This window comes from Nicotiana tabacum, chromosome 3 (assembly GCF_000715075.1).
Source record: "Nicotiana tabacum cultivar K326 chromosome 3, ASM71507v2, whole genome shotgun sequence".
Lineage (NCBI taxonomy): Eukaryota > Viridiplantae > Streptophyta > Magnoliopsida > Solanales > Solanaceae > Nicotiana > Nicotiana tabacum.
The window spans coordinates 213,201,843-213,273,931 of NC_134082.1; the positions used below are offsets into that span (position 1 = coordinate 213,201,843).

Genomic DNA, 72,089 nt, shown 5'->3' on the forward strand with positions numbered 1-72,089 from the left:
GCTTGTTTTGGCCTCAAGCTGCTCGACGGAAGCAGCTGGTCGACGCTCATCCATGGCGGAATGGGTTGGACGACGAGGGCAGTGACGGGGGGTCCGGCGGTTCAGGCGTCCATGGTCGTTGTTTAGGGTGGTGTTGACGATGGACAACGACGACGAGGGAGGGGACTGTTTGGTCGAAGGACTGGACGACGCCATGGGAGGCAGCCATGGTTATCTTGGGTTGAAGGTTTTGGAGAAGAAGGAGATGGAGGGGGGAGGCGGATGTTAGTGTTAGGGTTTTTTGTTTTGTTATTCTTTGTTTTGTTTTTGTGTTTAGACCAAAAAATGAAGAAAGGGGTTGGGTATTGGGTTAATGGGGCGGACCGGGTCGACCCGGTCTGAAGTGGACTGGGTCATGGAGAAGATTGGGCAATTTTTTGGGCCTTTGGCTTACAATTGAAGAAGTGGCCCAATCCGATTTTCTTTTGTATTTTTGTTCTCTTTTCTTCTCTTATTTTCTAAAACTAAATTATAAAAATACTTAAATTATTATTAAAAACTAAATTAAGTTATAAAAGCGCAAATTAACTCCCAATAACAATTAACGCACAATTAAGTAATAATTAAGCATAAAATTGTTCATTTGGACATTAAATGCTAAAAATGCAAAAGATGCCTATTTTTGTAATTTTTAATTTTTTGTAAAACTAATTTAATTACTAACAATTGTAGAATTAAATCCTACATGCGAAATGCGACATATTTTTTGTATTTTTTATTAATTTAACAAGTAAGCAAACACAGACAAATACAAATAATAATCCAAAATATCACAAAAATACTCAAAATTGCACACCAAGAAAAATCATTTTATTTTGAATTTTCTGGGAGTAATTCTCATGTAGGGCAAAAATCACGTGCTTACAGACATAAGTGTGAAGATCAAAGAAGAGATCACCAAGCAGTTTGAGGCAAGGGTCATTCAGGTTACACGGTACCCCACTTGGTTAGCCAATATCGTGCCTGTGCCAAAGAAAGATGGCAAGACCAGGGTGTGCGTCGATTATCGAGACCTTAACAGGGCAAGCCCAAAAGATAATTTCCCACTGCCCAACATCCATATACTGATCGACAATTGTGCCAAACATGATATTGGCTCTTTTGTGGATTGTTATGCGGGTTATCATCAGATTCTAATGGATAAGGAAGATGCAGATAAGACGACATTCATCATGCCGTGGGGAACGTATTATTATCGGGTCATGCCGTTTGGTTTGAAAAATGTTGGGGCAACTTATATGAGGGCCATGACAACTATCTTCCATGATATGATACATAAAGAAATCGAGGCATACATTTCAGTCTTTACATTTCAAGCGTTGAATTTGGGAGCCTGCCCAGATAACAGAGGCATACATTTCAGTCTTTATATTTCAAGCATTGAAGTTGGGAGCCCGCCCAGATAACAGAGGCATACATTTTAGTCTTTATATTTCAAGCGTTGAAGTTGGGAGCCCGCCCAGATAACAGAGGCATACATTTTAGTCTTTACATTTCAAACGTTGAAGTTGGGAGCCCGCCCAGATAACAGAGGCATACATTTCAGTCTTTACATTTCAAGCGTTGAATTTGGGAGCCCGCCCAGATAACAGAGGCATACATTTCAGTCTTTATATTTCAAGCATTGAAGTTGGGAGCCCGCCCAGATAACAGAGGCATACATTTCAGTCTTTTCATTTCAAGCGTTGAAGTTGGGAGCCCGCCCATAGAACAGAGGCATACATTCAGTCTTTTCATTTCAAGTGTTGAAGTTGGGAGCCCGCCCAGATAACAGAGGCATACATTCAGTCTTTTCATTTCAAGTGTTGAAGTTGGGAGCCCGCCCAGATAACAGAGGCATACATTTCAGTCTTTACATTCCAAGCGTTGAAGTTGGGAGCCCGCCCAGATAACAGAGACATACATTCAGTCTTTTCATTTCAAGTGTTGAAGTTGGGAGCCGCCCATAGAACAGAGGAATACATTTCAGTCTTTATATTTCAAGCATTGAAGTTGGGAGCCCGCCCAGATAACAGAGGCATACATTCAGTTTTTTCATTTCAAGTGTTGAAGTTGGGAGCCCGCCCATAGAACAGAGGAATACATTTCAGTCTTTATATTTCAAGCATTGAAGTTGGGAGCCCGCCCAGATAACAGAGGCATACATTTCAGTCTTTTCATTTCAAGTGTTGAAGTTGGGAGCCCGCCCATAGAACAGAGGAACACATTCAGCATTAATTTTCAATTATTAAAGTTGGGAGCCCGCCCATAGAACAGAGGCATACATTTCAAGATCAAGTCAGAGGACAATAAAACAGAGGGTTACAATATGAATCCCCAGCAGGAAACAATAAAAATCCCCAGCACTGGAAAGCAGAAGGTTGCAATAAGAGGTCCCAACAAAAACTCAAGTGCATGTATCGATCGGAAGAAAAGCACCGTAAAAAATGCAAGCAGACAAGAAAGCAAGGCAACAAAAACAAATTGCAGTCTAGCGTAGCTTCTTGTTTTCTTTTAAGCACGGTGTAACAAGGAGATCGGTAAGCAGTGGTAATAGCATGCAATAACAGTAACATTACAGTCCAACGGTAGTCCCAGCTACCAAAGCTTCCCGAACTACATTGACCTGATTCATGTTTAGCCCAGGATATGTAGTAAACCTTTGAAGCAAAGGTTCGGTTAAATCTTTTTCAAAAAATGCTTCACACGGAGTACTCGGATGAGCAAAAATCGCTCGCTTTATCTTTGCGCGAAAACCCTTCGTGTCTTCGGGCAAAGAGGGGCAGCTGTAAGCACGTGATTTTTACCCTACATGAGAATTACTCCCAGAAAATTCAAAATAAAATGATTTTTCTTGGTGTGCAATTTTGAGTATTTTTGTGATATTTTTGGATTATTATTTGTATTTGTCTGTGTTTGCTTACTTGTTAAATTAATAAAAAATACAAAAAATATGTCGCATTTCGCATGTAGGATTTAATTCTACAATTGTTAGTAATTAAATTAGTTTTACAAAAAATTAAAAATTACAAAAATAGGCATCTTTTGCATTTTTAGCATTTAATGTCCAAATGAACAATTTTATGCTTAATTATTACTTAATTGTGCGTTAATTGTTATTGGGAGTTAATTTGCGCTTTTATAACTTAATTTAGTTTTTAATAATAATTTAAGTATTTTTATAATTTAGTTTTAGAAAATAAAAGAAGAAAAGAGAACAAAAATACAAAAGAAAATCGGATTGGGCCACTTCTTCAATTGTAAGCCAAAGGCCCAAAAAATTGCCCAATCTTCTCCATGACCCAGTCCACTTCAGACCGGGTCGACCCGGTCCGCCCCATTAACCCAATACCCAACCCCTTTCTTCATTTTTTGGTCTAAACACAAAAACAAAACAAAGAATAACAAAACAAAAAACCCTAACACTAACATCCGCCTCCCCCCTCCATCTCCTTCTTCTCCAAAACCTTCAACCCAAGATAACCATGGCTGCCTCCCATGGCGTCGTCCAGTCCTTCGACCAAACAGTCCCCTCCCTCGTCGTCGTTGTCCGTCGTCAACACCACCCTAAACAACGACCATGGACGCCTGAACCGCCGGACCCCCGTCACTGCCCTCGTCGTCCAGCCCATTCCGCCATGGATGAGCGTCGACCAGCTGCTTCCGTCGAGCAACTTGAGGCCAAAACAAGCCTCAGCTGCTGCTGTTCTTCTTCGTCTTCTTCAGCTTGAGCGTCGCCATGGAAGCTGTCTCCGAGCTGCTGCTTCTGCTTCACGTCCATGGCGTCCAAACGTGCTGCTGCTGCTTCCCGTTCCACCTTCTTCTTCACTTCCGGCTGCTGCTACTTCTGTTTCAACCTCGCCGTCCAGCTGCTGCCTCATCGAACAACCATGGCCAGTCTCCATCGTTGCTTCTTCTGCCTTCATTTTCTTCGCAAACGAACCAGCTGCTTCCGTTCATCACTTCTCTTTCATTCCAGCTGCTTCCGTTCATCACTTCTCCTTTGTTCCAGCTGTTGTATTTTCAGACGAGCTGCTCGGTTGAGTTTTAGTCGAGGTCGTCGAGCGTCGTTTTGAGTTCATCAAAGTTTACAAGGAAGGTGAGTTCGTCGTTGAGTTCGTCGTCGAATCCGGACAGATTCATTCCCATTCGAGGTTCGTCAAAACAGTCCGTACATATTTCATTTCGATCCGGTTAGTAGTTTTTGAGTTTTATTTTGTCCGTATTTTGCTTTAATATTTTCGAATCTAAAATCGGAAAATGTTTGTTTTGTTTATCGTTTGAATTAATTTTTAGTTCATGTTCATGTGTTGTTTGTTAAATTAATTTTTCAGATTTCAAATGAAAGATTAATTAGTTATTTTTCATGTTTATTTCATGTTTGTATTGTTGTTTAAGCGAATATTTGTTAGTGTAATGTTTGTTAGATTCAAATTGAAATTTAATTGGTTAGTTCTTCAATTTGTTTCATGTTGTTATGTATTTTCCAGAAATTATTAATGTTATTTGAGTCATGTGAATCCGTCATGTTTGTTGTTAAAAATAGATTTAGTTCATGTTCATCTTTGTTTGAAGTTCATGTTTAAATCCAGTGATTTAATGTGAGTTTATGTTTGTCTTTGATTTGTTAATTTAGTTTGAATCATGTGTTTTGTTGTTCGTATTGTTGTGTTCTTGCTCATACATTCATGGTCTAAATTAACCAGGATTGGTTCCCGATATGGTTAATTCATTCCATTAATTTTGAGTTGTGTTGTTCATCGCGTTCATATAATTGTTGTTGAAGATTGTTGAGAAGTTGGTCATCTTGATCATATTTTGGTCAAGTTATGATTAATTGAGTGTTTAGAGCTGATGGGGGTAATTTGGTAAATGACATTGCATTCAGGGGTAGATTTGTAATTGCAATAAGGTCGGAGGGGTAGTTTAGGAATTGTATATTTTGTAATTGTTTATATGAAGCATGGGGGACAAAATGAAATGGGGTGGGTTGTGATATGGTTATTTAATATAAAGGGGGGACAAGACAAAATTTAGTGGGGGAATCTTGTATTATTTTATGTTAGGCATGGGGGACAAAATATAATGGGGTGGTGTGATATGTTTATTTAATGTAATGGGGATGAGTGGGAAGATAATGGGTTGGGTAGAGAAAAAGTATTGATTTTAATTAATTGAAAGATTTATGGGATGGGTTATATATAAGAAGTCTTGAAATCAGATTTTGGAGAAGGACACAGATAAAAAATACAGAGATAGAGAAAAAAAAGAGAAAAAAAAACGGACAGAGAATAAGAGGAAAAAAAAAGAGCTGAATATTTAAGAGAGAAAAATTCCGAAAAATATTCAAACTTTCAAATAAAAAAAAAACTAAAAAATCTTCTGCTTTCTTTCATTGTTTGAAATTAGCATTAATTGTTGTTGTGTCATCAAAGCTTGAAGCTTTGTTTTGGGATTAATACTCCACCGGTTTGCAAACTCTGTTCCTGGGTTGTTACTGTTGCTGGATTGTTGCTGCTGTGTTGTACTGTTATTACTGCTGCTGATTCTCATCTTCATTTTCTTTTGCTTCCAATATCAGGTACACAACTGACACGCTGGTTATTGTAATCCGAAATATGAAGCATGAATACGAAAAAATGAAGAGTTGAAATTCTGAATTATATTTAATTATATTCTGAATTTTATTTGTATGTATAAATTATGTAGCTTGCAAAAAATCAGAATCATGTAGATATTTAATACATATAGTGGAACATTCGACGATAGCTTAACAAATGAACTATCTACATCTATTGCCTAAAAATAAATAAATGGTGTAGTAATTCCGTCGAATCAAAAATCAAACGAATAGGCCATCTAGTAGGAAGTTGGTAGAAATTTTTTTAGTTAAATAATATTGGTTAATTTCAGCATCTAAATGGTCTAGGATTAAAATTAGAATTGCTATGTTTTTTTTAATTTGACAAACTGAGAACATGCCTAGTATAATGTAACTAGGTAATAACATGTAAATAAATTAAGATATTTCTCCTTTATTTTGTAGAGACAAATTTCAATAAAAAATGTAGGCATTTTAGGACTGTCCTTTTAAAAATAAAATGAGATGAGCCTCGCCCAATAAAATGCACTAATTGCGGGGCCCTCAATAAATATTTAATTGAGTATTTAGAATTCGGGATGGACTGTTTAGTGAATTCCACAGTCTTACCCATAAATAATAATACGCTAATCGCTTTAGGCACGATTTAATAATAATACATTCTTAAACATGGGTGCGCATTTATGCGACCCAAATCCAAATCCTAAAACATTGAATAAAAATACGTTCCGGATCACGGGTGCATTTTATGTGACGCAATCCAAAGACATGTTTTTAAACGATGTTCACATTCTTGTAAAAATAATAATAACAATTATGAAAGCGGTAAAAAGATAAAATTTGCACATAAGTTCATATTTGTATAAAATCAGATAATCAATCCAAATATAACAGTTGAGCGACCGTGCTAGAACCATGGAACTCGGGAATGCCTAACACCTTCTCCCGGGTTAACAGAATTCCTTATCCGGATTTCTGGTGCGCAGACTGTTAAACAGAGTCATTCTTTTCCTCGATTCGGGATTAAAATTGGTGACTTGGGACACCCTAAATCTCCCAAGTGGCGACTCTAAAATAAATAAATAAATCCCGTTTCGATTGTCCTTTAATTGGAAAAAACTCCCTTGTATCCTAGCGGGGGCGTAAAAAGGAGGTGTGACAGCTCTGGCGACTCTGCTGGGGAACGAACCCAGAATCTCTGGTTTAGGGTTAGAATTCGAGCTTAGATAAATTGTTATATTTGGTTTTATCTGATTTTTACATATTTGAGCCTAATGTGCTAAATGCTGCTTTTACCGCTTTGATATTATCTGAACTGTATATAAACTGTGCCGAAACCTTTCTCTTCTTACCTCCGGGGAGAAGCTCGCTGGTCGAGGCTCCCTATTCTGTTAGTGTCAATACCTGAAATAAGAAAGAGGACGGATAAGTTACGAAGTCGGATGGCCTTTTGGTTCCCGGTAAGTTGCCCCCTCCTCGACTCGAGTTGTCCGCTCGGGTACACAGTCTAGAACATATACCCAGGTTATAAACCTAGTATAACTAAACCTCATGCCGGATCCCTAGTAGGAACGCTTATTTGCATCACGTTGCATTTGACTTAGGGGACTCAACACAGGGGTTGAGTCCATCTAGGACTAGCAACCTGAAATGAAAAGACCATTCTGATGCATCCTACTTGCTCTGTACATATATTTGTTTCGAACTTGCATGTCGACCCGGTCCGCCCCATTAACCCAAATACCCAACACCCTTCTTCATTTTTCAAAACACAACACAAAACAAAAACCCTAAAAACACAAAAAAAACCATCCGCCCCCTCTCTTACTCTCTTCTTCTCCATCTCCAAACACATTTTCTTCTTCAAACCAAATTTTACCCAAATCAAATTGTTCAAAATAAATTTGAGAATCTATGGCCAAACGTTATCTAATTAACTTTTGAACACTATTTGAGGCAACATTACTTGACTGGATCTTTTTTCCTTAATTAGAGGTCTAGGGGGTAGAGTTCTAAAAATAGAAAAGTTAATATCGTGAAAATTGAAGGAAACTTTTTTAGCAATTAGGACTTTCTTTTGGATAGAAGCTCGTAATCATGCTTTTTTATTTTGGCCCTTTTTCTGATTTAATAAAATCAAATAATTTTTTTTAGCAATTAGGACTTTCATTTTGGATGGAAGCAGAGTAATGTTTGTTTTTCTTCTTTCTTTTTCACTGATTTAATCATTTGATATTCGATATCCATCAGTGGTGGACCCAGGATTTTTATGAAGCGGGTTCAAAAAACAAAAATAGAGATCATATGTGACTAGCCGGTTTCAAACTCAGGACCATATGGAAAATTTGAACCCTCTTTACCAACAGGCTAAGCGATTTACTTGTTTGAAGTGGGTTCAAAATTATATTTATACATTTACTTGTTTGAAGACAGAAAAAATATACCTATATATACAATGTTATTTTTCGATGAAGCGGGTTCATATGAACCCTCTTGACTCCATGTGGGTCCGCCCCTGATATCCACTAGTATCCGTACCTGGGCGTTGCGCAAAAAAATATTAAATATAATTTTTATAAGAAAATATTATTTGTAAAATACGGTAGACACAAAGGAACAAAATAAGGTGTGAGAAATTCCGAAGCTTCTTAAAGAACAAAATAACTTTGGTTGAAAAATAGAATTATCTTCATTGCATTCTTACTTTGGTTCATCATAAAGGTAAAAGGCTCTGATAAGAAAAACAAAAAGCTATAACTTTACGCTAGTCATGAATGTTAGCAGAATTATCTTTATTACATTTCCTCTGTTTCCTTCCAACTTTGGTTACTCCCTTTCTAACTTTAGTTGAAAAATAGAATTATTTTTTGGTTTACAATTTACTCAATACATAAGCTAACTCATGCTTTTATATATCACTCTTTCAACCTAAATATTCAATAATTATAGAAATAGTTTGCTCTCCTCCATTGTTCTGTAATCCAAAAAGATAAGCATAGCGTTCATGCAAAGATATGTAGGCTTCGAACCTATTTTAAAAATCAGAAACATACTAATAATACTGAGATCCGCACCGCTATGATTGTACACAACTCATTTGAATAGTGACGTTGTTCCTGAAGTATAATAGATACTAATCGGATCAAATTCAGCTTTTTGTCCACTTTATTGTAAAATTGAAATAGAGTACTGCCAAGAGAATTTTGTATTCGTGAATGTCATTAGGCGACAATGTCAAGAGTATAGGAGGAGAGGGATTCTCAGATTGAGAGATTACCACAAGAATTGGTAGTTTAATTATTTTGTCTTTTGATAGAAGATTGATTGCTCGTTCAGTAATTTGGAGCAAATGCTTATCATCAAATATGATTTTTGCTTCTTATTTTCTTAGTAAGCCAGCTATCGCCGACGAATAAAGACCTTTTCTTTAATGTACATAAAACTAATGAATGAATGTGTAGCGCCAAAGATAGGATTTATTGATATTACCACTTCCAAGGACTTCTACCGAATTTTCAGCGGACTCCAAATTGTAAGATACAAAATGTCATTCGCTTCATTTGTTTTAGTTTTAACAACATATTTCAATGATTTGAATATCAATGATGTCTTCAATGTTGCAAATTTATTGTGCGAAAATTGTGTTTGTCTCTGGATACAAATTAACCTGATTAATACATCAAAAACTATCAGTTGGACTGTCATAATTTATGCAGAATACCTGTAGTTTACTATCTCTGTACTATTTTCTGATTAAAAGAGACTTAATGAGGTAATCTCTTCACATAAAGTTTATAGTTCTCCAACATATTATATATAGGAAACAAAAAAGAAAATATCAGTTTTGAGTTCAGAATTCACACTTTTTGGGCCCTGAGCCTCATGAATATGAAAGGAAGAGTTGATTAAAATCTTATAATCTTGTACAGGTTCTGTACTGCAGTTGGAATGCTTGGCCAGCTACATAGCAGAATTCTCTCTTTTAGGGTACAACATGCTTTGTTATGCTCCATCAATCATTGCTGCTTATGCAATTTTCTTAGCCAAATATATTCTTCTCCCCTCATAGAAACTTTGGGTATGTATGAATTAGCATTGACAATCATGTAAATGGTTATAATTTTCTTGTGTACACATTATGTTTGTCTCTGGCTACAAATTCCACAATACATTGCCACTCTAGTGAAAACAATTATGTCAATGTACAAATAACTGCTCAAGCATTTGGTTAAACTATACTACTAACCATTAAATACATAGAGTTCCAATTACCATAGTTGTTGTCAAATCAACCATGAAAATCAAAAGAAAAATGCAGCAAAAATCTGCAAAAAAAAAAGGGTCCAAAAGGTCACCTAAACTCTTTAAAAATGCAGCTCTAAAGCCACCATAGTTGCTGCAAACCAACCATGAATCACCTATAAACCTCCATTAAAATCACACTTAAGCTCCATTGACCTACCACGACAACCTATAAATTTGCTTCTTAGCAAGTGCAACACTTAGTTGTTTAACATAATATGCAGCAACTTTTTAAAGATTTTGTCAAATCAACCATGAAAACAAAAAGAAAAACACAATGAAAATCTCCACACACACAAAAAAAACAGTCCGAAAGGTCACTTGAATCCCTTGAAAATGCAGCTCTAAAGCCGCCATAATTGCTGCAGACCAGCCATGAATTACCTCTAAACCTACATTAAAACCACCCTTAAACTCCATCGACCCACCATGATAATAAATAAAGAATAGCCGTGTAAATAATCACTTAAAACCGCATAAAAGCAGTTCACAAGGCACCAAAAACTCATATGTTGAATCCAAAAAAAACAACCTATAAATTTGCTTCTTAGCAACTGCAACACTTAGCTACGTAATAGAATATGCAACAAATTTCTAAAGTTTCACGGACAGTCCCAAGTATGAGCTAACGACTATCGAATGTGTATCGTACAAATATTGAAAGGCTCAATTTAAATCTTGACTTCACCAACAAATATATTCAGCATTCGATTAGTTCAAATAACTAACATGTTCAGGAAAAAAAATAGCTGACAGAGAAAACTAAGAAATGATTGCCGACTGCCAGTATTTCCTTTCAAAACCTACTTAGAGAAGGAAAAATAAAATTTTATAGATAATGTCGTTCCAGTACAGCCAATTATGGATTCTTTTCTTTTTTTATCACTTTTCGAACTTTGTTGCTAGAAAGTTGACAATTAAGGTCGTCATCTACTACTACTCCTGATGCCTTATTGGAGGATCTAGTTCTCTTGTCATACGTCTTCAAAGGAGATACTTTTGCTTTCCAATCATCACCATCTTCTACCACAGATGATCCACTTTCTGATATGCTTTTTAATAGGAGTTTGTGAAATAGACATAATTTGACTTTCGGCCATAAAATCCTACAAAAATAGAAAAAGTGCAGAAGCAGTTGGAGAGCGGTAAAGGTCTTGATTGTATAATTTTTACTATTGCTTAAGAACTAAATAACTAATAAACTTTATTAATTTTTGGATGATTACCCCAAATAGCTTCTCTCCACCCGAACTTTGTCCCTCAGGAATCTCTGAATCCTATTACAATGAAAAATATCATAAAATAAACATTAATTTTTGAAGGTAACATACTTATAGACAACTTAATTTAGTTTTCATTAATGTATTTGGAATTTTCTAAGAAGATATTTTACACTGAATGTGTCATGGAGTGAAGAGTGGCAGTAATCCTTTAGGAGATCGCAATCATCAATTATCTTCATAACAGTATAGACTTGTGTCACGCCCCGAGCATGGGGGCGAGACCGGCACCTAGTGTCTCATCTATCCTTGTGTACCACTTGCGACTAAGAGACTCTGAACATGTAATGTCATGCTTTGGCTATGGGCCATATTACAAGATAATATGCGATATAAAATATAAAACTAAATGGAGACTAATGCTGACTAATGTCAACATAAAGTTGGGCCGGCAAGGCCGTTATAATTACTACAACTGACAAGCCAACAAAATATATGTACAGGGCCTACAAGCCCAACATACTACACTAACCGACATGATATGTCTAAGAGCCTCTACTGATAGATGTACTGTGATTGAAACAGGACCCCGACTTACCCATAACCTATCTACATATATACACTAGATATACACCACACTACTAGACCCGGCAACTCCGAAAGAAGGGGAGCTTATCGATAAAGCTGAACTCGGACAACACCTACTGAGGAGGTCTACCCGTCTGTCTGTCTGAACCTGCACGCATGAAATGCAGCACCCCCAGAAAGGGAAGTCAGTACAAAATAATGTATCGAGTATGTAAGGCAATATACTGAAGCTGAAACTGAACTGATAATACAATAACTGAAAACAACTGGGAGTCAAAGAAAATCTGAAGATATGCTTATCTGCTGATACTGACCTAACTCTCTCAATATAGTGAGTAAAATAGTTGTCCGGCCCTATAAGGCTCGGTATATATATATATATATATATATATATATATATATATATATATATATATATAACTGCTCTGCCGTAGTAGGCTCGCTCATAGGCGCTCGACCATACTACGCTCTGTATCTCGACCAACTGGGCTCGCTCATAGGCGTTCGACCACAGCAGGCTCGGTATATAACTTACCATCTGATCAGAGGTTGCCCAATAGAGGCCTGCCTATCGATTATAGCTTGATGGTAATGAAAATACTTTTAATACCGTATATATGTAAACTCTCTGCTCTTTTGACCGGAAAAAGGAAATACTCAACTGAATATGCAGTCCCAATAAGAAGAATATGGTAACTTACAAAACTAGGAAAATATATGTAATTTGTGAGACTAGCAAAATATACGTAAATTACGGGATACGAATTTGTCTTTATGCCTCGTTATCCAACTTGTGTAATTACGATATCATGCTAGAATGAAGGAAAAACTTAGCCTTAACATACCTGTTTCTGCGAAATATGAATGAAATTACACTTGAATGAACTTGTTCTGCTTTGCTTCTAATGTTTTTGAACAAAGACAGAGATGGACTTAACTAAAACTTGTTCCAACATTTTTTTGGTTCTTGACTAAAACTTGTTCCAACTAAAACTTGGTTCTTGAACAAATACACAAACGTTTTTGAGGAAAATGTTTCTGATTCTTCATAAGTTTTGAAAGAATAATATTAAATTCATTTGGTTTTGGTGGAAAACATGTCTGGTTCTAGCCTTTGAATGGCTTTGGTACTAAATTGTGATAATATCACTTTTTTTTAGCTTATCAGATTCCTACAATGTGATAGGATTTAGACACCTCTCTACAATTGTTTATGAGTCATATCTTTAAATTGGTGTCCTTGTGCCACGTGAAGAGTGGTGTATTTTAGTTAATTTTTATCCACTTATTAGTTAACTGGATAATGTCCCGTTACCCGATAATTAATCAATTACGCACATAATTTAAAAATTACCACAAATTACTTAAAATTTTATTTATTTTTAAAATACAGTTCATATATACTTTATATATTATACTACCGTGGTCATATGATACCTTGCACGGTACTAGTTCATAATTATCGGGTATTATCGCTCGACCCGTATTTTATTTCAAATTGGTCACTTTCAACGAAACTCGTTTTCTCTAATTCATGCATCATTTATCCTTCATGATACTTATTTATCGCTTGTTACAAATAGCATAAATATGCTAACCTCCAGATAATATCATCCTCGAGTTTACGTCAATTTACTGAATACGAAACTTTAACGTACGAAAAAAAAATGCGAGATGTAACATCCTTCCCCTCTTAGAAACATTCATCCTCGAATGTCTATTCTTAGATACTTTGGGAACATTTTTGCCGGAGTCTCTTCCGTACATCTGACTGAAACCAACCTGTACGCAGCCATAAAACTTAATATACGTGCGACACATGGCCACTGTCTATAAATAGCAACACTTGGCTCCACGCAACTGTCCATTATAAATTTTGAGAGTTAAAAATGAGAGTTTACCTGATGACCTACTAGCTTGAGAGTTTATACCCTAGATTCATATCTTCAATTTGAAATAGGTCAGGGTATTTAGACTTTATTTCTTCCTCTACTTCCCACGTCATCTCTTCCACCTTCTTACTTCTCCATAAAACCTTCACGGATGCTATATGTACATCAGAGCAGTTCTGTCCTAGGGTTATCTAAAGACCATATCTAGTAGAGTCTTGTTTATGGGTGTGTCGTGCACCATACTTATAGACAAGAAGTTACAGGACATATAGGATGTTATCCTCTCTTCTTATCTTAGATCGTGCAATATAAGCATTCGCGTTCCTAATGATGTGTTACGTACCACTTTGTCACGCCCCGAGCCCGGGGGCGAGACCGGCACCTAGTGCCTCATCTATCCTTGGAAGAGGATACTTATTCTTAATAGTTACCTTGTTCAGTTGCCTATAATCGATACACATCCTTAGCGAGTCATCTTTCTTTCGTACAAACAGTACCGGTGCACCCCAAGGTGAAGTACTGGGTCTGATGAAACCTTTCTCCAACAAATCTTTTACATGCTCCTTCAACTCCTTCAATTCGGCAGGTGCCATTCTATACGGAGGGAGGGATATTGGTTGCATTCGTGGAAGCAAATCAATGCCAAAATCAATCTCTCGCTCTAGAGGAATACCTGGAAGTTCATCTGGAAATACATCTGTGTACTCCTTTACTACTGGAATAGACTGAAGTGTAGGTATCTCATCATCTGCATCTTTAACTTGCACAATATGATAAATGCACCCTTTTGCGATCATTTTCCTCGCCTTCAAATAGGGAATAAACCTGCCTCTGGGTGTCGCTGTATTACCTACCCATTCAAGGACTGGCTCACCCAAAAAATAAAATCTGGCTGTCTTTGCTCGACAATCAACTGTGGAATAACAAGTTGCCAACCAGTCCATGCCCATGATAGCGCTGAGGTCCGACGACCACAAACTGATATTGTACAACCTTGGTAAATGCATCTAGCGATAATAGATTCTTCAACCAGTGTAGATACCGCAAAAGGATCACTTAGTATTTCAGGCACTATACCAAATTTCTGCGCGACAAATGGGGTAATACATGATAAAGTAGATCCTGGGTCTATCAAGGCATAAACATCGTGAGAACAAATGGTCAACATACCTGTCACAACGTCTGGTAAAGACTCTTGGTTATGTCGACCTGCTAGCGCATAGATACGATTCTGGCTACCACCTGAACTGGACCCTCTACCTCAGCCTCGACCTTTACCAACCGAAGACTGAGACTCGCGCCCTGAAGGATGCACGGACATAGCCAATCCTGTTGCTGAATTTGTTGGTTGCGCCATTCCCCCAAAATCTCTATTCGGGCAATCTCGCATCATATGCCCCGGACATACAATGTATAACAAGCATCAGAACCAGCTCGGCATTGGCCTAAGTGTCCTCAATCGTAGATAGCACATCACGGTAGAAATGGCCCTTTTTGTCTCGAACCTCGTTGTCGCTTCAAGCTTGATGCCTAGGAGCTCTCACCTGGTCCTGACTGAGTATAACGGTCATACTTGTAACCCTGTAGCTGAGGTGGCGGAGGTCTAGGTGGCCGTTCGAAGTACTGGGGCCTGTAACTATCCTGAGATTGCTCCTGAGACCTGGCAAATCTCATCCTCTTACGCTGCCCTAACTCAGTCCTCTCTGTACTCTGCTGCCTACGCCTACCCCTCTCTATATTCAAGGAAAATGCCTGAATCCGGGAGATATCCATACTATCCTGCAATGCAACGGTGGCACACACCTTGGTCAACTCTGGGTCTAATCCTGCTATAAACCTGTGGATTCTATCCCGCATAATAGCAACTATGGATGGTGCATATATGGACAATGAGTCAAAACAGAGACTATATTCTCGAACACTCATATTGCCCTGCTTGAGGGCTAGAAACTGATCGAGTTGGGCCTGTCGGATCTCTCGTGGTAGGTACTGGTCAAGGAAGGCATCTGAAAAATTCTCCCAAATAGCAGGAGGTGCATCACGTCCCCTAGACCTTTCCCATCCCTTATACCAAAGGATGACTATATCTCGGAGTCAAAAAGCTGCTAACTCAACTGCCTCTTTCTCCCTGGCATGCATAACCCGAAAAATCTTTGAAGCTGATCTATGAAATCCTGCGGGTCCTACCTCTGATATGTCCCCGTGAACTCTGGGGGATTCAGAGCTATAAACACTCGGACCCTTGAACTCCCAGATCCCTCAGAAGGTCCTGCACTAGCGGATGCCCTAGCCTATTGTTGGGTAGCTACCAATTGTGCCAACAAATGCACCGCACTCCTCAAGTCCTGATCTGATGGAAGCGGTGAGGGAACTGGGTGTGCGGTGTCCCTATGAATCTCCTCAGCTGCCGGGAGAGCCGGTAATCACTGGGTAGGGGTCTCTCCTTGCGACTCCGATTGGGCCCCTGCTAGTCCCCTTACCTACTGCTATTTCTCTCCTCTAGCTAGCCGTAGTCTTCCTAGTTTCTGTCATCTGTGCATGCAAATGTCAACACGTAAGTTTAGCTCAAATTTCCTATAACTCAGTGCTACTACAACACGATTTAGATTTGTAAGAAGGGTAACCAATTCCTAAATGCCCTGTAGTCCCCTGCTTATATAATGTGGTGCACCGCACATTTATAATCAAGACCCTACTAGACACGGCTTGTAGATTCCCTAGGACAGAACTGCTCTGATATCACTTTGTCATGCCCCGAGTCCGGCGGCGAAACCGATACCTAGTGCCTCATCTATCCTTGCGTACCACTTGCGACTAAGAGACTCTGAACATGTAATATCATACTTTGGCTATGGGCAACATTACAAAATAATGTGTGATACAAAATATAAAACTAAATGGAGACTAATGTTGACTAATGTCAACATAAAGCTTTCGCGCCCCTTTTTCCCTTTCACGGAATCGGATTCATGACATTTTGGTTGTGGGTCGACTCTTTCATTTTGGGAAAGGGGTTTTGCAATTTTGAAGAGTCGACACCTAACAATTTTTAAGGTGCATTAGGGCACCTACAAGGTTCATCTACAACTATGTTTGATAACTAGATATAGGGTAAGGGCTTGAAATTATCCCAAGGGGAAGGTGTTAGGCACCCCTCAGCATCCACTAGTGTGGTTCCCAGCCAGATAGTTTTTGTAAATTCGAGCAATTATCAAGTAGACAAATAGGGCTCAAATAATAGGGGATTTAAGTTCAAGTACACAAGTGTTTGAAAACAATTAGTGAAAGGCGAAATTATGAAAAAAGAATTACAATCTAAAGCATGCTTATGAATGTAAAGGGGGTGTCCTAGGTTTGTATGTAATATAGGTCACATTAATGCAGTACCCGGTATGACACTCCTCAAAAGAGGGGCTACATATGGTATTAGCACACCAGTCATCATATCCATATCTACCATTTCCCGCCCGTGAAGGTAATTAAAACGAGGGTTGGTCTCGACCCCTACTGCATGTTGTTACCCGTCCCTTCCTATCAGTCCCGGAGGAATTTGGGACTACTATCCTATAAGGAGGAGGTTCTAGGCAGACCCTCAGGTTTAAAGGCAAAATATTAACCGCATTTAAAGGGTGTAAACATAGAAACAAGTAGAAGGCTCAGATATACCTCCACAAATAGTGCACATAGATAGCATGACTCATACACAATTAAGTTCCATATTTGAATCCTAAAGCATGGTATCTAAGTGATATCATCAGAACCAGATTTATTACATGACTCAGAAAAGAAGTCTGAATCAGGTTTACCTACTAATTTTAATAGTTGATAATTAAACAAAGGCAATTCCAGTTTTATTAAAGTTATTACCTAAGGCTTACCTAGGTGTAAAGCAAGATGCAGTAGTTATTCAGAATTATTGAAAGACGGTTTAGAGCTTATTTTTTACCCTAAGAGCATGTTGTTCTAGTCAGATGCAGAGATTATTACTAGTTATTTTAAACGGGAGAATCAAGTGTGAAGATGTTTTTACCTCTTTTGTAATCAGCAATTTACACTAAGTGTGAATGCAAGTGCAAATAAGATCCTAAAACATGGTGTCTAAGGTGCATGTATAAAACTCATGACGCAGAATTCCTAGAGCAGGATTTCTAAATGCATATGGTAGGATTGCAGAATTTCCTAAGAGCAGGATTTCTATATGCATATTGTAGAATTGCAGAATTTCCTAAGAGTAGGATTTCTAAAGGCACATGACAGGATTGCAGAATTTCCTAAGAGCAGGATTTCTAAGTGCATAGACATAGAGCATGGATCAATGAATGAGGTGCTGAAGCAAGAAACATATGCCCTATGAACATGATTTCTAATGCATTGTATGAATCCTAAGCATGGTTTCTATTGCACAATTAGGAATATAAACTTAATAACTTGTCTTCTACCCTTAATAGATTATAGCTTGCATATTTACCCTATCCCTTTTTACTAACTACCCCAATACTTGTTTACAAATTATTACAGACCATGTGATTGAATTACATAAGTAGAACTGAAAAATAAGAAGTTACAACTATAGGATGCCTGATTTGGACTTTCTCTTGAGTTATGTAATAAACCACCTCAAATGCCAATTTTGTTCCATAGCCTCTCTTATATCTGGGTGTGTCAGAGTTCCCTAAGGACATCAAGGGATCCCGGGCAGTGCTTAAACCCAGATTGCATAACCAAACAGAGTGAGTGCAGTGTGGAAGGGCCAGCTCTTATGTGTCCAAGTTCAGAGGGAGCTCTAGGGTCCCAAGGCACGACTCACACAAAAAGGGCAGAACCTAGTAGTCTAAGAGTATATGTGAGAGTGCTTGACATAGATTTCAAGGAGTTGAGTTAGCAAACAGTTTTGATAACAGCGTGTTTGAAATAAGTTTGTAAAACAGCAGAAGAGTTGCTTAGTGAAAACAGTTTTTTGAAAGGGAAAGGGGATAAGAGCAACAACACACACAGAACAAGTTCAGAGAGTAGTACAGCTTCAGTAGTTACAAACAGGGAAGTAGGGGTTGGGAACATAGAGGACCCAAATCAGAACATAATTAGTCATGATTTAGTGTTAATCAAGTACATTATGAGACATACTAGTTGAGGGACATAAATAGGAACAAGTAGACATGCTGATTATATTTTTGAACAAAGGAGGGCAGAATTTTAAGCATGTTGAGTAAAACAGTAAGTGAGAAGTGCAATTTAACATCATGAGTCATTAAGTCAGTACAGAAAGAGATAAGGATTGACAAACAGGGGAACACATAGAGTTGAGTTGCAGAATTTGAACTAGGAACATACCAGTTGAAGAAGCAAAGTGCAAAAAAAGTAAAGCAATCAGAGTTCCACAGTCTAGCCTTGGCTTTCAGCCGGCTAGACAAAGCAGTAGCATAAATAGTAGAGAAAGAAAAGAGAGTTTGAGTGTGTATGTGTGTGTTCTGGACTGTTTTTGTTCGTGTGTTTAAAGAAGAGAGGGTAGAGTATTTATAGTTTTTAAAAACAGGCAGGAAAATTAGGTAACAAGTACTGACTTATCATAATTATAGAAATTATACAAATTAGAATCAATTAAAGACCCGAACTCCCTTCAATTAGGAAGTCACAGTTCAAACGGGTACCAGCTATATCAAATAAGGAAAAGAATTGCTCGTAAGATTGATTTTACCATAATAGGAATAGTAAAAGCATGTAGCATGTAATAAGGACTAAGTACAGAATATTTTTAAGTAAGAAAAGTATAATAACAACATATTGTGCACATAAATAGGGTAGAATATAATTTGATTCTGAAAATTAGTTCAGAGAATCACAAATGAGATTGAAAATCACAGGGAATCAACACTAACTAAGGAAAGTATCACAAAAGTAAGGAAGCAATTTCGAAAAATCAGTACGGAATTACAAGGAAAATACACAAAATCAAAGTTGTAGGTTTAAGGAGATTACACAGAATCACCAAAAATTATGTGAACAATCAGTAAAATAAATGGTCGGACCCATACACGGGTTTTGATAAAATCAAAGAAATCTTAAGAATAAATCAAAACAGGAAGCACAAGAGCATATAGAACACACAGAAAGCCCAGAAGGTTCATAACAGTCATGCAAACACACCACAAACAAATTCAAACTTCGAATCGAACCCAAAAGTATTAGGGTTTCTCAACAAAAAATGAATCGGGCCAAAAGGAAAGACTCGAGTAATGTTTAAACATGCTAATAATCAAAGTAATTGCTAAAATCAGAAAGAAATCATTTTTGCAAAAAGTGTTTTGAAGCCCTAGTTTGGAAAATGAAGAAACCGTTTGAAATCGGAGAAACATTTTGAGGAAAACAAGTGAAAACCTTAAGAAACCCATAGATCCATCACAGATCTAAAAAGATCGGAGGCTTTATAGCTAGGTTTTTTTTCAGAAAATAAAAGAGACGAAGAAAAGATCGGTTAAAACTCATGGATACACCTAGATCAAAGACAGATCTAAAGAAAAATGGAGAATCTCAAGGGTTAGGTTTTTAGCGAACCCAAAAAAGATGAGAAAATATTACATCGTTACCGGTTTTAGCCGGAAAGGCCATGGATCTGACCCGAACAGCTATGGATGGCCGGAAAGTAGCATGAAAGACCATGGATAGAAGTTGAGCAAGGTCTGGACTAGATCTCTTCGAGATTTTTCCACGAGATCACAAAAACAGGAAACCAGGAGACGTAGGAGACATGTATACATCTCAAACAGCCATTGGAGTCCATGGATTGAGCAAGGATCGAAGAGGATTAGGGTTAGTTTGGGGGGCGGCGGCTAGGGTTAGCTTTAGGTTTCAGAGAGAGTTGGAGAGGAGAAGGGATTCAAGGGCTGTAGATTGTGAGAATGAGAGTGTTTGGGGGGGGGGGGTCGTTTGGGTTAAAAAAAGTAAAAGTGAACGGTGGCCGTTGATCTCTGTGATCAATGGCCAGGATGAGAAGGGTTCTGGGTCGGGTAGGATTTAATTGGGTTAGGGTCGGGTTTTAATTAGAAATTGGGCTGGGAAATTGGGGTTTGATTTGGCTATAATTAAAAGCCAAATTTGGCTATAATTTAAATAGCAATTTTTTCCCTATTTAAATTATAAAAATAGTAATAGTTCTAAAAATTAATTTAAAAGGCTAAAATGATTTATAATACCTAATTAATAATTTAAAAATATAGGATCCAATTTTATGCATATAAAACATAATTAAACCTTAAAATGGCTAACAATTATGTGCAATTTAGTTTTAAAAATACTAAATAAAATTCTAAAAATTACCTTAACCATACTATGGCATAAATATAAAAACCCAATAGATGAATTATCAAAATAATAATTTTGGAAATATATTAGGGATTTTATGGGTAAAAGGGAGAAAATAAATCAATTTAAAACTTTAAAATTATGGGAAAAATAATAAAACACTTGGACATGCTTATATATGCATATATATGCGACTTTGAAGGTATTTTACATATTAAAAATATATAAGAAAAAATTGGGTATCAAGAAAATCTGGATAATTACTACAACTGACAAGCCAACAAAATATACGTGCAGGGCCTACAAGCCCAACATACTGCACTAACCGATAGGATATGTTTACAAGCCTCTACTGATAGATGTATTGTGATCGGAACAGGGCCCCGACCTACCCATAACTTATCTACATATATACACTAGATATACACCACACTACTAGACCCGGCAACTCCGAAAGAAGGGGAGCTTACCGATAAAGCTGAACTCGGACAACACCTACTGAGGAGGTCTACTCGTCTGTCTGTCTGATCCTGCACGCATGAAATGCAGCACCCCCAGAAAGGGATGTCAGTACGAAATAATGTACTGAGTATGTAAGGCAATATTTTGAAGCTGAAGCTGAAGCTGAACTGATAATATAATAACTGAAAAGAACTAGGAGTCAAAGAAAATCTGAAGATATGCTCATCTGCTGATACTGACTCAACTCTCTCAATATAGTGAGTAAAATAGTTGTCTGGCCCTATAAGGCTCGGTATACATATATATCTGCTCTGCCGTAGTAGGCTCGCTCATAAGTGCTCGGCTATGCCGTAGTAGGCTCGCTCATAAGCGCTCGGCCATACTAGGCTCTGTATCTCGACCAACTGGGCTCGCTCATAGGCGCTCGGCCATAACAGGCTCGGTATATAACTTACCATCTGATCAGAAGTTGCCAAATAGGGGCCTGCCCATTGATTATAGTTCGATGGTAATGAAAATACTGTATATATACCGTATATATGTAAACTCTCTGCTCTTTTGACCGGAAGAAGGAAATACTCAACTGAATATGCAGTCCCGATAAGAAGAATATGGTAACTTACAAAACTAGGAAAATATATGTAATTTGTGAGACTAGCAAAATATATGTAAATTACGGGATACGAATTTGTCTTTATGCCTCGTTATCCAACTTGTGTAATTACGATATCATGCTAGAATGAAGGAAAAACTTAGCCTTAACATACCTGTTTCTGCAAAATATGAACGAAATTACACTTGAATGAACTTGTTCTGCTTTGCTTCTAACGTTTTTGAACAAAGACAGAGATGGACTTAACTAAAACTTGTTCCAACATTTTTTTGGTTCTTGACTAAAACTTGTTCCAACTAAAACTTGGTTCTTGAACAAATACACAAACGTTTTTGAGGAAAATGTTTCTGATTCTTCATAAGTTTTGAAAGAATAATATTGAATTCATTTGGTTTTGGTGGAAAACATGTCTGGTTCTAGCCTTTGAATGGCTTTGGTACTAAATTGTGATAATATCACTTTTTTTTAGCTTATCAGATTCCTACAATGTTATAGGATTTAGACACCTCTCTACAATTGTTTATGAGTCATATCTTTAAATTGGTGTCCTTGTGCCACGTGAAGAGTGGTGTATTTTAGTTAATTTTTATCCACTTATTAGTTAACTGGATAATGTCCCGTTACCCGGTAATTAACCAATTACCCACATAATTTAAAAATTACCACAAATTACTTCAAATTCTATTTATTTTTAAAATACAGTTCATATATACTTTATATATTATACTACCGTGGTCATATGGTACCTTGCATGATACTAGTTCATAATTATCGGGTATTATCACTCGATCCGTATTTTATTTTAAATTGGACACTTTCAACGAAACTCGTTTTCTCTAATTCATGCATCATTTATCCTTCATGATACTTATTTATCGCTTGTTACAAATAGCATAAATATGCTAACCTCCAGATAATATCATCCCCGAGTTTACGTCAATTTACTGAAGACAAAACTTTAACGTACGAAAAAAATGCGAGACATAACAACTTGGTCCTTTTTCTCAATATTGGATGACTTTACAATAACCTTAAACATGAATCTTTTATAAAGAATATCATCCAGCTCACTTGGATAAGAACGGTCGTCATCCACAATAGAAGTCTACACCAAATTTCATAAGTTAGAAAAGTTATAATTGAAAACTAAATTAAGTTGATTAGTATACCTCAACTAATCCTTGCTTCAATTCTTTTGCGGACTTTCCTATAATCTGCATAGCTTCACGATTCCAAAGCAATAATGAGATAAAAACGGTTCTATCAATAACACAAACTTGAAGTCGACACCTGCAAGTCCAATTTTTTTTAATCTTGCGCATTTTTTTTTTATATATTTTAGAGTTACATGATATGAAAATTACCTGTGACCAACAGAACATTTTTCTTCATTGCATTTCTTACAAAAAAATGGTTCCCAATTTTTTCAACTTTTTTAGTGCACTTGTTGCATGCTAAGTATGACCATTCTCGTTGTAGTTCCAAATTCACCACTTTTGCAGCAATCCAGTAGGTACATTCCTATTTAAGAACAAAAATATTGTTCTAAATTAAACTGGAAAAACATAAAGTAAATATAACGTGAATACTAAATTTAACTCATTTCTGTATACTGAACTAAATCCGTAATAGTTTTAAACGATACAATTCCTTTGGCTAACTCATCTATGATAGAATAACTTTGTTGAGAGCATGTTTGAGTAATCCGCTCACAGTTAGCTTGACATGTTGCAACTAATCTGCATAAGTCGTAACGTGGTAAAAGTGATAAATCTTAGTAACACTATGTAAGTAGATAGGGAAAAAGAAATTACACCCTTTACAAACCTAGATTTAAACTCAACATATTGCGGTAAAGTAGAATTAATCGAAAGTCTTGTAGAGTACCAATAACTATGCATTGAGTAGTTACCTGTAGATAAGATAAATCAAAAATTAAAAATTATAATATTTTTTGAAACTAAATTTTAAACATAGGAATAGAGTTGGTAAACCTTGAAATTTTTGAGGTTTCATAAATTGTAAAACAATAATCAAAGGTTCGTCTATAGCTTCATTCAAGTGAGGCTGAATTTGATCCATAAGTTCACTCCATAAGGTTGTCGCAATCCTGTTCTTCCTATAAGTTTCAAGCTTATCGTTAATTAACAAAATAATATGAACAATTAAGCTGTAAAAGTATAGTTTGTATCAGTGAATAACTTACTGATCATCTTCGAGTGTAATATTGAGAAAAACACTATTGTTACCTCCTTGTTTGTGGGTCTTAACATCTTCATACGTCACAACCTGACCAATAATACCTACAAATATTATTTTGAGGAACATTTTGAAATCGAAAAAATATTTTGGGAAAAACAAGTGAAAACCTTAAGAAACCCATAGATCAATCACATATCTAAAAAGATCGGAGGCTTTATAACTAGATTTTTTTCAGAAAATAAAAGAGACGAAGAAAAGATCGGTTAAAGCTCATGGATATACCTAGATAGAAGACAAATCTAAAGAAAAATGGAGAATCTCAATGGTTAGGTTTTCAGATAACCCCAAAAAGATGAGAAAACATTAGATCGTTACCGGTTTTAGCCGGAAAGGCCATGGATCTGACTCGAACAGCTATGGATGGCCGGAAAGTAGCATAAAAGACTATGGATAGAAGTTGAGAAAGGTCTGGTCGAGATCTTTCCACGAGATCACAAAAACAGGCAACCAGGAGACGTAGGAGATGGGTATACATCTCAAACAGCCATGGGAGTCCATAGATTGAGCAAGGATCGAAGGGGATTAGGGTTAGTTTGGGTGGCGGCGGCTAGGGTTAGCTTTAGGTTTCAGAGAGAGTTGGAAAGGAGAGGGGATTCAAGGGCGGTAGATTGTGAGAATGAAAGTATTTGGGGGGGGTCGTTTGGGTTAAAAAAAAGTAAGAGTGAACGGTGGCCATTGATCTCTGTGATCAACGGCCAGGATGAGAAGGGGTCTGGGTCGGGTAGGATTTAATTGGGTTAGGGTCGGGTTTTAATTAAAAATTGGGCTAGAAAATTGGGGTTTGATTTGGCTATAATTAAAAGCCAAATTTGGTTATAATTTAAATAGCAATTTTTCCCTATTTAAATTATAAAAATAGTAAATAGTTTCTAAAAATTAATTTAAAAGACTAAAATTATTTATAATACGTAATTAACAATTTAAAAATACAGGATCCAATTTTATGCATATAAAACATAATTAAACCTTAAAATGGTTAATATTGCAATTATGTGCAATTTAGTATTAAAAATACTAAATAAAATTGTAAAAATATGTAAAAATTAAATTAACCATAATTTGGCATAAATATAAAAATTCAATAGATGAATTATCAAAATAATAATTTTTGGAAATATATATTGGGGATTTTATGGGTAATATCCTTACGTACCACTTGCGACTAAGAGACTCCGAATATATAATGTCATATTTTGGCTATGGGCCACATTACAAGATAATGTGCGATACAAGATATAAAACTAAATAGAGACTAATGTTGTCTAATTTCAACATAAAGCTAGACCAGCAAGGCCGTCATAATTACTACAACTGACAAACCAACAAAATATACGTACAGGGCCTAAAAGCCCAACATACTGCACTAACCGACAGGATATGTCTACAAGCCTCTACTGATAGATGTACTGTGATCGGAACAGGGCCCCGACCTACCCATAACCTATCTACATATATACACAAGATATTCACCATACTACTAGACCCCGCAACTCCGAAAGAAGAGGAGCTTACCGATAAAGCTTAACTCGGACAACACCTACTGAGGAGGTCTACCCGTCTGTCTGTCTGAACCTGCACGCATGAAATGCAGCACCCCTAGAAAGGGATGTCAGTACGAAATAATGTACTGAGTATGTAAGGCAATATACTGAAGCTGAAGCTGAATTGATAATATAATAACTGAAAACAACTAGGAGTCAAAGAAAATCTGAAGGTATGCTCATTGCTGATATTGACCCAACTCTCTCAATATAGTGAGTAAAATAGTTGTCCGGCCCTATAAGGCTCGGTATATATATATATAACTGTTCTGCCGTAGTAGGCTCGCTCATAGGCGCTCGACCATACTGCCCTCTGTATCTCGACCAACTGGGCTCGCTCATAGGCGCTCGGCCACAGCAGGCTCGGTATATAACTTACCATCTGATCAGAGGTTGCCCAATAGAGGCCTGCCTATCGATTATAGCTTGATGGTAATGGAAATACTTTTAATACCGTATATATATAAACTCTCTGCTCTTTTGACCGGAAAAAGAAAATATTCAACTAAATATGCAGTCCCGATAAGAAGAATATGGTAACTTACAAAACTAGAAAAATATATGTAATTTGCGAAACTAGCAAAATATACGTAAATTTCGGGATACGAATTTGTCTTTATGCCTCGTTATCCAACTTGTGTAATTATGATATCATGCTAGAATGAAAGAAAAGCTTAGCCTTAACATAACTGTTTCTGTGAAATAAGAACGAAATTACACTTGAATGAACTTGTTCTGCTTTGCTTCTAACGTTTTTGAATAAAGACAGAGATGGACTTAACTAAAACTTGTTCTAACGTTATTTTGGTTCTGGACTAAAACTTGTTCCAACTAAAACTTGGTTCTTGAACAAAGACACAAATGTTTTTGAGGAAAATGTTTCTGATTCTTCATAAGTTTTGAAAGAATAATATTGAATTCATTTGGTTTTGGTGGAAAACATGTCTGGTTCTAGCCTTTGAATGGCTTTGGTACTAAATTGTGATAATATCACTTTTTTTTAGCTTATCAGATTCCTACAATGTTATAGGATTTAGACACCTCTCTACAATTGTTTATGAGTCATATCTTTAAATTGGTGGCCTTGTGCCACGTGAAGAGTGGTGTATTTTAGTTAATTTTTATCCACTTATTAGTTAACTGGATAATGTCCCGTTACCTGGTAATTAACAAATTACCCACATAAATTAAAAATTACCACAAATTAACTCAAATTCTATATTTTTTTAAAATACAGTTCATATATACTTTATATATTATACTACCGTGGTCATATGGTACCTTGCAAGGTACTAGTTTATAATTATCGGGTATTATCGCTCGACCCGTATTTTATTCCAAATTGGTCACTTTCAACAAAGCTCATTTTCTCTAATTCGTGCATCCTTTATCCTTCATGATACTTATTTATCGCTTGTTACAAATAGCATAAATATGCTAACCTCCAGATAATATCATCCCCGAGTTTACGTCAATTTACTGAAGACAAAACTTTAACGTACGAAAAAAATGCGAGACGTAACAACTTGGTCCTTTTTCTCAATATTGGATGGCTTCACAATAACCTTAAACATGAATCTTTTATAAAGAATATCATCCAGTTCACTTGGATAAGAACGATCGTCATCCACAATAGAAGTCTACACCAAATTTCATAGGTTAGAAAAGTTATAATTGAAAACTAAATTAAGTTGATTAGTATACCTCAACTAATCCTTGCTTCAATTCTTTTGCGGACTTTCCTATAATCTGCATAGCTTCACGATTCCAAAGCAATAATGAGATAAAAACGGTTCCATCAATAACACAAACTTGAAGTCGACACCTGCAAGTCCAATTTTTTTTAATCTTGTGCATTTTTTTTATATTTTAAAATTATATGATATGAAAATTACCTGTGACCAACAGAACATTGTTCTTCATTGCATTTCTTACAAAAAAATTGTTCCCAATTTTTTCTACTTTTTTAGTGCACTTGTTACATGCTAAGTATGACCATTCTAGTTGTAGTTCCAAATTCAGCACTTTTGCAGCAATCTAGTAGGTACATTCCTATTTAAGAACAAAAATATTGTTCTAAATTAAACTGAGAAATCAGAATGATGTCGATGAGGCAGAATTAATCGGTAATTCTTCTCTTCCATTATTACCACGTTTTACAAAATTGTCTAACTAACTTTTATATTTGTAGATATTATTGGTTAGGTTGTGACGTATGAAGATGTTAAGACCCACAAACAAGGAGGTAATAACAGTGTCTTTCTCAATGTTACACTCGAAGATGATCAGTAAGTTATTCACTGATACAAACTATACTTTTATAGCTTAATTGTTCATATTATTTTGTTAATTAACGATAACCTTGAAACTTATAGGAAGAACAGGATTGTGACAACCTTATGGAGTGAACTTGTGGATCAAATTCAGCCTCACTTGAATGAAGCTATAGACGAATCTTTGATTGTTGTTTTACAATTTATGAAACCTCAAAAATTTCAAGGTTTACCAACTTTATTCCTATATTTAAAATTTAGTTTCAAAAAATATTATAATTTATAATTTTTGATTTATCTTATCTACAGGTAATTACTCAGTGCATAGTTGTTGGTACTCTACAAAACTTTTGATTAATTCTACTTTGCCGCAATATGTTGAGTTTAAATCTAGGTTTGTAAAGGGTGTAATTTCTTTTTCCCTGTCTACTTACATAGTGTTACTAAGATTTATCACTTTTACCACGTTGCAACTTATGCAAATTAGTTGCAACATGTCAAGCTAACTGTGAGCGGATTACTCAAACAAGCTCTCAACAAAGTTATTCTGTGAGAGATGAGTTAGCCAAAGGAATTGTATCGTTTAAAACTATTACGGATTTAGTTCAGTATACAGAAATGAGTTAAGTTTAGTTTATGTTTGTAAGCTGATCAAAAGGACGAAAGTTAAAGATATTCATAGGAAATGAAGAATCAAGTATTTCCTCAACCATTGTCCTTTGTGTAAATGTCAGCCTCAAATTGTGTGTCGTATTCTTTAAATTCAAGTTGTTTGATCCGACAACAAAGTAGTTCATGTGATATAAACCGAGTTCCTGTATCTTGGTCCGAAAAAACTTAATTGCATACTTCCCAATCAAGGTCTGGATATGATCACCCTAAAAAAATAGTTTCATTTTTAGGATGTATCATATTGCTAATAAATTGCATATGTGTAGAAACAGAAACATAAATCGCACATGTTCATTTCATATGTGAGTCAAGTTTTGCTATGTTCGTCCTAACCATCTTAATAACAAACTTGCGGATATTATTTTTAAACTATTGCTGTGTTATTTTAGAAATGTCAAATGTCCCAGAATCGAAGATGTTGCACAAAAATTGGGACAGAAGACGCTATATTATTTGTCTATGATCGATATCCTTAATAATATCATTTCCACCCGACAATGTATTAAATGTTAGTTGGTATATATTGTAACAGAAGAGAAAATCCCCGTCCAAGATCTGGTGAAGTTAGCCAGTGAAATAGAAGATGTTGAAGAGGAAACAACAGAAGAGGACAAAGCTTTAAAGTAAAACCAATACAACAGTAATAGAGTACTGTTGTCAATACAACGTCAACACAAATAGAGTACTGAGTTACATATAATTTTTCACAATTACTACTTTGTGTTGTAAAATATTTATCCATAAAACCAGAAAAGAAGAAAAACTTTAGAACTATGTAAAGTTGAATATGTTACCTTTGCATCTTGTAAAATCCAACTCAATCGAATATGGTTTTTCAGGATAGAAACGATCCGACATTTACAACATTCGAACGACTCTAACTTTGAGATTTCATTGCATCGAGTTGCTTGAAATTTGACTGATTTCATGAACTGTTGTAGCCATATTTGCAAACTTCTGTATTTTGAGCAGAGGAATAAAAGGAGTAGAGAGTAGAAAAGAAAATAGAAGAGGGAGCAGACGTTTGAGACAGTTTCTAAGTTATGGAGTAAGAAACGTGGGAGTCCAAAAATTTGAATAGATGATCGTGGATGAAGAAACATGGGAGTCCAAAAAACGTGGGACTGAGATAGCTATACAAACGTGGGACTCTTAGGGAAATAACTGAAACATATCAATGCTTTGTATTGGTACAAATTAATGTGAGACTCTTAAGGGAATTAACTGAAACATATTAATGCTTTAAAAGCTGCAAATTATTTTTTTATTTTGTAATTTTTTTGAATCTCCAAGCTTATTGGAGTGTTGTCTTAAACATTAACACGTGTCGATCTCCCGGATTGACACTTGGAGCAGTATTATTGTTTTGCCCACCTTTTCTATATTAATAGATAGAAGATTTGTTAGACTAATTCATATTATGCTGAATAAATTTTTTAACCATTTTTTTTACTCGAATTCAAAATTTCGAATTAAAAGTAAAATAACTTTAACCATCCACGACATTCTCGGGTGCCAAATAAACGTCTATAAAATTTATTTAGTTTAAAATCTCGACTTGAAAATGCTCCACTCTCCAAAACGCTTGTATATGAGACTTTGCAGATGCTCCACACTCCACAATGCCTGTTTCAGATCAAGCAAGAAACCTTGAAATTTAACATTCGATCTCTTTCCCACATGAAAACATGATTATATAGAAGCAGTCAAATTGAGTTGTAGGCCTCATTACATAATAATACAGGAAGACAAATTTCCCTTGATATCTCCATACATAGTACATATAACTACCTGAACTAAACAGTGACTAAGAGGTGTTACATTGTCTAGGAATAAAAGAAAACATAGCTCTAGCAAAGGATTCTGTTTAAAGCCATATCGACCTCACAAATAGTGTTGATCTTCCAAAGAGCAATCACTTTGTTAAGAACCTGCATGACTGCAAATAAATCCTGTCAACAAAACTTGCATCATATTCTAACCTATAAACACAATGTGGTTGGACATACCAACTATACTAGAGTACAAAATACAGATAAAACACGTCGCCTAAGAGCTAGTCTACAAATATCAGTCTATACAGTTGTATACCAGGCATTGTAGATGTCCACACACTCAATAAGATTCCTCAAGACGAGAGGAAACAAATTTCCCTAGCATCCATCAAGACAACTTCGTATAAGCATAACAATGCTATCTTCACCTTAGCAATAACTGAAAACCATAACTTTTAGCTCAATGGACTTGAAAATCTAAATGCCAAAATCTCCACAGGCCATCATTGGCTAGTTGTCTAATAATTTCTTCAATTTTCTCTTCAAAGCCTTATTGAAAGCATCTTCCGACAGTGACAACATCTGGTTCAGTAACAACCTTACACCCGTCTGAGTCATAATGGCGAACCTGGGCTTGATTCTCTCTTCTAAACTATAACCAAAGTACTGAGGGAATTTGACCAATTCTGCTCTTGGATAACCCATGGTCAAAAAGAAATTCCATTTTAAGATCAACTTAGCCAAGCTAAAAGTATATAGAGCACCGTATCTTGACACCATTGCAGCAACTTCTGCCATACTGAATCCCTTATCCTTGAAGAATTCAGTAACAGGCTTAACGTTGGCCTCAATGCTAAGACCAAAAGTTTGAGGGCATCGGTAAAGAAGAACTCCAACATCAACCCCCATTGAACGGAAGTACTCAGTTGCAGGACGTAGCTTGTCCTCCACACTATAACTTATGATGTTCGGACATCTGGTTAGAACCTTGCTCACACTCTCAGCAGATAAACCCATTTCATAAAGAAAGTCTACAGTTGCTCTCAGTTTCGGCCTGCTGTAAGTGAGAAGTGCAGGAAAACGGTAGATTACTTTAGCCCACTGTTCTTTATCAACGCCCAGTTCTTCCAAAAACGCCATTGTTGGAATTAAATTCTCTGAGAGGCTAATTCCACATAGTTGAGGCCTTTTGCTGAGAATGGTTGGAATCTGCGATCTTGGCACTCCAAGATCAAGGAGAAACTCAACAACTGGTTTGATTTTTCCCTCAAGACTATAGTAGGCAAAAGCAGGAAACTTGCGTGTGATTACTCTAATCGTTTCAATGTCCATACCCAGCTCAACAAGGTATAAAATATGTGGAGGAAGCTTTCCAGTTGGTCCATTATCACTGACTCGTGCCAGAGCCTTCAGCTTCTTGGAGTCGAGGACAGCACTAGGAGGTGAAGCTAGTGTGACAGGAAGAGGTACTTTTTCAATAGTTTCTTCTATTTTTTCCAGAACAGGAGGGTTCGGAAAGCTCTCCACAACATCCACTAGAATACTTCCATATTCCTCGTGGAGTGCCTCAAGGTATGGAATGAGAGCATCCCTAATCTCAAGAGTTGTTAGTTCTCGTCCTGCAAAGTAAAGGAAATTCACAATTGACAGATGAACTTAAACAGAGAACAAAGCTGTAAATATAGGCAGTACGCATTCTGTGTATTCACAGATGTACAGGCAAAGAAGAAAGTGGAGGAACAAGAGAATGAATCAATTTAAACCGAACCTACGAGGTAGCGAGACTTGTGAACAGAATGCAGCCGGGAGACGAGGTGATCAATAAAAGGCTCTGATTTGTTGATAACTCTTGCCGAAAGAGCATTGCTTAAACCCTGTTTCTTCAGAAACAATGTCAAGACAGCCTTTGCTTCTTCCTTTTCTGCAGCTACAAGGTTTGAGGGCACCACCCTTAAGTTAAAAGAACCATCTATCTCGGATTCAGCTGCGATCAAAGAAAATGCACAAATGTTATGGCAAACCAAATAACAACACTAGTTGGTGGAGTTCCAAAATGATGGTTCCAACAATCAATTGGGGTAAACACAATTGATATTCAAAATTTAGAAACTTACAATATTTCGCTTGGCAAAAGAAAACCTTCTGAGGAAAAGACAGTTCAATCCTGAAGAAAGTTTAACTAATTATTCAACCCCAATTTAAAGAGAAAAAGTTATGTCATAAAACCAAGAGTTGCATGTCTATATAAAAGTATACGAAAATCATATGCCTATGTAATGTAAAAGTATAAGCAAATCATATGCCATTGTTGGGGAAAAAATGAGGCATTTAGAGCTTTTATCCTGCATAAGTGCTATTGTGATACATATCATATTACACAACCACTGGAAGGTAGTAGCAAGAGAAAATTGGCAAAAAATAATACTCCATGTTTATCACCAAAAAAAGGACTTTTCAGGGGTTCAGCAGATGTAATTCACAAAAGTGGCAGGGAAAAAAGATAAACCAACAAATTTGTCCATCCATTGGCCAGAAAGCTGGATTAGTTTCAGCTGCACGATTTCATAGAGTTCAAATCCCAGAATGTCCCCTCAAAGTTCTAACCATGAGTAATGCTCATCACAAACACTTCGTTTCAACTTCTCACAGATAACTTATCACCGAAGTGTTGAGTGGCTTCTAACCAAAGCCAATTGCTCATATTTCATAATCCAAGGATAAATATAGGAGTATCATCAAATTAAGGCGATTAGAAAATAACCTTTATGATATGTCATGAAAAGTGTGGAGATCGAGTATTAGGGTTGTAGGTTAGGAGGTAGTTGAGTCTTGCCTTACTTCGTACCTTTGTGAGACTAGTCTGGTAGGGTTTTTGTCTAAGATAGCTAGTGGTAATGTTTCGCTTTTTAGTGCAGGACCGATTTACTAGCTATCTTGTTCCTATTTTTCCTATGATTTCTGTGGTGATACTAATATTGTCTCTTTTTGTTTTTTTTTCTTGAGCCGAGGGTCTTACGGAAATAGCCTCTCCACTCCTTCGGGGTAGGGGTAAGGTCTGCGTACAGACTACCCTCTCCAGACCCCACTAGTGGTACTTTACTAGGTTGTTGTTGTTGTTGTTGTTGTTGATATGTCATGAAAAGTGGTGATATCTAGCCTATTGTCATGACACGCCCAAAACACCCGTATTCACCTTCCAACACAATGTGCTAAATCTAGCTGACTAGAGCACAACTAATGTTTGGGACGATTACCCGAGCACAGACATGGAACATGTTCACAAGGCTCTTGGCATGATAAAAGGTCTAGGTGATTCATGGGAGCACGATGGAGCATGTGCAAGAGGGATCAGGACAATGCAAAATACACTAGAGACTCTATGAAAGGTTCTAGAGCGTTCGAGAAGGATCTATAGGTAGGTGTAGCAGCATGGAGTCTAGAAGACTTGAGGCTCAAAGGTTCCGCTCAAAAGCTAGCAAGTTGCAGAAGACCAGGAAGGGCATAGGAGGAGTTTCCCTTAGGCAAATAGGGCTGCCCAATGCCCACCGACTTTAGGATGGCTGTTTCCACCGATTTGAGGGTTCTTGAACACTCCAATGGAACCTATAAATAGGGGAAGACCTCTCCTTAATATCCATGAGAAGCCAAGAGATTAACCAAGCAACTACACATCAAAAGCTTAGTTCTAATTGTTCTAGTGTCCCATTCTTGTGTTAGTCTTTCTTGTAATCCCTATAAGTGTGTCTAACTTTGTTTAATCAATAAATGGGGCATTTTCAACCTTCTCACTTGTCTTGCCTCTGTATCCTAAGTGTTGTTTGGCCTAGCCAACATCCTGCCTAGCTTCAGGCATACTTTGCCAAGGTGTTTAGGCTTGCCAAGGGTCGAGCCACCATTCTTTGAGGCTGAACTTAGCGTCTTAGTAACAATTTGCTAGTTCGAAATAGTAACTAACAGGGGTGAAGCTATGTTGGCCCAAGGGTGGTCAACTGACCACCCTTTGCCAAAAAATTATACTACGTATAAGGTAAAATATTACTTGTTATTGATTAAAAATAGACGTTGAACACCATTGCATAGCCCCATGGCAAAGGGTGTTCCATTAAAAATTTGAACACCCTTATTGAATTTCCTGGCTTCGCCATCGGTAACTAAGCTAATGTCCTATCATGTTCAGTCTGCAAATGGAAAGTGGTCACCTAAGTTAACGGGTTACACCACCAAAACATCAGTGCAGACAATGGAAATAAACAGATAACAGCATTCTGCCCTTAATTAATGGAACAAGTTTAAGCTTAAGAGGCATCCCTAGTTAGAGGATCATTCACAAAGCTGAAGCATTTTCAAAACCACAAAAGATAAATAATTAAAAGACTAGTAAATTACGATATTAGTTGAAGATAACGTGACCGATAAAGGGGTACTCGCGTTCTTGAAAGAAAGGCAAGCTTTGGGTTTGGGGTTCGGACTTGTATTAAAGATATCATTTCTCAGCTGCTCACTGGTGTAGCCAATCCTGTTACTGTGAAAACCAGTGTGAAGCATTGAGTAAACAAGAAAGTGTAGTAAAGCGGAATTTGAGATATTTGCTTGGAATTGGATTCGGGTGTATTTTGAAGATTTTCGGAGAGAGGAGGCTTTTGGACCGCAAGTTGTGGTTTGTTCTCTAGTGCCTAACACAATCTTTTGAAGCAGCAATAAGATGTTTCGCTGATTTGAGTACTTATTAAAAAGCGTGTGCATTGCACGTGACCAGGTAAAATGTCCAAGTGATCCTCGATATATGCTTCAAGTTACCATATCATCCCCAAGTACTTATTTTTTAATAACCGTGGCGTCTAAGCCAGCATAAGCAAACAAAAACAATAACAACGAACCCAGTGTATTCCCATAAATGGGGTCTGGGGAAGGTAGTGTGTACGTAGACCTTACCCCTACCTTATAAAAATAGAGAGGTTGTTTTCGATAGATCCCGACTCAAGAAACAATGGAGATAAAGCAACAAGTAGCAAACAATAGTAACAACAATATATTAAGGTAACGGGCGCAAATAACACAACATGTAATAGTAAAGAATCATGAATAAGATAAGACAAAAATAGTCCTAGTACTACTGGTAAGCTTAGGAGGAACATACTACTATATGTCAACCTACAACTCTAATCCTCGATCTCTACGCCTTTCTATCGTTGGTCATATCCTTGGTAAGCTGGAGCAATGACATGTCCTGTCTAACTACCTCTCCCTAATACTTTTATGCCTACCCCTTTTCTTCCCCAGACCCGCAATGGACAACCTCTCACAACTCCTGACTGGAGCATCTATGTCTCTCCTCTTCACATGCCCGAACCATCTCAGCCTCGACTCCCGCAACTTGTCCTCCACATATGTCACTCCTACCTTGTCCCTAATAACTTCATTTCTGATCCTGTCCTTCCTGGTGTGACCACACATCCATCTCAACATGCTCATTTCAGCTACTTTCATCTTCTGGACATGGGACTTCTTGACGAGCTAGCACTCAACCAACATAGCCGGTCTAACCATCACTCTATAGAACTTGCCCTGAAGTCCAGGTGGCAACTTTTATCACACAAAACCCCCCGAGGCGAGCATCCACCTCATCCACTCCGCACCAATACGATGGGTAACATCCCAGTCAATCTCCCTATTGCCTTGAATAATAGACCCAAGATAGTTGAAACTACCCAAGATAGTTGAAACTATCTCTTTTGGGGACGACTTGAGCCAGCAGAAGCAAATGAAAAGATATCACCGACTAGTATTTCCGTTTAAGTTGGGATTTGAACTTGAGACCTCTTGGTTCTCAACCCACTTTATTGACCAATCACACCTAGAATTTGAATTCAAGACCCCATAGTTCTCGACCCACTTCATTAACCATTAAATCACACCACCTTTTAAGTCCCTTGGATGCATCCCAAAATATGTTTGCTATGTTATGAAATTTTCCTTCCTTAGATGCCCCAACCATATTGGTTCAATTTTCATTGGAACGTCGACGGTCTGTATGTTTACATGAAATAGAAAATTAAGCTACCATAAGCTGAGAAGTAAGCAGATGATTATGTTGTGGGAACATGATTGGCCTCGCGTACACAGTTCGATCTGCAGTATCTCAACTAACTGAAGCTTTTTAATAGAAAGAAAACTAAAACCCCACTCCCTACATGATGAAACTGGGCGGCAATAAAAGCTATCATCTTCTCAACTGTTCTTTTTCTCGTTAAGATGGCATTTACAGACGAAGTACTACAAGATGAAGTACTACAGATACTAAAAGAGAAAAACTCTACACTGAGTAATAACTCTTTTAAGCATATGACAAAATGACATAGTAAGCTAATAACTATACATCTAAACTCTTGTGCTTATCACTGAGGAATTACTCTACTTGCTAAAAATAGCTTCTCTTGTCACAAGCTTTATTCCCCTCACCCAAAGCTCTGCCGTCTCGTAACCACCCTCACACACAAAGTGCACTTCCTTGTTCTTGGTTGTGATCACCCTAAATATTCCAGGTAGCTCAGCATCACCTTTTCTTTGCCTAATTTTCTGAAACTTCAAACTTGGTCCCACTTCCGCCTCCCGGCATACAACATTACGTCCGCTTGATTTTCCCCAACGCAATATTCCAGCGGCTTCAACCATTTTAAGAACTTTCATATGTGGAGACCCTTTACCTCCCTTTATGTGCTTCTTCACTTGGGCACCAGTTAAGACCAGTTTCCTAGCAAGTTCATCCAGTATCACCCTCTCTGCCTCATTTTTTTGTGTCTTCCTAGCAAGGGAAAGTGCAGTTTCACCCAATGCGTTCATGATATCGCATCGTGCCCCACAAGAGATTAAGAATTCACATGTGCGGCCATGCCCTTCCCTTGCTGCAAGCATGAGTGGTGTGTAACCGTCCCCATTGGACATGTTTACATCATAACCCCTGGTTGTTAACTGTTTAACTGCATCCAAGTCGCCACATCGAGCTGCACAATGCAGTGCATAGAAACCTGCAGCGTTTCGACTACCCTGTTCAAGAGCAAATTCAAGCAGAACCTTTTCAAATCGATCACGATTTTGATTTAGTGCACATAGGGTAACAGCAGTCTCCCCAGATTTGTTCTGCAGCTTGACATTAGCCCCGGCATGCACAAGTAATCTGAAGCCGTCTACATGACCCTCTGCAGCGGTGATCATTACAGCGGAGAAACCTTGGTCATCTTGGCTATCCAGATCAATATCTCCTCGTCCAATCAGAGCCTTTAAGGATAAAAGGTCCCTGGATCGAGCCACAAACAGTAATGGCGAAAAGACAGACATGTTGCTTGACTTGGGAATCTTTCCACTCTGAATGACTTCCAGAACTGCACCTTGAAAACCAAGCTTCCATCGACTGGATGCAGCAACGGAGCTTGCTGATTCACCAGCTGCATTAACCAAACCAAAATCAGCACCAGCTATAGTCAATACTTTGAGGCAGTCTTCCCTCTTGAATCTCGCAGAGATCATTAAAGCTGTATCTCCTGCGTCCGTTCTTGAATCTAGATCACAGCCAAAGTCAATCAAACATTTAACAACGCTTGAGAACCCAAGTCGTGCTGCCATATGTATAGGGCGGAACTCAACATTCCGAGAGGTTTTAACTGGAGATTCTACTTGAGCACCACATTTCAGAAGCACTGAAACTGCTCCTGCATTACCACAAAGAATAGCATGGTGGAGAAGAGATCTTCCACTGAGTGTACTGGGGGCAAGCCGCTGGAGGAGCATTTGCAGAATAGAGCCACTAGCTTCAAAGTACTCCACAGCACACCAAGTAATGGCATAGGGATCTGCTAATCCAGCACCTACTCGAAATTCTTCACCTGAAGCTGCATCCCAGGACCAAGCTCCAAGATGGACTGGGCCATCAGTTTTTGCGCCAGCCTTGGGAGTTCAAAAGCGAAGGGGAAGGCCAAGTTAGTCAATAGCAAAAATAAACATGGCTCAATATTAAGTTCTCAAAGACAATAGTGATCTGCTTGCTCTATCAGCTTCCTATGGGATGAAAGACATTGCATCAGGTTCAATTCTTTTCTTTCTTTTTTAAGTGGAGCATCAGGTTCAATTCTTGAGTAACATATCCAAATTTTAACTAGGATTATACAAATGGGAAGAGGATTCTAGTTAATTGCTGAGTATATTAAGTCAAGCGTTGCATTTGAGAAGCATTTAGTCAATAACTAGTGATCCATTTTGAGGCAATTACCTCAAGTAGTAGACGGACTACAGAGACTTGCCTACTAACAACAGCAGCCACAAGCGCAGAGCAGTCAACATTTGTATGCAGAGAAGGTTTGCATGACTGGAGCAACACACGATTTGTAGTATCGACATTCACTCCACACTGCATCAAGCAAGCAACATAGTGTCAAGACATTTACGACATGCATACAGTGGCCACAGTTGCTCCCAAGAAGACAGATACAAGAGTAGTACAGAACAAGCAACCAAGGCACAGTACAATGGTAAAACACTAAAAGAGGTAGCTGGATGTACAGATCAAGGTGCACACAAGTTGGATTGGACATCACCGTTATGAGAGGAAAAAAAATGTGTACACAAATATCATTCTCAAATATCTCAAGCAGCTCAAAGCAGTGAACCCACTTGAATTTGCTAATTTGAAGCAAATAGCATTTAAGGGTATCAGCATGGAGAGCAGTGCAAAAATGATGACAAGCTTTTCTCTTATCATAAATGTTTTGTAGTTTGAACTTGAGTTGGAACATCTGACTTAATGTTAGCAGTTCATTCAGTGTCATATTATCATTAGTGATATCCTGCACAAATATAGTATCATAAAGCCAGTCTAATGTTCCACCTTAAGGAGAGCGTCCACAACATCTCCAAATCCACGGCAGCATCCAGTGAAGAAAGCATGTACAGCAATCCGAGGTCGAATCATTTCTGATTCCATGAGCAGCTCGACAAATCTTGCATGGCCATGACAGCTGGCCTCCAACAGAGCTTCCTCACAAGCTTGCTGAGATGCCCCGGCTTTAATTAACATCTCCAAGATCTCTTGGTGTCCCTCCCTCACTGCTGCTGTGGTTGGGAATCCCCTGAAAAGTTTTTGATTTACATCGGCTCCGATACTCTGCAATGTTAGAAAAATGCCAGGCTATATTATAAGTTACTCAGAGCGCATAGTTTGATTCGATGAGGAAAGAAGGGAGCAAAAAACTCCAAAGGATGACATTGATGAACCTCAAAGTTGACAAGGAATCTTATTCAGCTTGCAAATATGTTCGTGGAGACAACCATAGACAAATAAAGAGGGATAAGAAAGATAAACACTATGTTATTCAGTTTCCAGGACTAGTTGCTTGGACTCTTATATCAGTGAACTGAAAATGAGCCACCGGTAAAAGCACAGGGCCTAATTCTGTCCTAATCAGCTTCACAAATAAAATCACACATGATTATCAACTTTCTTTTGATAAACATTCAGCTTCAAGATTTTCGATTTTTTCACATTTAGGACTGCATGAATGATTTTATTTGTTACCTACGCATTTCAATTGATTCCAGTAAGTGCATTTTAATCCTAATTTTCTATTTTAATCACTAGTTGTCTGCACTCGTATCAGTGAACTGAAAATGAGCCACCGGGGAAAGCACAGGGCCTAATTCTGTCCTAATCAGCTTCACAAATAAAATCACACAAGTGATCAACTTTCTTTTGATAAACATTCAGCTTCAAGTTTTGCGATTTTTTCGCATTTAGGACTGCATGAATGATTTTCGTTGTTACCTACGCATTTCAATTGATTCCAGTAAGTGCCTTTTAATCCTAGTTTTCTATTGTATTCCATCAGAGTCTAATACAAACAGAAATTAAAACTGTTATGGGAAAAGCTGCAACAGGAAAATTGCAAGTCATATGTTGCAGGACCTCAGTGAGTCAAGGTACAAATGTCACGGTGGAACCGAGCACTCAAACTGAGCTTTATTGTATTCACTTTTACAACATTTCTCTGCTGATTTCATGATTTAGTACCTTGTTTCAGGTTTAAAAAATGAATAAAGGAGCTAAGCAGTTGATAGAAGAATGTTGCTTTTGAAAGAATATTAGTGAAGTCTCTTGATTGACTCACTTACTAACAAGTGTTATCACCCAAAATTGAACAGCTGAAAACCACTAGCAGCGAGACGAAAGATAGTAAGACTAGGAAACGCAAATAAATAGTAAGTAAGTAAATAAATAAACAAGGAGAGTTAAAAAAGGTACACAAAAAGAAAATTACATTAAAATATGGCAAATAATCGACCTCTAACAAACGCTCCCATATTAGTAATTAATTAAAGCAAATTTCTTTATAGGGAAAAACTAAAGCAAGTCATCTTCTTCCTTGTAAAAGAACAACTATACTATAGTTTAATTACGGTAATGTTGCGCAATTCTAAAAGACAAGCTGCACTGAGATAGGTAAATCAAGTATTTGGGAAAGGTGATATTTTTTCTTAAAATTAAGTAATAGCTAACAGTAACTTTAGGCAATCTTAAAAGACAAGTTAATGTGACAATGGTTAAATCAAGTATTGAGAAAATAGGTGACATCGTTTTCCATAACCAAGTAGTTGAAAATTAAGTTTCTTTTTTTCTTGACAGGTAAATATTTTCTCACCAAAGATGTCGATAAAAAACAGGCGATAATATGGTCAAAAGGGACAAACGGCTAGGACAAAAAAGTTAACATATGCAGAAATAATAAAGGAAAATTCCATAAGGCAAAAAAGCTCGATATTAATAACTACGAGCTGTATCAGCTACTTTTACAGTAAGATAAAGACACGAAGACCGGACGGAAAGATGTAGTTCTTATCCAGCAAAATTCAAAATTCAAATTACTTATAAAAGGCGAAGCAAAATGTAAAGTCTTTAAATTTTCAACGGAGCATTAATTAGAGAAGATCACCATAATGGCTAGTCATAAGACTCATAAGTCATAACCAAAGCTCTGCATTTAAGATAATCAGAAATTCAGGTGGAGAAGTTTCAGCTGAATATAAACATGCTACATCACACGAAAGAATAGTCAGTGATTTAAACAAAAAAAACTATTCAAATCAAGTAGGCAAAACACAGGAACAACAACAATAATTTATTACTAATTAAAAGATGTAGAGCAAAGCTGAGATTCCTTTACCAGTAGTTTTCTCACAAGAGCAACATTTCCATTATGAACGGCGAGGAACAATGCCGTAACGTCTGTTTTAAACTCCTCGTATACGATCCTAACTTCGTTCGGCAACTCGTCGTGTGTCACGACTTCCGCCTTTCTCACCTTCAAGCACACATCGCCGACGAAATTTACGTCAACAAACGGATCGGCGATGCATTCGAAAGCTAATATCAGATCGTTTGAATGCGAAGCTTCGAGAAGACGACGCGAAACTTCAACCTCATAGTTCACCGGAAAAACCTGTTTTCCGGCGAGAAAACCACCTCCGACACCTGAATGTCCGAACACTGTCATTTCCGACGAAGAAAGTTGTAGCGCAACGAGAAGTTACTGCTTTCTCCTCTGTATCTCTCACAAGCTTTTTACGTGCATCTGCGACACATCTACAGAGTAAGTGCAGAAGAAGCAGCGGCGCCGGAGCTGGAAACGAATGGAGCAGTGTGAGTTTTTATTTGTTTAATAATTTCGGAAAACACGAAACTCGAGAGAGGAAACTTGAAAGAAGTGAGCGCCAGAGTTAAGGAGAGTAGTAAGGGTTGAGACAGTGTTATATTGGGCCTGACTTCACTCTTTTACCATGGTTAAAAACACTGGTTTTTACTGTAGTTGACCCACAAGCCTAGGCTCTAGTAACGGATGTAATTGTTTGCACCTGTTATAGTAGCTGTAATTTATTTACACATTAGGTGTATTTTTAATTTCATTTTATATTGTGATATTTGATTCCATCTAATTATTGTGATTTTGCTTTAAGTTATATTAGTAAAAAATTTAAATGATAGTTAAAACGTTTCCTATTAAAAAAGTCTCCAATTATGAGGTCACTTTAGGTTATATTAGTGAAAAAATTTAAATGATATAGTGGGAGTTTGGACATAAGAATTGTAAAATTTTGAAAAAAGTGAATTGTCTTTCAAGTAAAAATGATATTTGAAAATTATAGCCTGTTTGGTCAAGCTTCTTTTTGGCCAAAAGTGCCTTTTTTTTGCCAAAAATACTTTTGCCCAAAAATTAAGGTGTTTGGCCAAGCTTTTGGAAGGAAAAAAAGTATTTTTGAGGAAAAGCAGAAGCAGTTTTGGAGAAGCAGAAAAAAGTAGTTTCTCTCCAAAAGTACTTTTTTGAGAAGCACTTTTGAGAAAAATACATTTAGAAACAGTTTTTTAAAGCTTGGTCAAACACTAATTGCTGCTCAGAAGTGTTTTTCAACTAATTAACCAAACACAAAATGCTTCTCACCAAAAGTATTTTTGAGAAAAGCACTTTTGAAAAAAAACATTTCTCGAAATAAACTGATTTTTGCAGCTTGGTCAAACGGGCTATTAGAGTGTGTTTGGACATGAATATTATTTTCGATTGTTTTTGACTTTTGTGAGTGATCTGAGTGGAAATTTTGAAAAATAGTTTTTTGGAGTTTTTGAAAAATTTCAAAATTCATTTTCAAGTGAAAATTGAAAATTTTATGGTCAAACATTGATTTCGAAAAAATAAAAAATTTCAAAAAGAAAAAATTTTCATGGCCAAACGGGCTCTTAGTTCAATTTATTTTAGGCTTTTATGGCCAAACACTAATTTCAAAAAAAAATAAAAAATTTCAAAAAAAAAGAATTCATGGCCAAACTGCCTCGTAGTTCAATTTTTTTAGGAAAAATCTAAATTTACTAGTGACAAATGTAAAATTGCATAATTTTATCATATGTCCTACTCTAGGTCTGTTTATATTGTTGCTTGTAGTAAATCGCCGTGTACTTACCGTTTGTCCTTCATGAAGCTCTGACGTGGATTGAATATATTTTACGTGTTAAAATACTTTGAGAAAAAAATTCAAAATTTTCCCGTACTTTTAGGTTTAACTAGTTTAATAAATTGAATATTTTCAAAATGAAATAGCATCAATTACGTAGAAGATTAGATGAAATAGTAAACCGCACTCACTAGTAAATCCCTCTATCTACGTCTGCATAGATGCAGTATCTAGTGTGGGCCATGATTTTGTTGGGGTTGGAAATTGGACGTTAGGATTTTGGAGGTAAGTGGATGAACGGCATTATGGATACGAGGGACGTTACCACCAAGGATTGTGGTCGGATAAATATAATTTCTTTATTTTTAATTAGAGGTTCGAGTTTAAATTTGAAAATGAAAAAAAAAATTGTGAGGAAACGTTTCTTTCTTTAATGGCCCCAAGCAGTGGCGAAGCAAGAAATTTCTCCAAGGGTATTCAAATTTTAAAAAAAGTAAAAAGAATTTCTGATAAAGGTTGTGCAATATATGTTATATACCTCTAAAACATAATATTTTACCTATGTATACAATGTAATTTTTCGATAAAAGGTGATCAACTATCATCATGTGGCTTCGCCACTGGCTCTAAGCAACGCAAATTAAAATAAGTCTAAAATCAAAAGAACCCTGAGGGGTAGCTCGGCTGGTAAAGGCTTGAGGACAAAGTCCTTCAGGTCGCCAGTTCGAGCCCCAGCAGGGCCACCGGAGGCATTACAAACCGGCCGCGTCTTCAGGGCCCCGTGGAACTAATCGTGGTGGACCTGCCTTGAAATAGCGGGACCCGGTAGGTACAGCTAGTCGGGTTCGCAAAGCGACACCCGAAAACCACGGCAAAAAAAAGAGTCTAAAATCAAAAGTGATACCGAACACCGAATAAAAAAAAAAATAAAGGGGACGGCAAATGGGTGAACATTGATCTCATCGAGAGCAACTATAGGGACGGCTTTGATCCAGCTACTATAGCAACTGTTTCCGCAGTCGGAAGCCGGAAATTAGGCCATATTAATCATCTTACTTTTTAAGATATGGTTTGCGTGCCCAAATTTTGCAACACATGTCATATTATGCTCTTTCGAGAACTTATATTTGGATTTAAGACGACTTCCAGCTCAATGGAATATAATCTCCAAAGTGATTATTTCATTGAAATAAATAGCCAATACATGCTAGTCTCAATAGCTATCTCAATGCAATAAATTTCGCATATACTTGTTTATTGTATGAAGGGAAATAATTTACTCCATTTAACTTGTTGTTAGCTTGTATGAAGGGAAACAATTTACTCCATTTCTAAGCATCAAAGTTCAAAAATACTTGTGCGTTTGAAAATTAATTTTATAAATAAATAGTGATTTAAGTTGAATAGAAATATTGAAAATGATTTGTTCAGCTTATCGAGGACATGACCCTTGATTAGAGGGTGTAGGGGTCGATGATTAGGGTTGTGGGTTAGCAGTCAGTCTAGAGTTTCGCCTACGCATCCTAATAGTATTAGTACTAGTCTTGTATTTTGTTATGCATAGCCCCTTGCTATTTCACATTGTATCATTATTTTCAGCAAGATTGCATCTATTTTTATAGTGTTGTAGTCTTAGATATCTGTTGTTGCATGTATCTCCATTTGCGCTCATGTCTAATTACCTGGTTGTTGCTACTGTCTGTTTATTGCTTCATTTTCACTTCCTTTGAGCCGAGGGTCTTTCGAAAACAATCTCTTTACCTTCATTAGATAGAGGTAAGGTCTGCGTACACTTTATCTTCCCTTGAGCACACTTGTGAGATTTCACTGGGCTTGTTGTTGTTATAGAAATATTGAAAAATGATAATAATCAGTTGATATTCTTTGTTAAAAATGATTATTCAGCACTCTTTTAACTAATTTAACTTATTAACACAATATTTACCAAAGTATTTTTGCAGGGATCTTTTGGTTGGAATATGATTTATACCGGTATAAGTTATGCTTGTATAAGTTGTATTAGGATAAGTTATGCTGAGATTGTTGTTTATTCATTGTTTACAACAACAACAACAACTCAGTATAATGCAGACCTTACCATTACCCTAGGGTAGAGAGGTTGTTTCCAATAGACCCTCGGCATCCTTCCCTCCAAGAACTTCCCACCTTGCTCTTGGGGAGACTCGAACTCGCAACCTCTTGGTTGGAAGTGAGAGTTGCTTACCATCAGAGCAACCTCTCTTGTTTGGTATGTTGAGTTAAGAATGACAATTACATAATTTCTAAGAAGAAGGTATAAGTTATATCGGTGCTAATTACCCCACCTTCTATAAGGTATAAGTTATCCCAGTGTTAAAATTAACACCGGAATCACTTATACTTAATTTGCTAACCAAATAGAGTATTAAGATGGTATTAAATTTTAATATTGACAACAGGGTATGGGCAGAAGGGGAGAAGAACACCGTTCACCGCCCAACAGGGATAGACAAGGAGATGTGTACTTGGGTACTCCATATATAATTTGGTATGGCTAGGCCTAGGGGACAGGGTCTGGTCATATAAATGGGCAAGAGAGATTGAGAGAAAATCAAGAGTAATAATGAACAATCCGAATTGGTGAAAGTTTACAGATGTGCAAATGCAGTTCTGCACTGCAGTCTGGAAACTACTTTCTCTTTTTTACTTAATTGTGTCCCTCCACGAATTTTTCACCTTGCTTTTGGGGAGATTCGAATTCACAACCTCTCAGTTGGAAGTGGGGGATGCTTATCATCAGAGCAACCCCTCTTGTCTTTCTACCCTAGGGCAGGGGTAAGGTCTGCGTACACACTACCCTCTCCAGACCTCATTAAGTGGGATTATACTGGATTGTTGTTGTTGTTGTGAAAGCTAAAATTTCCCTGTTTGTGCACGCGATTAGTCCACGTCCACTGCTCGGTCAATACGAGTATTGAAGAAGCCATTGAACTCGAATCTCTTTCTCTTTTTCGGTTAAGATACGATAGAGACCTCAGTCAACCTTTTCTTTGACAGCTTTCTTATTTCTTTGAACCAAAACTAACATAAGAAATATAAGGAGGTGTATATTATAACATGGTTTATAGACGAACGAATCGATTTGACCCAAAAATAATAAATACGATAAAAATAGAGATAAAATTAACAAACGAAATTAAAGAATATAACAAGCAGGACTAAGAACTTTAGCCTTTCTAGCAACAAGTGTGTATGCAATATTCACACGCCAGAATTTAGAGTAATATGGATATAGATTATAGTTTTTATATATAGAATTTTTTTCTGTCCTTCAATGGATGGTAATCCTCCTATTTATATATTTACAGTCTTGCTTATGAGACAAAATCCTAAAATCAAGCTCCTCTTGAATAAGAATAAAATCGTCATTGATGGTCGCACAACGATTGGCTTTGAATGCTGAAATTCTCTGTAATAGCTGCTCATTAAATGTTTTCTAATACCAAAAACTACGAATCTTTATTGTCAACTATTCTGCCTTCGGGATCCTTCTTGCACCAGTCACACAATTGCACCCGATGCCAGCTATTTGCTGATTCATCTTTTACCCGCCCTCGATTTTACGTGTCACCTCACCATTCGAACAACTATCATCAACCAATTTTACCTCATACAATGGAACACTCTCAATTTTTTTTTTACTTGTAGTTATTGATAGGAATTCGTCTGAGATATTGATAAAGAAAAAAATATAAACATAACTTAAACTCAAAAGTTAATTCAAGAGTCGAGGATTGTCAAAGACCGGATAAAAAAAAATTCAATCGCTATAAAGCCGGTGTGGGACTCATATACCCAATCTAGTACATTTATGTATTTTCCATCTTCTTCTTTAATGAACAAAATAATACATGTATTCTAAGAGTAATTCGTACATTCATGAAATAAATAGTTCATATATCACACGGATAAAAATCTTTTATTCTTTCAAAACAAGGTTCAATTTTCAACATTCCATGTAGTTTAATTTTACATCTCTTTCAAAATTAGTGCAAGAGTAGTACGACAAAAAAATCATTCATTGCTAACATAGAGATCCTTCCATGGCTATTATAAAATACTATAGTGGATATCTAGAAAGTAATTAAGAAAGAAGAAATGTTGGAGGTGTGGCATGTTCGAAGAACCAAACAGATTTTGACTCGATAAAAAAATAATAATTTAGTTCATATTCATTTCACATTACTCAGCAGTCAATCCTGATCTGAATCAAGAAACTGCCGATAATAATTCATTTCTTTCTAGTATTCATGTGCTTTACATGCGTGTTACAGTTTTTGTGTGTATGTATTTTGACAAGGCATGTGCTCTAACCTGAGAAATAGTTGATACTGTACATGACATGTTATAATTAACAATTTATTTTATGAACTTTTTTTTTTAGCGTAACATTATATCCTATGATACTCCTGAATTGCATGTTTTGGCCACCCACTTTTTCAAGTCAGCTAATCATTTTCATTATAATTTATCTTTTCTTCTTTCCTGGAAATAGCCTCTCTAGACTTCGGGGTAGGGGTAAGGTCTGCGTACATATTACCCTCCCCAGACCCCACTTGTGGGATTATACTGGGTCGTTGTTGTTATCTTTTCTTCTTCTTTCTGGAGAAACAATTTCAGACGCCATTTCCAACAAAGGTTAGCTTCGACCGCAATTGTTGGGCGAAAGCACATAATATGTGCGTAAGTCAGCTAATCATTGTGTCAAACAACAACCTCAATTGACTTAACGAGGAAATTTAGAAGTGTCTCGTAGTTATTTGAATCAACTTAGTATTTTTTTTGAAGAATTAATCCAAATAGCCACTTTTTCAACCACTTAAACTAAAAATAGCCCGTGAAAATATAATATATAATATAATATAGGCGAAATGGTTTCGTGGCCACTTAAACTTGTAGAGCTTTTGAAAGCCGATACACAAACTTTCGTCTTTCCCAATTAAACACTCAAACTCGTGAAACCTACAACTTTAAACACCTTTGACCATTGACTATGCTTATGTGGCATAGCTTATATTACGTGGACATAATGCGTACAAGTCACATTCAATTGGCACGTGTATTTATTATTATTCATTAAAAAGATTGTAAAATTAAAAAAATAAACAAAAACTAGAAGGAAAACCAAAAAAGAAGAAGAAAATGGTGTCTGGGTTTATTGACTCCGCCTTATTCCGCTGGTTCCATGAAAAGTAGCTCCATCAAACTTTTCAATGATAGGGATCAAGTGTTCAGAATAGATGGGAAGACTAAGTTCTCCGTGAACCATGACCTCCTGATAATCCCACTCAAATTTCACATACTGATTCAGAGTGGAAGGAAATTCTCCTGCCATATGATCTCACGGCCTCCCCCAAAAAAATTATATATCGATGATATATCTGTCACTTAGAATAGGACCGGGAACTCATTAGGCCCGACTTGCAGTGCTAGATAGATTTCCCTTATAATCTTGTCTCCACACTTCATAGTGATGTGAAACGGATCTTTATAAAATGAAATCCATTATTGTGTCCCGTTCCTTCTAAGGGAAGTTCATCTTTGCAAAATGAAGCCTTATTTTCCTCTACCATCCATTCAATTGCTGCAACCAATGTTTCAGATAAAAGTTGCACAACTATGGTGGCTGGGTTTGGTGACGTGGTTTTGCTCCGTCCCCATCAGGTAAAAGTTGCACAGTTATGGTGAAGAAGAAACCAAGGAAAATAGAAGAAAAAGTAGAAATTAATAAATTTATTCGCGCCCTTGACGTGTAACAATTCCATTTGTCATTTGCTCACTGGATGGTGAATGTGTAATACACGCGCGTAGGGTCAAGAGTCAAATGTGTTTATTAGTTAAGGGTTTCACGAATTTGAGTGTTCAAATGGGAAAGTCCAAAGTTTGTGTATCGACTTTCAAAAGCCTTACAAGTTTAAGTGGCCAGGAAGTCATTACGCCTATAATATATGTATAATTTATCAAATAGTTGTATATCCAACCACTTAAACTAAAAATATCCTGTGAAAATATAATATATGTATAATTTATGTATTATATGTGTATAATTGCATATAATCAATGTATAATTTATGTATATGGCTAGAAAAAGTAAACAATGAGCATGACCGGCTATTTATGTAAAGATTCCTATTTTTTTTATTTATATAAATAGTCAGGTTTGATCATTGAGATCCTTTGTTAGGATACACCCCTTATCTTAAAGTTACGGGGCTATTTTGCCGAGTTTTGAGAGTTATCTTGCGCCATCGATGCTTGCTCATGATGATCGATGACCTTCAATTTTAATTTTTGGAGAAAATGATACTGTATAACCGCTCTCAAAATAATAACAATATATATATATATATATATATATATATATATATATATATATATATATATATAAATTGTACAAATGAATATTTTGCTGGTTACTGAATGTAAATAGTTTCTTGCACGGGTTAAAAGTGAATAGAGACCCTAATTTTTAAAGATTTTTACCTCCTATAGCAAAGGTTAACACCTTATTTATTTTAAATAAATACCATTTAAAAAAATTATATTCTATAGATACCTTTTAAGATTTATAGCAAAATATTTAATTTTGGTTACCTCCTAACCCTAAGCCACTAAATACACTAATCAGTTACACTATTTTCTTTCTCTATCTACTTTGATACATCCCATTCCCTTCCCCCGTCCCATTAAAATTTTCGATCTCCTCCTCCTCCCACCGGATTTGTGCAAAGCCCACTTCATAGCAGGTTCACTCTCTGCTTCAGCCGGTTTAAAATCTATGGAACATTTAATCCGGTTGGTTTCTCACCAACAACAGCAGGCGCCAACATACAATCGAATACAATAATCTGTTCACCTGTAATCCTATGTTTCACTCCATGAATACAGTCGGATACACTCGATTACAACAACTGATTAGCTAGACTTCCCTGATTCACGCCTATTTTTGTTACTGTATTTATGAATACAATAGCTTAAATACATCTAATACATCTTATAACCACATAAAAAGTATCTATAATCCGTAATATAACAAATAATATCTATAAATGACTAATTACTACTAAAAGATAGTGCTTTACGAAAATTTCCTTAATTTTTACGCCGTTGAATTGGTCCCATTTATTTCAGGTTTCCACTAACGTATGAGACATTTTCAAATTTGGACCCAGTCTTGACCCAATTTGCCTACTTCAGTGGAGCTAATTCCATTTGTCCTCAACACATGGGACAAAAGGGACCTTTCTTGTGCTCATTGCCCTTGTTAAAACAAATAAAAAATAAAAATCCCCTAGTGAATGGAATACTAAAATAATACCCAACCGTCCCATGGAAAATTCAACATGATTTTAAACTGTTTAAGCGCCAATTAATAAAGAAATTTATATAATCATCCCAGCAAAGCAGTGTCTTTTTGTCAAAGCAAAAGCAAAATGGTCTTGCCTAATTCGTTGATCCTTTACTATAATTTAGAGTTTGGATTGGAAATTAGGCATCGAAAAGTAAAGTAGGTAAGACTTTACCAAAGAGTGCACACCATCATGTTTTAAACTAACATTGTTGCATTTGAATTGCTTAATTCTCAAAGTTCCCGTTTTCAAGCAAATATGATTTAGTTTTTGTTTAGTGCTACTTATCCTCAATGCATATATTTAAAGAGATTAATTTGGAGAATCTTTCTTTCTTCTAATAAAAAGGTAGTCCACACTTCAAGTTATGTCCTATGTTATCCCCATCTAAGAAATACTCTAACTTGGAAGCAAGATTTATAAATCCCAAAGTAGAATTAAGACAAAGGTAATCATGACCATCCACTTAATTAGTGACATTATATACTACTAGTAGTCTATTAGTTTTGAGACATGATTGGTATACCGACTAAACTTTTAATTATATAATAATTGCTACATTAGTTATTCAAGAGTGTAGTCTAGTGGTCAATGAAGTGAGTGAGAATCATAAGGTCTCAGGTTTAAATTTCATTTGAGGCAAAAAATACGAGGTAATTTCTTCTCATTTATCCAAGAATGGTAGATAGAGTTATCTAGAATCTGTTGCTGGTAAGAGGTGACATTTATCCCGTAGACAAACTTATCAGGGCACCACAATTATAAAAATAAAAATAAAAATTGCTATATTACGAGCACAAGCAGCAGTTTTTCTTTCAAGTTGTTTTAATATGCAATTGGTTTCACTGAGTTTTTAATTTTAATTTTTTCATTCTGCACAATGCTCGTGTACAACCATATTATCTTAGTTTCCTTCATTATCCCACATCTCAAAAAGTAGGATCAAATATCAAAGTCCAGTGCACAACGGGCTTCATAAATTTGTGTCACGCCAGCCTCTAAGTATGCAGTATTTATTGAGTTCAATATTTTGCAACATTAAGTGGGCGTTTGGACATAAGAATTGTAAAATTCCAAAGAAAAAAGGTGAAATTTTTTTCAAGTGAAAATGGTATTTGAAATTTAGAGTTGTATTTGGACATGAATATAATTTTGGGTTATTTTTGAAGTTTTGTGAGTGATTTGAATTTGAAAAATAGCTTTTTGGAGAATTGGAAATTTCGAAATATATTCAAGTGAAAATTGAAAATTTTATGAACAAACGTTGATTTCAGAAAAAAGTAAAAAAAAATTGAAAAAGGGAAATTTTATTTTATGTCAACCGGAACTCAATATTTATATCAAATCAAGCAATGCAACCTTTACATCTAAAAATTGAAGTTAGATAAATAATTATAGGTTCGGGAGTCGAATCCTTTTAAATTATTCGGTTCTAAATTAATATTTTATACCTATTCAATGACTTTCAAGATAAATACATGATTTTAATCAAAGTTATTGGGTTCGGTTCAACCCATTGTCGCCACTCTGGCTCCACCCCTGTATCTAATGGATCATCAGCGGCAGCTTACAAGTTTATTTTACACTGCCGTTCATATAGATGTACAAAAAAGCCAGACTCCTAAAAACCATTTATGATGTATAAAAACCAATTAAATTAAAAACCATAACAGGTCGTGTAAATAAAAAGAAAATAAAAAAAGAGAGTAAAGAATAGGCGACGATTATAAAAGTCCCACGTAGCATATGACCAAACACCTTGAAAATGGAGGATGTTAAGTTGTCCGAAACCTTTGTATTACTGAAGTGTCAGATTAGATATAGAGGAAAGGCCAAGTCCAACATTTGTGTCAGATTAGATATCCAATACAAGGCACATATCCAACATTATCAGAATGGGTTACAATAATTTGCTCAGGCGTTTTTGTCGTCGTCTTGTTTGCCTCTCTTATTACAGCTAGAATTTGAATATAAAACGTGGATTCTACATTCTAGATCCAATTTCTGAAAGAATTGCCATAGCCATGCCCCCTGCTATCATTAAATACTACATTTCATCTAACGCAAAGTCTCTTATCCAGTTGAGGGGTATCAATAAACTTATGGAATCAATTTTTTCTATTTAGGGATCTCTAGTTTTTCTTGTGCGTGCGAGGAGTAGATATATCACTTACGAGAAAAAATTCCAAGTCAATAAAATAGTTAACCGAACACAAGTAAGAAATTCGTCAGTCCTTCTTTTTATCATTGGTATTCGAAATTCACTTATTAAGTCCCAATTCCAGCCGCAGAGATCCCTGTAGAGAACTTACTTTGAGCTTCATCGACCAACCAAACAGCATGTTCAATGAGTGAAACTCGTGAAACTATTAACCTAGACTCCAGACTAGTGTATTGTATATTGGGCACGCAATTTTAGATTCTGACATTTTAGGCCCTGTACCTAATCGATCATGTCTAACTCTTATGACTTTTTCACTAAAATATACTCCTGGATAACTGTTTCTTAGTCCGTGGACCTAATGGATCCGGATAAACAAGATTTATTTCGTAGGTTGATAAGCAATAAAATATAATTAAACCGATGTATAATGGAGCAAGTACGTATTGCCAGTAAGGATTGAGCGAGTTGATGTATGAGTCAAAATATGACCACCACGATCAGGTTGTCCTAACGCCCCGCCTCAGCGACTATGGCGAAAGTCAATAGAGCCCGCTCCATTTCTCCTTTGAAATATCCGACAAACCAAAAAGAGTAACGGTAAAGAGTCATGACCAGGATGCACCATTGACCAGAAAGCGTCTAGTTACACAAAGAGTAAAGAGACTTCGACTATATATAGCCAAGGAAGGCTTTCATTCAAGGGGGGATTCTCCACTCTTTCGAAAGAGAGATATCATTTCTTGTACTCGAAAAACAAAAGGAAACATTTGTAATCCTCCTTCTTCATCCATTGATGTGGAAGACAATGTTGAATCGTAATAAGATTGTTTATATTTCCTTCGTCTCATACGCATTCATCACCATTAAATTTTTCGGTCCGGAAATAATTAAGTTTGACTACTATTTACCCCTTCTTCTTTGATTGATTTGTCTAAAAAGTTTTAACTTCTTTTTGAGTCAAATAATTTGGCGCCGTCTGTGGGGATTTCTTAGTGAAAACTCCCAGTTTTTCCCAGATCAAGGCTGAGAAACACAATCATTCATCGAAAGAAGCACGAAGGGAGAATCTGACCCAAGCGAGACATGGGAACAACGCGTTAAGAGAAGGAGAGCCGAGTGGGTTTACTGAACCTGGAGTTCCTCGCCCCATCAGCTGCAAATCTTCTAATTAGGCAAACGTTGCTCCAAACCCAGCTCTCCCCCACCGAACCACCGGACGGAAGCGAAGAAAATCTCACCCCACCTCCTACACTTCGTCGGGGCTAGCACATAAGATCCGCGTGAACGAACGAACATGAGGACATCTAGGTTGAAGAACAAAAAGCATTTCAATACATCCGAAACCCCCCTGCCGGCAGCATCTCCAAGCTGAACGGCCGGAGCCAGACAAGAAAACTATATTGCGCGCACAACGCGAGCCTATACAGAACGTTGACGCCCCCTGTCCACCAGCATTGCACCATATGATGCAAGCAATACCAAACAAACTGGGACTCCTACGGAAGGTGCCCAACCCTCCAGAAACTGGGACTCCTACGGAAGGTGCCCAACCCTCCAGAAACTGGGACTGGCGCCGGGCTGTTATTTCCATAAGTTCGAAATAACACCCTTTAAGGCCAAGGGCCTTCGCCATCAAAAGAAAGAAAAGGTTCGACCTCGATCGAACGACGACGGGTCGTTATTTCAATAAGTTCGAAATAACACCCTTTAAGGTCAAGGGCCTTCGCCATCAAAAGAAACAAAAAATGTTCGACCTCGATCGAACGACGACGGGTTGTTATTTCGATAAGTTCAAAATAACACCCTTTAAGGCCAAGGGCCTTCGCCATCAAAAGAAAGAAAAAGGTTCGACTTCGATTGAACGACGACGGGCTGTTATTTCGATAAGTTCGAAACAACACCCTTTAAGGCCAAGAGCCTTCGTCATCAAAAGAAAGAAAAAGGTTCGACCTCGATCGAACGATGACGAGCTGTTATTTCGATAAGTTCGAAATAACACCCTTTAAGGCCAAGGGCCTTCGCCATCAAAAGAAAGAAAAGGTTCGACTTCGATCGAATGACGACAGGCTGTTATTTCGATAAGTTCGAAGTAACACCCTTTAAGGCCAAGGTCTTCGACATCAAAAGAAAGAAAAGCTCGATCGAACGACGATGGGCTGTTATTTCGATTAGTTCAAAGTAACACCCTTTAAGGCCAAGGGCCTTCGCCATCAAAAGAAAGAAAAGGTTCGACCTCGATCGAACGATGACGGACTGTTATTTCGATAAGTATGAAATAACACTCTTTAAGGCCAAGGGCCTTCACCATCAAAAGAAAGAAAAGGTTCGAATTCGATCGAACGACAATCCGCTGTTACGAAATAACGCCCTTCAAAACCGGGACTCGTCAGACGAGCCCCAACCTTACACCAAAACCATGAACAGTTGGAGTAAAAAGTGAAGTACAAGGCAAATAGAGAATAAAGGAACTTTTATTTATGCAAAGTCATAGCGCGGGCTACCGCTGCCTACATATGGCCCAGGCCAACCAATAAAAGAAAGAAAAAGGGAAGAAGAAACGAACAAACGACAATCAATAAACAAAATAAAAATAAAAACGAAAGACAACATTCTTCATTCGGCATCATCATCGTCGTCATCATTACCACTATCATTACCGTCTCCACAAGGTTCACCATTATCATCATCCGCACCCCCATTGGCTTCGGGCGTCGCCGCGTCGTATCCACAGTTGATAAGAGCCTCACGAGCTTTCGCTCGCATTTCTTCATAAGCAGCCTCAGCCACGATGTCGGCTTCCCACAAACTCTTATATATGTCCCCATAGGCTTCAGCATAAACCCAGAGCTCATGTATTTGGCAAGGAACGACAGCGGAAGATGACGCAACCTGTGCTTATAATCGCTTATTTTCTGCCTCCAAGTCCGCGACCCGATCTCCCAGAATCGACGCTTCATGATCAATTGTGCTTAATCTGCTCCTCAAGCCTCGCCTCTATAAAGGTAGTTGTCGCTCTCTCGGACTCCTGTTCAGATTGGAGTACGCGAATGGTGTCCTCCAGGGCTGCCTCCCTCGCCAAAGCCTCAAATCAGGCTCTCTCAATGCTCTCCAAGCCAGCAACTTTGTTCTCCATCGCGGTCAGTTTCCTCGTCTATTCTAGACTCATCGCCTCAACTTTAACCAAGTTCTGGTCCATGTCCAACTGCAACCTACCCTTTAAATGCTCGCATTCCGCCGCGACCCCCTACCTAACTCAAGCTTCTCGTCCTTAGTGCGAAGTTACTCTTCGAGCTCGCTCTTGCTGCGGATAGTCTGCATTAATTCCTGGTCCCTTTTCTCCAACTCCTCACCGAGAGCCCGATTACAAGGATTCGTCCTCAGCCGTTCGTGCATCTCGCAACATCTGTCATGACAACGATGGTATTTCCCCAACATCTTCAAGAAAACCCTTGCCCGGATGTTGGCCCTGCAAATGCTTTCCACTTCCACCATGTATGTCTGGAAATCATGAAGACGGGGTTAAACTAGTGCATTCAAAAAGAGGTAAAACATAAAAGCGAAAGCAAAATGCGACGTACCCGTAGGCCCATGACGACTACCTCATCCCTCAGCTCAGCATTAAGGAAATCCTGGAGGTACTCATTCTTAGCTTCCGAGCATAACAGGCTGAATTGCGGCACCAGATCCTCCCCTTTCGCCAAAGGGTTAACGCTTGATGGGATCTGAAGAACACGGGCCGAGCCCCCCGTGTTAACCACTGAATGAGTAAGGCCCTCTTCAAACATCCTGACATCATCGGGGTCCAGATCTGACTCAGACTCATACTTATCAACCACCACATTTTTTCCCCTTTCCGCTGCTGAAGGAAGAGCACGACCCACTGTAGAAGATAAGGGCACGTCTGAAGTCACAATAGAGCTGCCATAGGCCTGGTTCTCTGCCACGACAAGATGATGATCGTCAGTAACAGCAGGGGCTGCCGATTGAGCCAAGACGGCGGTTGGAGTTTCTGATTGCTGATCTTGGGTGCCGATAACTTCAATAGTCTGTTCCGTCCTGATGAGGGGAACCGCAGTAACGCCCTCTCCGGAGCTCATCGGGGGAGAATCGTCCAGGCGAATCACTGTTGGGGGCGCCATATCAAACTCTACCCTCCGCCTTTTCGACGGCCCCTCCTCCTCTCCAATAGATGATGACTCGTTCGTAGAATGAGCAACATTGGTCGGAGCCTCATCTTGATAATCTACCCTTGTTAGAGTAACCAAGGTCGTGGATTCGACGTAAGCATCCTTCGATGAAGGACGAGTAATAGATACCGCAATAGGGCGAGCAGACACGGTCGGCTGTCGGAAAGCTAGCTGATGCGCCCTTACTCTATGCACCCTCACTGGCAACGATGAATAGTGCTTTAGAGACTAAACGAAAAAGCATATAAAAGGGGGAAGAGGACAATATATAAAGGCGTCGTCTCACCTGTGAGGGTCTTGCGTCCGAACCTCTCGTGAAAGGTCGACCATGTGTGAACTCCCACTATATGGGGAAGAATGGTCTCTACCCAGTCGTGGATCCCTTCGACAGGCGGCGGGGGTAATCTCTCAGCTACAAAGACGAATTAGTTTAGTACTCAAGTAAATGGTAAAGCATTTCACTAAATAAGGGTGCACACTTACGTGCGATGTTCCATCTCTAGGGAAATCCCGTTGGGTCAGCCACTTATATGTTCGATCCGCACATAAAATTAGTTCTCATAGAAATGGTGGTTGGTCCTGTCATCCATCTTCACCACCAGACTCCTCAACCCCCGAGGACGTATGTGGATCATCAAGCCGCGGATCAGTTGAGGAGCAAAGATACTGAGCATATGGTTCAAGGTGACCTCACGACCGGCAAGTTCTGCATACTTGACCAGCATAAGAAATAACTTGTACAGATAAGGCGAAAGCTGGGCGGGGCACACTTTGTAAAAATGGCAGAAATCCACCACCAACATTAGAAGAGGAAGTGTGTACCCTACAATGAAGGGGTAAGCGTAGAACACGCAGTACCTAGGATGGTCAAAGTGAACTCTGTCGTCCCTCTCCACCGGCCGTATGTCGACATAATCAGGGATGCCCCAACTTTCCCTCAAATCTATGATTCCCTTTTCTCTCAGAATGGAAGCGACGGATTCTGGCTCCGCTCCACCGCCAAAACTAAAACCGGTCGCCTAAATCCTGGGGCGAGCCAAGATATCAGCCACCGAGGGAACCTCTTCATCCTCCACCGCATCCGCCCCTACGGTGACCTGAATAGAGCTCTCTAGTACCGGATTAGTAGCAGGAAGATTGTCGCGAGAAGAATCGCAAGCCATTTTTTAGCAGACTGCACCGAAAGAAGTGATAAGAAGAAAAGATAAAAGATTTCAGTGAGCGACGAGGTGAGCAAAAATTCGAGATATCAGAAAAAAGCTATATAAGAAGAACTTTCTCAGACAAAAGATGAAGTGAATCAATCAACTGGCAAGTTCCCCCTATTTATAAGAGATATAAATTCTCTGAGCACGAAACCCAAGAGTCGCTGTCACACCTCCTTTTTCCGCACCCGCGGGGCGCAGGGGAGTTTTTTCCAATTAAAGGACAACCGAAACGGGATTGGTTTATTTATTTTAGAGTCGCCACTTGGGAGATTTAGGGTGTCCCAAGTCACCAATTTTAATCCCGAATCGAGGAAAAGAATGACTCTATATTACAGTCTGCGTACCAGAAATCTAGATAAGGAATTCTGTTAACCCGGGAGAAGGTGTTAGGCATTCCCGAGTTCCGTGGTTCTAGCACGGTCGCTCAACTGTTATATTTGGCTTATTTATCTGATTTTTAATACAATATGAACTTATGTGCAAATTTATCTTTTAACCGCTTTATTATTATTGTTTTTATAAGAATGTGAACATCGCTTAAAATATCTTTGGACTGTGTCACATGAAATGCACCCACAATCCGAAACATATTTTATTTGATGTTTTAGGATTTGGATTTGGGTCGCATGAAATGCACACCCGAGCTTAAGAAAGTAAATTATTAAACACGCGCCTAAAGAGACTATCGCGTTATTATTTTGCGGAGGCTGCGAAATTTGCTAAACGACCCTCCTGAATTCTAAGTAATTTAAAACAAGTATTTACTGAGGGCCCCGCAATTTGTATTTTGATTCGGCGAGGCTCATCTCATTCTTATTTTTAAAAAAAGAATTTGCAACGTCATGGAAATGCATCTCGGGCCACGCCACAATTAATGCGCCTGTGACTAGAGACATATTTCGACTCCGTTGAGATTTGGATTTGGGTCACATAAATGTGCACCCGAGTTTAGGGAGATAACATTATTAAAGGCGCGCCTAAAACAACTAGCGCATTATTATTTTTGGGGAAGGCCATGAAATTTGTTAAACGGCCCATCCCGGAATCTAAGTATTTAATACATATATTTTGTGAGGGCCCCGCAATTTGTCCCTTTTATTCGGCGAGGCTCGTCTCATTTTATTTTTTATTATTATTATTTATTATTTATTTTTTTTATATTTTAAAGGGATGCCATTTTTACGCTTTTAACCATACTAAACCTATACGGCTTTTTCACAACTACAATCTCACAACTTGTCAAGATTTGATAAAAGAAGTTAAGCGAATGAGTGTTTCGGGCGTAGCAACAACAGGTACTAATACTAATTTTGTCCAAATAAACTGAGACAAAAATAACATAACACATTGAACGTAAATAATAACAATACTAATCTTGGGACTACTAATACGATTAAATCAAATGACATCAAGTAATCAATAATAACATAACACAAAAATGAACTAAAATGCATACGGTGAAACATAAGCAGGAAATTATCATATCAATTGATATATTGCAACTTCAAACATTGAACGTAAAATTTCTTTAATCCAATACATCGAGGCTTACTAACCTGAATAAACAGAAACGCCTAGAACCATTGACCGAACCTCAACATCGACTTCAACGGACGGACTCGACGCGCCGGACCTCGACGAGCAAAGACGACCTCAACGGACTGCACGACAACAGTGAAAGAACGACGATAACATCAGCTGAAGCAGTGGTGGTCGCGTTTGGACGGTGGGGTTGCGGGCAGTGGTTGACGGACGTGGGGTGGTGGCGTTTCGAAGTTTGGACGCGAGAGGGTGGCGACGAAAGGTTGCTGGGCTTCGAACGTTGGGGGGTGCGACTGGAGGTGGAGAAATCTGTTTGTGGTGGTGTTAGGGTGGTGTTTGGGGCAGTGGTCGTGAGGTCGTCGGTTATGGTGGAGGTGACGGGGTGGACAACAATGGAGGTTTGTTGATGGTTCTGGGCAGTAGGGGTGTTGGGTTTGGATTGCGACGGGGTCGAACGGTGGTGATGCTTGGTCGACGGGGGAAGCTCGCAACGGTTTGCAATGGCGGGCGTGGACTGACGGGTGGTTGCTGTTGGTTTGGGTTGAGATGGGGTAGGGTTTTTGGACTGGTTTTTTGAAGAAGACGGAGGAACAGTGGTCGTTTGGGCAGCTGGGAGGTTGTCGACGAGGGACAGTGGCAACGTGGGCAGTGACGATGGCGGAGAAGGAGTTGAACGGAACAGCAGCGATGGTTTTTCCGAGTCGCGACTGGTTTTGGGTGGAGCTGGAGCTCGTGGCGGATGGCAATGGTGGTTGACGGAGGTGCGTCTGGTTCGTGATGGAGGTGGTTTTGTTGGTTGTTATGGGGGAGTTGGTCGGGCGGTTATGGCGGAGAGGGAGTTGACGGGGTTGGGCTGCTAGGGTTTTCTTCTTCTTCTTCTTGTTGAAGAAGAAGATTGAACAGTAGTAACCCCTTTCAAAATTTCCAAAGTCCTTCTGGTTCTTTTTTTTTCCCTCAAGAAGATGGAGGAACAGTCCTTTTTGTAGGGTTCTTGCTTCTTCTCTTTTGAGAAGAAGCTGTACAGTACCCCTCCCCAATTTTTCAAAAAGTCCCTTTTTAAAATTCCCCCCGGTCCTTTTTCGTTTGTCCGTGTTTCAATGCCCATAAAAATGAGCCCCACGCGTGGTGGGGTTCGAGGCATATGTCCCCCACGCGTGGTGGGGTTCCCCACGTGTCCTGGACACGGTTTATTACGGGCTAGGTCCGAAAATTAGGCCTAAAATCGGGTAGTTTGAACCCGAATATTATTCTTTTGCCCGGACCCGAGAAATAGGAACACGTTGCTTAACTAGTCCTATGTAAGCAAAATAACTACCAAAAATAAGACTAGTATTTAAACAAAACTATATATTTTTAAATATTTTTCAAGATTTTAAAATAGCTACAAAATATTAATAAAACTATTTTTTTGTAATTTTCGTTTTTCAATATTAAGATAAAATATGAAGTAATATTTTTTTGTATTTTCAAAGTTAAAATGACTATAAAACCTTAATAGAACTATATTTTATTTATTTTTCTGTAATTTTCGAAATTATATAAAGTACAAAAATAAAGTGCAATTTTTGTATTTTCAAATTTATGAGGGATACATAAACTAAAATTTATATATATATTTTTTGAAAATTTTCTTTTTGCAACGAAATAAAGTAAAAATAGTTAAAATGGCTATACTAGTCCTAAATTAGATATTTAAGCTTAAGAACGTAAAAATTTCCGGGGAGGGTCAAAAATCACGTGCTTACAGCTGCCCCTCTTTGACTGGAAACACGAAGAGTTTTTCGACAAAGAACGACTAGACGTGTTTTTGACCCGGCCATTACTTAGACGGACTACACTAAGAAAAGGGAGGGAATGTGACCGAGCCCTGGTATCTGAGCTGCCTACATATCCTTGGTTATACAGGAATCAGGCCACGTGTAGTTCGGAAATGAGAGAGATAGTGAAGTGTACCAAGGTGGAGAGCCGATCGAGGTGCTGTTCCGTCGAGATTCCGGTCCGCGGTCCTGTCATTACAACAAAAATGAAAATTGAAAAAGACTAACTAAGCCTATCAGCTACTTGCTACAAGGATTCCTATCTCTTAAGTCTTCTGAAACTTGGTCTTGAGTCTTGAATGGTGCTTCATGCAGACTTTGGATATGAACCTTGATACTTGCTAGTTGTAGGCGCTAGTTCTTGAGCAGACCACATTTGTTCTCCACTTTCGTAATTTGGGGTTTTTTTTTTCTTTTTTTTTTTCTTTTTCTTCTTGTTTTTTTTTGTTTTTTGGTGACCAGCTTCTGTTGATCATCCCAGACTGTTGACTTGCATTCTTGGGGCGAGCTTCTTGTTGCTTCTATCTTGGATTGAGTGCTGGGGATTTTTGTTGTAACCTTCTACTTTCCAGTGGGTCACTGCTTGATCTTGAAACATGCTTCTCCGTTCTACAGGCGGACTCCTGACTTCTTCTATCTTCGACACGCAACAACCTCCGTTCTACAGGCGGGTCCCTGACAATCAAAACAAACAAAACAAACAAAATTTTCTAACCCAGTTTGTACTGGGAAGATTTGTGAGTCGTTAGCAAAATTGTAACTCACTTACACTACTGATTCAATGATGAGAGTAAACTAAAGACTAGGCTAGGATGTGCATCTCCTCTGAGTAAAACCAAAACTCTTGCTAGCAAATGTGTCTGCTAAAATAGAAACCTCAATGACTCAAACTAGAAAGTGTGTCTTCTATGGTTGAATCGGAATGAGCTAAACTAGGAAGTGTGTCTCCTAAGGGTGAAAACTTCAGTGACTAGAACTAGGAAGTGCGTCTCCTATGAATAAAATCTCGACTAGGAAGTGCGTCTCCTACGGGTAAACTTCAAAAAACTGGACTAGGAATGGTGTCTCCTATGGTCGAACTTAAAATGAATCAAATTAGGAAGTGCGTCTCCTACTGGTGAAGCTTGCTTAGGAAGTGCGTCTCCTATTGGGAAAACTGTTCTTAGGAAGTGCATCTCCTATTGGGGATAACTTGCTTAGGAAGTGCGTCTCCTATTGGTGAAACTTGCTTAGGAAGTGCGTCTCCTATTGGTGAAACTGAACCTAGGAAGTGTGTCTCCTATTGGTGAAATAAACTTAGGAAGTGCGTCTCCTATCAGTGGAATTAACTTAGGAAGTGCGTCTCCTATTGGTGAAACTTGCTTAGGAAGTGCGTCTCCTATTGGTGAAACTGAACCTAGGAAGTGCGTCTCATATTGGTGAAATAAACTTAGGAAGTGCGTCTCCTATCGGTGGAATTAACTTAGGAAGTGCGTCTCCTATTGGTGAAACTTGCTTAGGAAGTGCGTCTCCTATTGGTGAAACTGAACCTAGGAAGTGCGTCTCCTATTGGTGAAATAAACTTAGGAAGTGCGTCTCCTATCGGTGGAATTAACTTAGGAAGTGCGTCTCCTATTGGTGAAACTTGCTTAGGAAGTGCGTCTCCTATTGGTGAAACTGAACCTAGGAAGTGCGTCTCCTATTGGTGAAATAAACTTAGGAAGTGCGTCTCCTATCGGTGGAATTAACTTAGGAAGTGCGTCTCCTATTGGTGAAATTGAAACTTAGGAAGTGCGTCTCCTATTGGTGAAACTGAAACTTAGGAAGTGCATCTCCTATTGGTGAAATAAACTTAGGAAGTGCGTCTCCTATCGGTGAAATAAACTTAGGAAGTGCGTCTCCTATTGGTGAAACTTGCTTAGGAAGTGCGTCTCCTATTGGTGAAACTTGCTTAGGAAGTGCGTCTCCTATTGGTGAACCTATTCTTAGGAAGTGCGTCTCCTAATGGTAAAACTGAACTTAGGAAGTGCGTCTCCTATTGGTAGAACTAAACTTAGGAAGTGCGTCTCCTATGGGTGAAATGAACTTAGGAAGTGCGTCTCCTATGGTGAAACTGAACTTAGGAAGTGCGTCTCCTATGGTGAAACTGAACTTTAGGAAGTGCGTCTCCTATGGTGAAACTTGCTTAGGAAGTGCGTCTCCTATTGGTGAAACTGAAACTTAGGAAGTGCGTCTCCTATGGTGAAACTGATCTTAGGAAGTGCGTCTCCTAATGATAAAACTTGCTTAGGAAGTGCGTCTCCTACTGGTGAAACTTGCTTAGGAAGTGCGTCTCCTACGGTGAAACTTATCTTAGGAAGTGCGTCTCCTACTGATAAAACTTGCTTAGGAAGTGCGTCTCCTACTGGTGAAACTTGCTTAGGAAGTGCGTCTCCTACTGGTGAAACTTGCTTAGGAAGTGTGTCTCCTACTGGTGAAACTTGCTTAGGAAGTGCGTCTCCTACTGGTGAAACTTGCTTAGGAAGTGCGTCTCCTACTGGTGAAACTTGCTTAGGAAGTGCGTCTCCTACTGGTGAAACTTGTCTTAGGAAGTGCGTCTCCTACTGGTGAAACTTATCTTAGGAAGTGCGTCTCCTACTGGTGAAATATTTTTAGGAAATGCGTCTCCTATTGGTGAAACTGGACTTAGGAAGTGCGTCTCCTATGGTAAAACTGAACTTAGGAGGAAATGCATCTCCTATGGGTAAAACTGAACAAACCTAGGAGGAAATGCATCTCCTATGGGTAAAACTAAAACTTAGGAGGAAATGCATCTCCTATGGGTAAAGACGTGGAATGTATGCCTCTATTATCTGGGCGGGCTCCCAATTTCAACACTTGAAATAAAAGACTGAATGTATGCCTCTGTTATCTGGGCGGGCTCCCAATTTCAACACTTAAAATTAAAGACTGAATGTATTCCTCTGTTATTATGGGCGGGCTCCCAATTTCAACACTTGAAAGTAAAAACTGAATGTATGCCTCTGTTATCTGGGCGGGCTCCCAATTTCAACACTAAAAAAAATAAAAGACTGAATGTATGCCTCTGTTATCTGGGCGGGCTCCCAATTTCAACACTTAAAATAAAAGACTGAATGTATGCCTCTATTATTTGGGCGGGCTCCCAATTTCAACACTTGAAAGTAAAAAAAAGACTGAAATGTATTCCTCTCATTATACAGGTGGGCGCCTTGTTGTAAAGATATGAAAAATGATATGCCCGCATTATACTGGTGGGCGACCTAGAACTTAAAATGTATTCCCGCATTATACTGGTGGGCGACCTAGAACTTAAATGTATTCCCGCATTTTACTGGTGGGCGACCTAGAACTTAAAAGTATTCCCGCATTATACTGGTGGGCGACCTAGAACTTAAATGTATTCCCGCATTTTACTGGTGGGCGACCTAGAACTTAAAATGTATTCCCGCATTATACTGGTGGGTGACCTAGAACAGAAATGAAAAGACAAAATGTATTCCTCTCGTTATTCAGGTGGGCGCCTGTCTTTAACAATAACTTTGAAAATAAGATCCTATTTGAGGGCGGACGAACCCGACATATCCTATTTGAGGGCGGATGAACCCGACATATCCTATTTGAGGGCGGATGAACCCAACAGATCCTATTTGAGGGCGGATGAACCCAAAAGATCCTATTTGAGGGCGGATGAACCCAACAGATCCTATTTGAGGGCGGATTAACCCAACAGATCCTATTTGAGGGCGGATTAACCCAACATCCTATTTGAGGGCGGATGAACCCGACATATCCTATTTGAGGGCGGATGGACCCGAGGTATCCTATTCGAGGGCGGATGAACCCGACATATCCTATTTGAGGGCGGATGAACCCGACATATCCTATTTGAGGGCGGATGAACCCGACAAATCCTATTTGAGGGCGGATGAACCCGAACATATCCTTAAGACTTGAAATGTCTTACCTCGAATACTTGCTGGGGATTGGGATGAATTTTCCCCTTTTTTTCCATTATTATCTTTTTTATTCTTTTTTTTTTATTCTCTTTTTTTTCTTTTTGCATAGCTTCTTCCTTCGAAGACTACCTCCCTTGATTTACTTACCTGTCGGGGGTAAAATGTTATCAGCTGAGGGTACCTGACTTCCAGAAAATTTTCTAAATGAAAGGAAAATTTTCTGCCCCAGTTTGATAATATCCCTTGTGGCACGCAGTTCTGGCATCAATGCCATTTCCTTTACCTGTTTCAAATCAAACAAAATTGTTAGTTTAAAACATGGTGGTTGGTTGTGATACTCCTACTGGGATGGCTTTCCCTTTCCCCTTCCTTGCTCTGCGTTCAACAACTTGTTGGGGATGATCTTATGTGCTGGGGATAATCCCTTCCTGCTGGGGGATATCCCTCTTCTTTTGTGGCATAGCTTGGAAACTGGCATTTTCCCCGACCTTTCAGTCTAGTATGGATTTCGCCAAATCATGCTCACTGCTTTCCTTGCTTTGTTCATGGGCCTTGGCCTTGAGGCTTATAACTTTTGATAAAGGCAATGGTATCCCTCTTGACACTTGTCAATCCTTCTGTCAATTCCCTTTGCTGGGGATATCTTTTTGACACTGGCCTCGCGCTTGTTCCTCGCTGACTATACCATTTGGATATACTAGTCAGATCTCATCTTGGAAAGCTGATGGCATATTTTTGAAGTCATTTCATACTTGTTCTTACCGGACAGACTCTATTGGGGAAATTTTTTATGAAAGGAGAAAAATAACAGAAACAAAATAAAAGACAAAGGAAACGATGACTCTTTTACAAAAGAAACTATAAATAAAAACCTATCAAACGCAGATACCGACTCTAATGGCCATGACATGCGTATGTGGCCTATCCTCTACCGTCAATCATCTTTTCAAGATCTTCAATTGGCGATTCCCCATCTGATTCCCAATCTTATTCGACTTGCAGTGCCCGAAGGGTTTTCACTATCAAGTCTCTCTCATTTTTGGCTTTTCTCTCAGCTTTCATCGCCTTATGGTGCCTGTGAAGGTTTTCACCGATAAGACTCTCTCATTTGTATCACTTTTCAGCTGGGGATTTGGAGTGTCGCCGGTATGACTCTTTCTGCTGGAGATTAGAGTCCTTTCTGCTGTGGAACAGAATGTTATATTCGCCGGTAAGACAACATTTGTCTGACTTGGCATCTTTTGAAGACTGATCGGAAGGTCTTTCTTTGGACCGTAATGTGGGTTTTGGATAGGGCTAGAAAGAAAGGGTATTAAAGGCTCAAAAATGCATTAATTTTTGGGTTATTAATTACAACCTTCAGAATTAGATTTATTTACAACAAACGCAACTTTTGCCCCAGTTTCTTGCTTGGGGATATTTTAATTGATTTTTTTCATTTTTCAAAACTATGACCGAGCCGTGAAGCGCCTACGTATCCTCTTTGAGGAATCAGGTCAAACGTAGTTCCCAATTCCTCTTTTTCATTTGACTTTCCCTTTTTTGCTTTTTGTTATCATTTTTCTTTTCTCTTTTTCTTTTCTCTTTTTCTTCTCTCTTTTTTTTCGTTGTTGTTTTCTTTCTTTCTCTTTTTTTTTTCTTTTTCGTTGCTACTGATTCCGAACGAGGGGTATGAAAGAAAATAAATAAGGCTCAAAAGGGGTTAACGAAGGATAAAGTGTTTGGGTAGCAGAACAAAATGCCTTCGTCATTCCAGTCTTCAAAACATGCCAAGTGCAAACAACACAATTTAAACAATAGATTTATAGTCTCTTCCGATGGTGCTGGACTTGACAATTATGTTCAACATATGTTTGTTCATTTGTCACTTCTAAAGCACCGTTGGGCGACACTCTCATTCTCATTATTATGAATGACCCTCATGCCAATTTAGGCGAATCTTTCTTTAACGGTTTTCTTTGTGTTTAACTTGCCCCAGTTCCATATGACTCGAGCTCTGAATAATCTCAAACCGTCCTTATTTTCTTTAAATGGTCTGATCGCCCTTCCAGGGTTTTATGATTAACTTTAAAGATTAGGCCCAAACTGTGTGCGCGTGTCATGTCACTAGAATCGGCATCGAACGAAAATGGTAAAAGGACTAAACAAAAGGATGACTGGAAATAATAAAAGACCGGCTTTGTATTAGACTACCGGCGAAATGGTTTGAATAATAAAACAAACAAAACAACCAGAATAAAATCCTAACAAAATTTAAACAAACTGCTATGACAAAATGGAAAGATAAGAAGGTTTGACACATGACAAAATCCAAATTACAACCTTAATAATCCGGACAACAGAAATGACAACAAAATAAGCCACCACAAGCTTCTCTCTTGCTAACCAAGGAACGGAACGTCCTCCCCTTTATCAAAACTGGCCTCTTAGTCACTGCACTTCGCATCAATACTGCCGAGACCATTACCAGCTTCAACCTCATCAACCTCCGTCGGCAAATTCTCGAGGAGGTTCGAGTGCTCCATATCGCTGTTATTAATCGCAACCCGCCCTTCTCGGATCATTTTCTCTACTTCCCTTCTCCAGCTATGACAGCTCTCAATGTTGTGCCCTACGACATTGGAGTGGTAGGCGCATCGTGCTGCCGGATCAAAGCTCCTTGCAAGCGGATTTATAGTACATGCGGGGAGTGGCTCAATCGAACCAGCATGCCTTAGCCTTTCAAACAGACTGGCATAAGATACCCCGATGGGGGTGAGAGCCTCAACTCGTTTCAGCAACCTCTTCATTCTTGCATGTTGACAGGGCCGGAAACCTGACCCAAGTGGCTTTTGGTAGGCTTGTGTCGGTGGGTAGGCATTTTGTGGAGCCGGGTGCCTGGAAAGTGAAGTATGGCGGGGAAAGAATTGGTGTTGGGGAGTGGAGAAGCATTGAGGAGTGATGGAGCTACTCGGGTAGCTGGGAAAACTGTCATAAGCGAGTCGGGATGGTGAGTATGGGGGATCTTCCGCTATGGTGTTGGGTGCTTGGGAAGCGACAGAGTTCAAGAAGCTTGGCGGTGGAGGGGGTGGTGCTTTTCCTGTTATCCATGCCTGATACATGTCTGCCACATGCTGTCTCAGCATTTTCACTTCTTCTACCAACCCGTTGTTCCGTTCGACCAATTGTTGTCGGTCATCAGTACCGACCCACTCGGTTCTGCGGTTCTGAGCCATTGTCCTTTGATTTTGCTTTGCAAGGAGGAGTTACCACAACCAACCACTCTCTATATATGGACACATCAAAGGGAAGTCATCACGTTAGTGTTAGGGCATTGGACAGACAATCATATATCAGAGATACAATGTACCTAAGCAGTTAGACAATTGTGCCCCCTGAAAATCTTCCACACTCTCTTTTATTTATTTATTATTATATTTTTTTTATTTTTTTTTATTTTTTTTATTTTATTATTTTTTTCATTTTAGTGGTGGTCGAATCTTATGGAGATTGCCTACGTATCATGACCCCACATGAATCAGACCTTGCGTAGTTCGGACCAATAAAAGATAAACAATACTAAACACACATATTTATTTTTTTTAAAAAAAAAAATTTAAAACAAACTGAGTTTCAAGGAGTTAAAGATTACCCACAAACTTGAAAATTAAACAAACCGCATATTCTAGACAAAAGATTTATAAACTTCAAAACAAATGGCCAACTTCCTTCCTCTGTTTGCTAATTTTAACCAAATGGTTATTTTTTGCAAATGTGGCCCCTTCCAATTTTCACATGAATTTTGAGGCCGGGGAGGATTATTTCGACACTTTACAAACTCGTCCATTCTTTTACGAAAATAACCTTTCGACAACTGAAAGATACTCTAAGGCTATTTCGGCAAGAACGGTTTAAGATGCGGCCAAAGCTGGCTCGGCTTATTATGACAAAAGACGGTATTCACATGACCGCTGACTCTTTGATTTTTTTTTCAAATTACAATAAAAGACTTGGCATTGTAAACACGGCCCTTCAGCGCCTCGGAGACGAAGATTTATAAGGCTGTGTGGGTCAACTTGGACCAAAAATTCTAAACATGACCCGAAGGTGGCTATTTATGCAAAGTCAGCCTTCCGGCGTCCCTTTCGGGAACATTCGGCTATTTATGACAAAACAGTATCACCTGACTTATTTATGACTCTTTTGTCGTTTTTCAAATTAGAAAACTCAATATTGCAAGCACGGCCTTTCAACGTCCCGGGGACGAAGATTTTTAAGGCTGTGTGGGTCAACTGGACCAAATCTTTTTAAAAATGACCCAAAAAGGTGGCTTGTTTATGCAAAGTCAGCCTTCCGGCGTCCCTTTAGGGAACATTCGGCTATGTCTTGATAAAACAGCGTCACCCGACTTCTTTATGACAAAAACTAAATTTTGACATGTATTTTTTGTTATTATTATTATTATTTGTGTTGTTTTTTTTTTTGCTTTCTTAGCAAAAGGTGGGGTTGGACCCGATGAGGGTTGCCTACGTATATCACATCCGGTGAGAATCAAACCCGCATAGTTCGGGCAAATAAACTATTTTTGAGAGGACCCTTTTCCATTTCTATTTTTTATTATTATTCTTCTTTCACAACAATCAAATAGACTATTATTTTCATTCATAACAAGCAAACAAATTAACGAAAAACATAAAACATTCCTTTTTTTTTTTTGAAAGTGGGGTTGGACCCGATGAGGGTTGCCTACGTATCTCACATCCGGTGAGAATCAAACCCGCGTAGTTCGGTCTAATAAAAATAAGTAGGCAAATAATAATAAGCAGATGAACTAACTCTTTTTTTGAATTTCCGTTTAAAAGAACTACTTTAAAAGAAGCAAGGAAATATTATTTTTTGATTGATTTTCTTTTTAAAAGAAAGACTAATATTTTTGGATTTTCGTTTTTTTTATTCTAAAGAAAAGAAGAAAATATTTTTGAATTTTGAATTTTCTAAAGAAGAATCAAAATATTTTCGGATTTTTATTTATCTATTTTATCTTTTTGAATTTTGAACTTTCTTTTGAATTTTTTTTTGGATTATATATATACTTATTTTTGGAACAAATAATAAAATCACATTCAACGCCGGACTCTTTTTATTTTTATTTCTGACATTTTCATAGACAAGCGAAATAAAATAAAATAAAATATTTTTTAAAAAAACCAAACTCTTTTTCATTTTCATTTAATGGCAAAACAAACTATTTTCTTTAAAATTTAAAAAAAAAAAACCAGACAGAACAATGATGACCTCTTTTTTTTTTTTTTTTTTTTTACTTTTCCTTTGCTTTCAATATAACAAACTAACAAGACATTTTTTATTTTCAAAATTTCGTCAGAGTTTCGACTCTACTAGGACTTCTATGCTGTTATTTTCTCCTTTTTTTTCACGATTTTCTTATATGTGGAAAATGATGACAACATACAAAATCTTTTTTTTGAATTTTCATGCTTTGTTTTTATTTGTAATTTTATTTTTTATATTTATTATTTCTTTCAAAAATGTGGCATGAGAGACATAACGATTTCCAAGACTTCTTGGATTCCGCAAATGCTCCCCATGCGCTTTTCCCAACCTATGAAGCGTGAGGGACATATGAGAATTCCAAGACTTCTTGGATTCCACAAATGTTCCCCATGTGCTTTCCCAAAAAGCAAGCGTGGGGGACATAGGGAATTCCAAGGCTTCTTGGATTCCACAAATGTTCCTCATGCTTTGATTAAAATAACATCATGCTAGAAATGACCAAATGACCCATACGCCCTTGACTAAATACAACATGTAGCACATAGGATGCCAAAGATGGTCTATTATTTTCAGGTTGCTTGTCCTAGACGGACCCAACCCCTGTGTTGAGTCCCCTAAGTCAGATGCACATGATGCAAATAAACGTTCCTACTAGGGATCCGGCATGTGGCTTTGTTATACTAAGTTCAGAACCTGGGTGTTTGTTCTAGACCTGGCTTACCCGAGCGGACAACTCGAGCCAAGGATGGGAGCTGTGTACCGGTAACCAAAAGGCCATCCGATTTTGCAACTCCTCCGAATCCTCGTTCTATTTTGGCATATGACACTAACAGAAAGAAGCCACGACCAGCGTGCGCTCCTCAAGAGAGAAGAGAAGGGTTTCGGCACAGTTTATATGTACAGTTCAAACAATATCAAAGCAGTAAAAGCAGCATTTAGCACATTAGGCTTAAAACATGTAATAAAATCAGATAATAAATAAAGCCAAATAATAACAATTATTCTAAGCTTGAATTCTTAACCCTGAACCAGTGGTTCTGGGTAAAGTCCCCA

The 72,089-nt window shown here is 38.0% G+C and overlaps 3 protein-coding genes across 4 annotated transcripts; all 3 read right to left on the reverse strand.

Moving 5' to 3' along the window:
- Nucleotides 1-22,954: 22,954 nt before the first annotated feature.
- LOC142179323 (uncharacterized) lies at nucleotides 22,955-27,722 on the reverse strand. The gene is made up of 10 exons (XM_075249013.1): nucleotides 27,695-27,722; nucleotides 27,504-27,556; nucleotides 27,302-27,439; nucleotides 24,203-24,285; nucleotides 23,991-24,115; nucleotides 23,824-23,908; nucleotides 23,642-23,735; nucleotides 23,361-23,517; nucleotides 23,166-23,218; nucleotides 22,955-23,101 (listed from the first exon to the last, which is right to left on the reverse strand). The coding sequence occupies exons 1-10, from the start codon at nucleotides 27,720-27,722 to the stop codon at nucleotides 22,955-22,957; spliced, it is 963 nt and encodes a 320-aa protein (XP_075105114.1).
- Nucleotides 27,723-30,416: 2,694 nt separating this feature from the next.
- Nucleotides 30,417-35,215, reverse strand: LOC107813289 (transcription termination factor MTERF5, chloroplastic). 2 transcript variants are annotated; one of them, XR_001654298.2, is made up of 5 exons: nucleotides 34,906-35,215; nucleotides 32,634-32,683; nucleotides 32,288-32,503; nucleotides 30,836-32,138; nucleotides 30,417-30,683 (listed from the first exon to the last, which is right to left on the reverse strand). XR_001654298.2 is itself a non-coding variant. In XM_016638539.1 (4 exons), exons 1-4 carry the CDS (start codon nucleotides 35,004-35,006, stop codon nucleotides 31,030-31,032), a joined length of 1,476 nt encoding a protein of 491 aa, XP_016494025.1. In that variant the 5' UTR covers nucleotides 35,007-35,215; the 3' UTR covers nucleotides 30,417-31,029. The 2 variants fall into 2 exon arrangements, 1 of the variants encoding a protein (XP_016494025.1); XM_016638539.1 differs by having other exon boundaries at nucleotides 30,417-32,138.
- A 1,525-nt stretch (nucleotides 35,216-36,740) lies between these two features.
- Nucleotides 36,741-42,281, reverse strand: LOC107813290 (uncharacterized). The gene is made up of 4 exons (XM_016638541.2): nucleotides 41,727-42,281; nucleotides 39,398-39,673; nucleotides 38,783-38,920; nucleotides 36,741-38,460 (listed from the first exon to the last, which is right to left on the reverse strand). Exons 1-4 carry the CDS (start codon nucleotides 42,054-42,056, stop codon nucleotides 36,931-36,933), a joined length of 2,274 nt encoding a protein of 757 aa, XP_016494027.1. The 5' UTR covers nucleotides 42,057-42,281; the 3' UTR covers nucleotides 36,741-36,930.
- Between the last annotated feature and the right edge of the window lie 29,808 nt (nucleotides 42,282-72,089).

Bases quoted from the DNA above. Each gene is read 5' to 3' on its own strand.
- LOC142179323 (XM_075249013.1), bottom strand. From the start codon at position 27,722: ATGAAGAACAATGTTCTGTTGGTCACAG. The intron at 23,518-23,641 runs GTATCGTTTAAA...GTTCTTAAATAG, and splicing joins ATGAGTTAGCCAAAGGAATT to GAATGTACCTACTGGATTGC. The intron at 23,219-23,360 runs GTAATTTTCATA...GGAATCGTGAAG, and splicing joins AAATGTTCTGTTGGTCACAG to CTATGCAGATTATAGGAAAG.
- LOC107813289 (XM_016638539.1), bottom strand. From the start codon at position 35,006: ATGATATCTTTAATACAAGTCCGAACCCCAAACCCAAAGCTTGCCTTT. The intron at 32,684-34,905 runs GTAATTTACTAG...AACTTTCTTCAG, and splicing joins CGTTATCTTCAACTAATATC to GATTGAACTGTCTTTTCCTC. The intron at 32,504-32,633 runs GTAAGTTTCTAA...CTTTGATCGCAG, and splicing joins CTTTTGCCAAGCGAAATATT to CTGAATCCGAGATAGATGGT.
- LOC107813290 (XM_016638541.2), bottom strand. From the start codon at position 42,056: ATGACAGTGTTCGGACATTCAGGTGTCGGAGGTGGTTTTCTCGCCGGA. The intron at 38,921-39,397 runs GTGGAACATTAG...TGCTTGATGCAG, and splicing joins TTGTGGACGCTCTCCTTAAG to TGTGGAGTGAATGTCGATAC. The intron at 38,461-38,782 runs GTAATTGCCTCA...TGAACTCCCAAG, and splicing joins TAGTCCGTCTACTACTTGAG to GCTGGCGCAAAAACTGATGG.